At 44.7% G+C, this 71,513-nt stretch overlaps 3 protein-coding genes and 1 long non-coding RNA gene across 6 annotated transcripts; 1 reads left to right on the top strand and 3 right to left on the bottom strand.

Moving 5' to 3' along the window:
- Positions 1 to 12,242: 12,242 nt before the first annotated feature.
- LOC117865990 (GDSL esterase/lipase At5g55050-like) lies at positions 12,243 to 14,497 on the bottom strand. The gene is made up of 3 exons (XM_072291352.1): positions 14,398 to 14,497; positions 14,016 to 14,140; positions 12,243 to 12,773 (listed from the first exon to the last, which is right to left on the bottom strand). Exons 1-3 carry the CDS (start codon positions 14,495 to 14,497, stop codon positions 12,243 to 12,245), a joined length of 756 nt encoding a protein of 251 aa, XP_072147453.1.
- Positions 14,498 to 23,166: 8,669 nt separating this feature from the next.
- Positions 23,167 to 23,469, bottom strand: LOC140221601 (uncharacterized). Its single transcript, XM_072291351.1, has one exon. It carries the CDS (start codon positions 23,467 to 23,469, stop codon positions 23,167 to 23,169), a length of 303 nt encoding a protein of 100 aa, XP_072147452.1.
- A 10,345-nt stretch (positions 23,470 to 33,814) lies between these two features.
- On the top strand, positions 33,815 to 44,764 carry LOC117842462 (uncharacterized). Of its 3 annotated transcripts, none has more exons than XR_011897752.1 (7): positions 33,817 to 34,365; positions 34,489 to 35,962; positions 37,177 to 37,344; positions 39,402 to 39,526; positions 42,637 to 43,247; positions 44,053 to 44,258; positions 44,344 to 44,764. It is a non-coding gene; the product is annotated as an uncharacterized lncRNA (long non-coding RNA). The 3 variants fall into 3 exon arrangements; XR_011897751.1 differs by having other exon boundaries at positions 33,818 to 34,365; positions 37,177 to 37,329; XR_011897750.1 differs by having other exon boundaries at positions 33,815 to 34,365; positions 37,177 to 39,526.
- A 12,167-nt stretch (positions 44,765 to 56,931) lies between these two features.
- Positions 56,932 to 59,105, bottom strand: LOC117854071 (uncharacterized). The gene is made up of 5 exons (XM_034736352.1): positions 58,887 to 59,105; positions 58,643 to 58,790; positions 58,464 to 58,546; positions 57,607 to 57,735; positions 56,932 to 57,216 (listed from the first exon to the last, which is right to left on the bottom strand). The coding sequence occupies exons 1-5, from the start codon at positions 59,103 to 59,105 to the stop codon at positions 56,932 to 56,934; spliced, it is 864 nt and encodes a 287-aa protein (XP_034592243.1).
- Between the last annotated feature and the right edge of the window lie 12,408 nt (positions 59,106 to 71,513).

Genomic DNA, 71,513 nt, shown 5'->3' with positions numbered 1-71,513 from the left:
GATACGATATGTGTATGCACAATATGTCTATATATATGTGTAATATTATTCATATATGTGTATGCACAATATGTATATTGTATCTTAAACGTAATATTAAAGATAAATAGAACTTTATATATATTAGCGTATTAGAACTAGTATATGTAAAGGAAATAAGTATGAAATACGAATATAGAATAAAGAAACAAAAAATAAGGAAACAAAGAAAAAAATTAGTACGGTTGGGGATAGCAACCAGTACTAAAAGGTACCCTTTAGTACCGGTTATTTCAACTGGTACTAAATGACCCCCCTCTAGTGCCGGATTGCTAGTACCGGTTGCACAACCGGTACTAGAGGGGACTAGAGGTGGTTTTTCCAGTAGTGTAATTTCGTAGTCATCCTGAAAACATACACTACCCTTTATGACTAAATAATGTCCCATTATGGACTGACCCCAAGTCTATACTAGACTACTCTGAATCATGCAAAGATGCAACCAGTTTAACTTATAATCAGTAGGAGCACAGTTTCACAGCTATCCGAATAAAATTCGCCATTATAATATCCTAACGTAGCAATGATAGTCAAACCTTAAGATGCCGCCTCCTCACATGGCTTTTGCTTGAAAGTTAAGTCTAAGATATCAACTTCAATTCTAAATGCAATTTTGCTCCATTCAAATCACCATCCTAAGTGAAAAATTCAGTGGATTGCTTATGAAGTGATGTGAGGGAGACGCTGAGTACTAGTCGTTCAGTTTTTATCCAAGGTATGCTTAGTTAGGGAAAAGCAGATCTGGCAAAAGTTTCACCAGAAAGAAGCAATCCGTGCATGTTTTCGTTGCAAGAGGATATCGTAAGGACCCATTGGTCTCATTACATTGTAATATGGCGTGCAAGACAGATTTCATACATTTGTTTTTTTAATCACACAGCACAGAAGCAAACGCTCATATACACGCACGCACACTCATCCCTACGAACACACGCACATAACCCTACCCCTATGAGCATCTCCGGAAGACTGAACTGGAAAATTCTCGAGATTGACGAAGTCACCATCACCTACTATTGAATGAAGAGCGCCGATTAAATTCTGAAATAAATCCAAGAAAATGAAAGCATTAGTACCGAGTTGAGAATTCGAACCCTGGTGAGCAGATTCTACCACAAGTAACCTTGCATTAGTTGATACTGCATGAAAACCAGTATACTGTAGCTGCAAGACTACAAGTAGACACTAATTTGTCTTGGCATTTTAAACATACTTACACATCAACTGTAAACACACACTCTAGCTGTGTGCACACATTGTCAACCAAGCCTTGCTGCGCGGCACAGTCCAAGGAGAGCGAGGTGCATGTAATCCAAACTTACAATGTTGGCAGCTCACCGCTATGGAGGAGGTGTTCGTTCGTTGACCCTGTCGCATGGGTTTTATTGAGAATTGGTGGGCCTAGTACGTACTACTAATATGAGGACCTGGACTCGGAAAAACTCTCCTTGCTACAACAACAATAGTATTACAAGCGAAGAACCTATACCAGGGTACGGTGGCTAGTCTAACATTCACACTCTCCCTCGTACACTCTCACACACTCCACCTCTAGCATTACTACCATGCTCCTTCTACATTGCTCTCGTTCTTGCTTGGCTTGGCAAGGAAGCATGCATGGCACCCCTATTTATATGCATACAAGACCGACACCTGGAAAGATCATAACCATGCCATGCTACAAATATCTAGACCCTAGAAATTTCTTTTTAAATATTTCTATCTAGAGGATTCTGATTTTTACCATGGTAAAGAAGTTCTAAAACTTCTTGCCATGTCATGGTTATTGTAGAAAACTCTAGAAGCTTGTCTTGCTCTTCTTAATAGTATTAGTTTACCGCGACTTCAAAATTTTGAGCTTGTTGACTTCGGCTTTCATGGTAGACAGTGATGTGTGTGTGCTGGAAGCATTTGTGAACAAGAGGCTGAGCCATCCGGTTTACCATATGTTGCTTACCTCCCATCAACGTATGGAGTTGTTGCGCTTCGATCGGGATCGATTATAGTTCATGGAACGATCTCATTGATGACCCCACCATCATGACCTTATCTAGGATGAGGTGGTTCCTCGTACCAAACACCTGTTAATAGTTTAGCCTTCGGTGACTATTGAACACAACAAGTTAGGAAGGAAGGGATGTACTTTTTACTTATTGATGAAGGTATAACCCATACGCACCATCTGATTAGAGTTAAAAGAGTTACATATACATATGGTAAACCCAGGAGATCAACACGGCACCCACATATAGATGAACAAAACTTATAATTAATCATCGAGCACACGCAGAAAGATTGGACAAATATACTGATCACTTTCTCTGGACCAACTTCTTGAAGTTAATTGGCACGGTAAACTGGGATGTGGGCCATCATAAAATGCAGCTGCAGCCAGCTTGGCAGCCTGCTCCGTCATGTATTCCTCGTCCCAGAACCAGTATTCCGTACGGTTTTGACACGGCGGTTCCTGAAAGGCTGCTTGGGGATCGCAGGGCCTTTTACAGCACGCGATGCTAGTGTTCACAAAAACCCTGCACATAAAACAACAAACCATCTGGACGTGATTGGCATATACAAAAGGTATCTTATTGTGTCTTCCAAAAGTTATCTAAAACACCAGAGCCATCCATGTACTCCCTCCATTCTAAATTGTAGGTCGTTTTAATTTTTCTAGCACTACGGGAAAGCTTAACGTCGCCGAGTGTAATCACTTCGCCGAGTGCTTTTTTTCGGGCACTCGGCGAAGCACCGTTTTGCCGAGTGTAACATCAAAAACACACGGCAAAAATAAAACACTCGGCGAACGACCGGTTTGCCGAGTGCCACCCAAAAAACACTCGGCAAACACCCAGGAGGCACTCGGCAAACTTTGACACTCGGCAAACTGACGCCCACGTGACTTCCCCGTGCCGCCGGCGGCGCCAGTCCGTGACGGACGTTAGTCTTTGCCGAGTGTCAATGGAGGGCACTCGGCAAAGTCACTAGTTTGCCGAGTGTCATGATGGGACACTCGGCAAACTTTATAGTTTGCCGAGTGCTAGGGGGTACACTCGGCAAACTATAGGGTTTGCCGAGTGTCTTTTCACACACTCGGCAAACATAATTTTTTTTCCCCTCCTCCACCCTCCAAACTTTTTACACTCCACATGTATGGCATTTGGCACTGCATGGTAGAAGATGGACTATTTTTTGACCTGTTTGCTATATTTAATCAATTAATTTCATTTAGAGTAATTTTTTGATTTAAGTCAAATTTGAACTGCAGGTGGTTGGAATAATGGAATAATATGAGTGAAAAAATCATATTCATGTTAGTGAGTCTAAATTGAGGTCTCACCCAGAAAATGAAAAGAAATTTCGAACATTTTGCTAAGGAAACACGACTACGAATGTGTGGCCAAATGATTGTTTAATTCTCAAAAATACAAACGAAGTTTGAAAATCATGAGATTTTGCAAGATGCTATGATTTCGTATGCAGAGGCCGTGGTAAAAAATTGATAAGGTTTCGCACAAGTTTTGACATATGATGTTTAGAATTCGAAGCATCTCCGGAGAGGTTTCGTAGAAGTTCAAAGGATCCGGTAAGATTTTGAGATGAATCGATAAATGTAATTCTCATTGAGTCCAAATTTTTTTTATAGGCTATAGAGAACATAGATAGGTTCATGTCAAATTTTGGGAAATTTTCAGATCCGTTTGGTAATTTTTATTCATTAATTGCACGTATATGAATTTAATAGATATAAATTAAATATGAGCTATAAATCCATGAAATAATGGAACAATATTACTTAAAAAATGAAATACCCAATGTTTAGTGACTTTGACTAGGTTTTTGCAAACTTTACAATCTTTTAATTAATAAAACTAGTTTGGCATGAAATAATAGTACTCATTTGCCGAGTGTCAAGGGACGGCACTCGGCAAAGAGCCTATTTGCCGAGTGTCCAATTTGGGACACTCGGCAACCATAGCCGCGGTCCACCTGCCAGCCACTGCGAAATACGAATAAAAAAATTAAAAAAAAATGTTTGCCGAGTGCCCCTGATCTAGCACTCGGCAAAGGCTTTGCCGAGTGCTAGATCAAAGGCACTCGGCAAATCTGGCAGCACTTAGCCAACACTTAGCCACACGCCCGGCCACACACGCACGCACGCCAGCACTTAGCCACACGCCCGCGCCGCCGCCGCCGCCGCCGCCCGGCCCCCGCGCCCGCGCCGCCGCCGCCGCCGCCGCCCGGCCCCCCGCGCCCGCCCGCGCCGCCGCCGCCGCCGCCCGACCCCCCGCGCCCGCCCGCGCCGCCGCCGCCGCCGCCCGGGCGCCCCGCGCCGCCGCCGCCGCCGCCGCCCCGCCGCCGCCCGGGCCGGGATAAGGCCCCTGCCTCCCGCGCCGGCCCCCCGTGGCTGTCCTCGTCCGGGCGTCCGGCCGCCGCACCGTCCCCGGGCTGCCGCACCGTCCCCCGCCCGCCCCTCCGGTAAGTTCAAAATATTAGAGAATGCATGATAACATTGCAAAGAATAGAGGAAGTGTAGAAATTAGAAAATGTTGATTCTTCCTTGAATGGAAAAATATTAGAGAATAGATGAAGAATAGAGGAAGAATATTAGAGAATAGAGGAAGAATAGAGGAAGAATATTAGAGAATGCATGAATGGAAGAGAGGTGTGGTTGGTAATAGAGATGTGTGGTTGTGGTTGTGGTTGTTGGCCATCGTGCCAACTCTTTAGTGGGATTGTGGTTGTCGGCCATCGTGCCGTTTCTTATGTTGCAGGTTTTGGAAAGCTCCCCGTGCAGGGGAGATGCTGCCGAAATTTTGACTTAAACAATGCTTTGTTTCTTTTGTTGCAGGAGAGGCTTACAAGGACCGTCCTCGACTCGTCACTTTGCAGGATAGCAAGGTGAGGCATGCTACACCTCTATTTCCGTATAATGTTCGTATATCACGTAACCTAGTTAGGCGTCTCCCGTTCGAAAGAGATACGGTTGGAAATATGCAGATCTTTGCATATCTATAATCGTATCTGTTTCGAATTGTCCACGTTTTTTGGACAGCCCGAGGATGTGTAGGTGGGTTTAGTATCCATGGTCTACTCCGACCCGAGATAAAATTTCGGCAGCACCTCCCTGTTGTTCTCTAGATACACAATCTCCTATCATGGACGTGTATTTGGAGAACAGCGAGGAGGTGCTGCCGAAATTTTATCTCGGGTCGGAGTAGACCATGGATACTAAACCCACCTACACATCCTCGGGTGGGATTAGGACCTATCTTTACCTAGTAGACAATATAGGAACGTGTATATGCAATGTGAATTTTGTATTACTTATTTAAATGGTAGAGGATGGAGGATCGTCAGTGGATGTACACGGGTCGCACTAGTCAGAATACGTTGACCAATGAATGGCTTGACAATACGGATGCTTTCTTGGAACGGGCGTTTGCAAGTGTCAATGGAGCTCGATCGACTTGGTGTCCGTGCAGCAAATGTGGAAACATGTGTCGGCAAACCAAGCTGGAGATGGGCAAACATCTGGTGAAGAACGGATTTACGTCAGACTACACCAGGTGGATCTACCATGGTGAATCTGACCGTGGGAGAGAGGAGGTCTTGAGACAACGAATCGAGGAATTTGATGATGATGCCGGGGTGGGAGACATGTTAAATGACTTTCATGAAGCACACTTCGAAGAGGCACGTAGGGAGGAGGAGCCAGAGGCTACCGCTAAGGCTTATTACGAAATGTTGTCTGCGGCACAGCAACCCCTTCACGGCCATACCAAGGTTTCTCAGCTAGATGCCATTGCACGCCTAATGGCTGTGAAGTCTCAGTTTAGTTTGAGTCGAGACGCGTTTGATATTATGTTGACAGTTTTTGGAAGCCTGCTCCCGGTTGGTCACATCTTGCCAAAGAGCATGTATGAGGCACAGAAACTCCTTCGTGCACTTAAGATGCCATACGAGCATATACATGCTTGCCCGAAGGGATGCATCTTATTTAGGAAAGAGTATGCGGAAGCAAAATACTGTGTGAAGTGTGAATCGTCTAGATTTCTGGAGGTTGACTATGGTGACAGTCAGAAAAAGCAGCTCGCAATTCCTGTGAAGGTTCTACGGTATCTTCCTTTCATACCGAGGATCCAACGGCTTTTCATGACTGAAGAATCCGCGAAACAGATGACATGGCACAAAAATGGTCGTCGCTATAATCCAGAGAAGCTGGTACACCCATCCGATGCTGAAGCCTGGAGAAGCTTTGATGCGATTTATCCTGCAAAAGCTCTAGAGGCCCGTAACGTACGCGTTGCGTTGGCAACTGATGGGTTCAATCCCTATGGAATGGCGGCCGCCCCGTACACCTGTTGGCCCATTTTCGTTATCCCACTGAATCTCCCACCCGGCGTCCTATTTCAACGACATAATATATTCTTGTCGTTGATAATTCCAGAGCATCCGGGGAATAATATGAGTGTGTATATGGAGCCTCTGTTTGATGATTTGCTCCGTGCTTGGGAGGAAGGGGTATGGACCTATGACCGATCCACAAAGACAAACTTCAAGATGCATGTTTGGTACCAGTACTCACTGCATGACTTGCCGGCATATGGGATTTTCTCCGGATGGTGTGTTCACGGGAAGTTCCCATGCCAAGTATGTAAAGCATCTTTGAAGTTCATTTGGTTGTCGAAAGGGGGCAAATATTCCTCGTTCGACAAACATCGACAATTCCTCCCTCCTGACCATCCATTTAGACGAGACATGAAGAACTTTACCAAAGATGTTGTAGTTACAGCCCCCACACCGCCGATGATGACAGGGGCCGCAGTTCGTGCTCAGTTAGACGCTCTTGAGTTTAATAATGAAGAAGGTGGTTTTTTGGGATATGGCGAGCAACATGCTTGGACGCAGAAGTCGTGCTTGTGGAAGCTTCCATATTTTGATGATCTCCTTGTTCCACATAACATTGATGTAATGCACACGGAAAAAAATATCGCCGAGGCAATTTTTGGTACAATAATGGACATTCCTGACAAGACAAAGGATAACGTTAAGGCTAGAGTGGATCAAGCGACATTGTGCAACAGACCACAGCTAAACATGGCGCCTCCAAGAGCTGGCAAGTCGTGGAGGAAGCCTAAGGCCGATTTCGTTCTGACGAGGGCCCAAAGGAGGGAGGTTCTAGAATGGTTCCAAACATTAATGTTCCCTGATGGTTATGCAGCGAATTTGAAGAGGGGAGTGAATTTAGCAACTATGCGAATCAACGGGCTCAAGAGTCATGATTACCATATATGGCTTGAGCGCCTCCTTCCGGTGATGGTTCGAGGCTATGTCCCTGAGCATGTGTGGCAGGTGCTAGCGGAGTTGAGCAATTTCTTCCGCCAGCTTTGTGCGAAGGAGTTATCTCGTACCGTGGTTGCAGAAATGGAAACAATGGCGCCTGTGTTGCTCTGTAAGTTGGAGAAGATCTTTCCTCCAGGCTTCTTCAATCCAATGCAGCATATGATTCTACACCTCCCGTATGAAGCACGAATGGGGGGGCCTGTGCAGGGTCGTTGGTGCTACTCAATTGAGAGATGTCAAAAGGTTCTTCGAACTAAATGTAAGAATAAGTGCAAAATTGAAGCATCCATTGCAGAGGCATACATTCTGGAGGAGGTGTCAAACTTCACATCGAAATACTACGTTGACAACCTTCCTAGCGTGCATAATCCACCTCCTCGTTACAATGCTAGCGAAGATGAATTAAGCCTTAGCATTTTCCGAGGGCAACTCGGAAGTGCAAGTGGTGCGACCCGCAAGACCCTTAATCATGAAGAGTGGCGCTCTATCATGCTGTATGTGTTGACCAACCTATCTGAAGTGGAGCCGTACATGATGTAAGTCATCGACAAACTTGTTTCGCCGTATTAATGGTATCTCTTGTCTAAACGTATCTTTCTCGTTGGCATAGGCAATTTGATCGTCAATTCTGGCGTAAATCAAGGCAACCGGCCCCGCACGAAGCTGAGACTCTTCTTAAAGAGGGTGCGGGAAATGGAATGCCCGATTTCATTTCTTGGTTCAAACAGAAGGTACAATTTCATTTCCGCGAACATTCTCGTTCTCGTGCATACGATTAATATAACGAACCGCCCTGTTCGTACTTGCAGGGCCGAACCGATGCGTCTATGAATGTCGAGTTGAGACAGGTTGCCGATGGCTATGACTATAGGGTCAGGTCGTTTGCCGGTTATGACGTCAACGGATATAGGTTTCACACAACAAGGCACGAGCAGAGTCGGCCCAATCAAAGAACCACAAATACCGGAGTTTTCACGCCAGGCTCCGATGGGGTCGAGTACTACGGAAGAATTGAAGAAATATACGAACTCACTTTTCATGGGTGCAAACCTCTTAATCTAGTTATATTCAAATGCCATTGGTTTGATCCATCTGTCGTGAGACGGGCCCCTAACCTTGGGCTAGTCGAAATTCGACAGTCATCCAGGTTACCAGGAGACGATGTCTATATTGTGGCTCAACAGGCCATGCAAGTTTATTATTTGTCATACCCATGCCAAACCGACAGCCGTCTTAAGGGTTGGGATGTTGTGTACAAGGTATCGCCACACGGTAAACTACCTGTACCAAACAATGAAGATTACAATATAGACCCCGACACGTACGAAGGAGAGTTATTCCAAGAAGATGGGCTCGAAGGGAGTTTTGTGATAGATTTAACCGAAGCGATCGAAACGGAAGTAGACAACGAGAGGGTTGCTGCAGAGGACGGTGGAGACGAGGTTCAGAATGTGAAGGACTTAGAAATACTTCAACGATTACAGTTAGATAATGACAGTGATGACGACATTCCTTCTTCGGAGCACGAGCTTGACTATATCGACACGCGTGATAGTGATGATGAGACTTATGATCCAGCTAATCCCGATCATGATGATTATTTCTAATACATGTATGATTCGTAATAATTTAGCTATAATTTAATTATAATTTTCATATATTTGTAAATATGTTTTGTTTGCCTATGCTGACTCGTGTACTCTTTTTAATTGCAGGTCATTAAGCAATGGTGGGTGGTATCAGGAAGCTCACGTCGATTTGCGAGAGATTGGCCGCGGTAGGGACTGGTTCAGGGTCAGGGTCACGTTCAGGGAGCGGTCGAGGGAGGCGTCGAGGCAGGCCTCGACGTAGGGTTGAGGAGGAGGAGGAGGAGGAGGAGCAGGAGGTGGTCCAGAGGCCTCGAGGGAAGGGTAAAGCGGCGAGGCCCCCGTCGCCTGAACCTGAGGTGGAGGAGGAGGAGGAGGAGGAGGAGGAGGAGGAGGAGGTACCTTCCGCACACGCCTCTGGGGACGAGGAGGCGGAGGAGGAGGAGCAGCAGGAGCAGGAGGGGGACGGGGAGGCAGGGGATGCCCAAGCCAAGATATGGTTGCGAGGTCCCTCATCCCTCCCGAAGCGGCCGATACCTGAGCATTTACGCCCGCTCATTAAACCGGTTGGGATCAAGTAAGTAACTTTAAATATTCTTAATATTGTTCTTATGTTGAAAGTTACAAAAACTAATAATTCATATTAATTACTTGTGCAGGAGTTGGGTTAAGCTCAGCGGGGGTGACCACAACCGTAAGGCCAACGGGATCCTTGGCCTTTTGTGCAGGGTTCACTTCCCTGGCTTGGTGGTGTACGCCGGACAGCTGCAGCCGGCCTACACGTGGGACCACTACGTCGCCGCCCCCGACGTCCCAGATCGTCAACAGAGAAGATTCCCCAACATAGCGGAGCGGGTTAAGGCCGAGCTGTGGGTAAGTACTCCTCGTACTAAATTGCTCAATACATCAGCTACTTTCGACATTCTTGAAATAATAACTGTTTACGCGTGTATATGCAGGACTTCTATAGATGCCAGGAGGGGTTTGAGGCCAAGGCGAAGGCCGTCTGTGATGTAGCCGCCAAGAAGCTCGTGAGGGACATGCATTACGAGGCGCGCATCCAGGCCATCATAGAATTCAATGCTCAATACAATCGTACAAAGGTTAGAAAAGAGGAGGCAAGAACAATGAACATGACTAAGGACCAATTCATGAGGGTAAGTAAAGAACGTTGATGCTTACTATTCATGATTAATTAGGCTCATTTTCTTTTTCATACGTCACACGCTTGATGATGTAGGTGCCTCCGTGGTGGTGTCGTGCGCATATGCCGTGCTGGGAGAGGATGGTCGACGTGTGGTTGGAGCCCGGGTGGTTGGAGAACCACCTTTCTTGCCGGCAGCGGCGTTTGCAGATGCCGACTGCATCACACCATCAAGGCAGCCTAAGCCTTGATGAATATAGAGAAAAATGGGTACGCAACTTCAATTCTTTATTGTAACGTTCAGTTCTACGTAATTTTTAATGATTTTGTATTTTGCCGCAGTCGGCGTCACATGATGGCCGACCTTGCTCCCAGCTCAAGGCATGGGTCCTCTCCAAAAAGGGCAAGGCGACGGTCGATATAGATTTCAACCTAGACGACCCGTCCGAGGCGTACAGCCATCCTAGCATATACAGCCGCGTCAGCGAGTATACAAAGATGGCTAGGGAGGTTCACGGGCCAGACTTCGATCCGAGCTCCGAGGACATTGATGGAGAAATCGTGATGAGGGTGGGAGGAGGCAAGAAGCATGGCCGATATTGGATTGGCGACGGCGTCATCGACACGGCCTCTACTCCCACTCTCTCCCAGATCCGAGCTAGGAGCACGGACTCGAGCCCGGCGGTACGCCCACGACCCACCGCTGCACAGTTCCAGATGGAGGCTCTACAGGTTCTTTCTCTTCCATTCATCGTTCGTTTGTTGTTGTACTTTAGCTTTGCATTATAACATTGCAATAAATATATTGTAGGCCCAGGTGGAAGAATCAAGGAAGAAACAAGAGGAGATGGCGGCGCAGATGGAGGAAATGCGGCGGAGGATGGAGGAGGAAAACCGGATTAGGATGGAGCAGATGTTCCAGTACATGCAGAACTTTGCTACGAGCATGGGACAGACTTTGCCTCCGCCACCGCCGATGATGTTCCCTCCGCCTCAGCCACCCACGACTACTCCTGTGAGTCACTTGACACATTGTGCTTAAGATTCAATAGTTTAAATTTGACAACTTTAGATGTTATCTCAGAATGTCCTATCCTATGTGCAGAATCAATCGGCGGCTTCGAATAATGAAGATCAAGATTTTTCGCAGTGGTCTCCTTGGCCTCCACGGAAGTAGACTTGGTTGTGAACAATGTGGAAACTAAATTGTGACAAGAACTTGGATTTATGGATTATTTTCGTGCTTATGTTGAATTATGCCTGTGATGTTTATGAATTATGCCTGTGGTTGTGAATTATCCATGTGGTTGTTTATTATAAATGCCTATGATATGTGTACTGTGAATTGAGAGGGGTCCGTTATACGTGGCAAAATGTCGGAAAAGGGGGGGTTCTGGTCACTTTGCCGAGTGTTACACTCGGCAAAGAGGGGCCTTTGCCGAGTGCCTCGACCATAGCACTCGGCAAAGGGGCATTTCCCAGGTGTAGGAAAGGTCCTTTGCCGAGTGCTACGGTCAGGGCACTCGGCAAAGGGGGCCGGTTTGCCGAGTGCCCGGGACCCGGCACACGGCAAAAGGCGCCGGCTTCGCCGAGTGCCCGGGAGCCGGCACTCGGCAAAGAGACCATGTTTGCCGAGTGCCAGGCGACTGACACTCGGCAAACCCCCGGTCTTTGCCGAGTGCCAACACTCGGCAAAGACCCGGTGTTTGCCGAGTGCCTCCCGTTTGGCACTCGGCAAACCCCCCGTTACCCGACGTCGTCAGTCCGCAATTCGCCGAGTACATATTTTCGCCGAGTGTTTTTTGGCCGTCGGCAACATGTTTGCCGAGTGTCCGTGTTTTGACACTCGGCGAACTAGTCTTTGCCGACACAACATTTGCCGTGTGCTCTTTGCCGAGTGTTACACTCGGCAAAGGCTTTGCCGAGTGTTACACTCGGCAAAGGCTTTGCCGAGTGTTTTTAGGCCTTTGCCGAGTGCCCCAGGCACTCGGCAAAGGTTCTGTTTCCCGTAGTGTAGGTGCATAGTTTTTTCTATACACTTAGATATAGTGTATGTCTAGATGCATAATAATAACAATAAATGTAGAAAAGTTAAAACGGCCTGCAATTAGGAACGGGAAGAATATGTTTTACGTACCAGAGGCTTCCGGGTTTGCAAAGGTACCATTTGAGAAGCTGTAGAAGTCACCAATAGAGTAGCGGAGGCCATCTAGCTTGGAGCTGAGGCTGGCGAGGAGGCTCCTTAGCCCAATGTTGAACTCCACAGCAAGCTCGTTCAAGATCTGGTCACACCCTCCGGGGCCATAGTGGTGGTCACGCCGTCCCACTGCCTTTCGTCTCCCCTCCGGCGTGCACCCGATGGGTGGGATGTTGATGACTGCAAACTTCCATGCGCCATCATTGTACAGGGCCTCCATGCATGCTCCAAACGAGGTGACAAGCTTATCGACGTAGGCCTTGGCATTGAATTTCGGATGCTTTGTGAACATCGATAGATGGAATATGTCCTTGGTCCCGATGCTAACCAGGAAGAGGGACTTGAACAGCAGCTTGCGCAGTTGGTGCTCCCTAAGTTGGGGCACCATCTGGGCTCTAGTATCCGCAAAGTAGTCTAGTTGCGTTAGCAAAGGAATCCTCACTTCATCATCGTCCGCAGAAATCTGAAAATTGGAAAATATTGATGTGCCAATTTAGTATGAAAAAGACTATTATCAACATTTAAAGCAAGATCTGGGGATGATTGATTTTTGTTCTAAAACAAATTAACCACTGCCAGAGGGCTGGAGATTCCTGATGGCCGGAAACTGTCTGGGAAGGCCGAATAACAGTCAGGAATGTAATTAAACAATAAGTTTTTAACCATGAACTGTAAGGGGTATTCAGTTATAAGTATCTACAGTTTTTTATTTACTCGGTATGATTTGATTATGCTCCCCATCGATAACCATGGGAAATCGGCTAACAAGAGAAAGAGTGGGCTGAAGCAACCAGAATTAATGGTTGCATAGATTTTTGTGGGTTAATTATTTTGAGGTAAAGACGCTGAAGTCCTTATGTGGCTGAATAGGGCCACATTGCAAATCTGAAGCATCATCTGGAATTAATATATACTCCCTCCGTCCAAAATTATTAGTCATTTTCATTTTTCTAGATTCATTGATTTTGCTATCCACCTAGATATATTACATCTAGATGCATAGCAAGAATTATGAAACTAGAAAAGCCAAAATGACTAATAATTTGGGACGGAGAGAGTAGCAATGAATTTAATCTGATCAATTAGCTCTTTCCTCATTTGAATATGCTAAGAACTAACAACCGTGTGCTACGATCCATGCTTGTAGAGTAACTGATTTATCCTAATTGGTATAAACTAGAATTTAAAGCAAATGGACGGCTCACAACAGTTAGTGGTACTATAAAAAGATGGCCTTCAAATTTCAAGGGATTCAGCTGTGTAATTCAGTCAAGAAGAAAATGAACATCCAAGCTAGTCCCTCAAACATCAATCAGAACAAATTGATTGGAGTATTTAAACTGCAGAAAAGATGTACACTACATACCTTTTTTTCTAATTTATACAAACTTTGATTTAGGGAATCCTTTAACTGTAGAATAGCCTTGGATATGGAAGCCATCAAGTGCAATTCAGGATATGACTTTTTTTAGAGCAATTCAGGATATGACTTAATTTAGTTCACATGCTAGTTTTAAAGATCTGACATTTAATTTAGTTCGATTTTTCTTGAGAAATATATCAAACAGATATTTGCAAATTTTATTAATTGACAGGTTCACATGCTAGTTTTGAAGATCTGACAGGCAGGACCGAAGGACGTACATTTGGAAATTTGCAATCAAGAAAATAAGCGAGTGTAACATATTCCAAATGTGAGATATACACTATGGTTCCAAATCCGGGCACTTTCTGAAGCATAATTGACTCCAGTGAAACCCTTCACACTGATCGGCCTGCTGGTTAACGACAGGTAGGCCAGAGGGCTGATCTCCAGTCCCATAGCCTTTGCTGCATACATAGTCAAACACAATTGACACAGGAAAGATCTCATGTCATAGATGAAAATATGTTAATCCTTTCATTAGTGAACAACTTAATAATGTGATCAACCTCGAGGGACAGATATGACCAATAAGGCAGTAACTATATATATTCTTGTGTATAAGGTCCACAATCGAAACTTACTATTTACAGCTAGGATGCTCTATATTTAGCGACGCGGTATACATATATCATGAATAATAAGCTATGGCAAAGTGAATTACCAATAAAGTCAGCAATGTTGTATCCATTACTGAACCTTCCAGTAGGCTCAGAATTGGGGAAGTCGATGCCGTAGTAAGGGTAGAGGTTCGCCCCAATCATCCGTGTAGTTCAAGTAGTTATTGTTGCTGACATCAAGAGTGCCATCACCAAATATGAAGATAGCTGGCGGCACCTTCTGCTGTGATTTACAGCCTGTTGCAACAGCTGCACCAAACAGTTGGCAGCATATCACAAGGCAAAGAGACATACTAGTTATACTAGCCTTCATGACTGAGTGGCTCATCATCTCAGGATATAAGAGTGTATGTGCATGGGATGGGGTACCAGATACTTATAAGTACGCACGTAGAAGAACACAATTTCAGCTATTCTAGAATAATAGTAAGTCCATGGTCCTATTCTGATCTATAATCAAATTTAAATTTTTTATGCCACCTTGTCACATGGCTCTTCCTTGAATGTTAGTGCTAGGTAATCTCAATGTCAAGTCTTAGAGGCCAAGTTTGTCAACTCAAGATTTCTATAATTCTACGTTTATTAGTTCATGTAAAGCACATCGGGAAAGTAATTACATCAACTAGGAGTTGGTCTTGGAAGACAGAGCCCATAGTTTTGATGCATTTGGTCGTGTGGTCCCCTGCACTGCATGCATGGGATAGATCATAGATCCCCAACGTTGTATTGCTTCGAGCAAATTAGTTTAAAAATTATATTTACATATGTAACCTCTAACTATGCAACTTTTCTTTTCATAGATTCCAAATTATTGAAGTGAGTTTCTTAGATGGTTTCAACATCCTAATTTTCAGTCTGTACTCAACCTTGCATAAAAATAGAAGTGCTTAAACAATCATAGATGTGGCTAAGAAACTTATGTAATTACATGTCAATTTGGAGTGAATTTCCTACCATAATAAAAGTAAATAAACCCAAGATGTTTTGCCCAAGTCTTACTTGTGTTATTTGCCCATAGGAAAAGGAGAGCAGGTGCTCAGCAGTTGAGAGGGAGTACACTCTTCATTGTTGGAACGTTGGACAGTCTCATTTTGAACCAAGCAGAGTGTCTCGTCGTAGTCATGTCCCTTTTCATTTACCCTTGTTTCTCCTGGCTTTTGTTCCCTTGTACAATTTTCTTTACACATCTGAAAGTTTTCTATTTTAAGGGAAGTCTTCTTTGTGTTTCACCATTTGCTATTTGTATGTGGCAAATGTGCAGCAAAGGGACACTAACCTTTTGTTTCTAGTAGCACATCCTTATCAACCAACGCTAGAAATGGGCTTGGTGCACTGGAGCAAAAAACAATAAGTACAAATGCATTTCTAGTGGGGGTTTTCTAAAGGAAGTTCCACTAGAAATGAAGGGTATTTCTACTAGCTGTTCTCTTAAAGAATCACCACTTGGAACGAAGTCATAGTTAAGTATCTCCTCTCTAATTAGATTCAAGGTGATTAATATATAAATTTATTTTTTCCTTGAAAATTAATAGAAACTTGATTATAAGGTTTGTTCATGAAAATAATTTAATTATAATGTTTATGCAATAATCTACCTTTTTAGAATTTAAATGATTTTTCCCTATTTATTGGAATTTGAATACATGTGCTGTAAATGATCTTTAGATTACAAGAAAACACGTATGCAAGTACATTCATAAACTTCAATACAGATGCAAATTTGGAGGAAAAATCAAATGTCTGTATACTTGACACTCTATTTTCCTTAGTCACTTTAGAGTTTCTAAAATTAAATAATACCTGAATTTTCTTATAAAAAATTGAAGTTTAGTTGGGAACCAAAATACGTCCTCATAACATCCATGAAAAAGTTTCTTAGAGAAATTCAAATTGAGTAGCGATTTTCTTCATTAGTGTTCATTTCAAAGTACATGTTTATAGTCAATTCTCTCCTCTCTTGCAAGATTCAAGGTGGTCAATAGCTAACTTTATATTGTTTGCATAAGAATTTAATATAATCTTGATTTAGTATGTTTGTTCATGAAACTAATTTACTTATAATTTTTAAGGAATAATATACTTTTTTAGAATTTAAATGTATATCTCCCTTTTATTGAAACTACTTTGCATTTGAACTTCACGTGTTGTATAAAAATGATCTTTACATTACAAGAAAACATATATGCAAGTATATTCATAAATTTTAATACCACATGCAAATTTAGATGGAAAAATTCAAGTGTTCGCACACGTGAAATTCTAGCTAGTTTCCCTAGTATTTTTCCCCCTCTACCCAAATTCAAGGTGATCAATAGCTAACTTTACCTTTTTTATAAAAAATGAGTATAACCTTGATTGGTATGTTTGTTTATGTCAATAATTTAATTATAATGTTTTATACAATAATATAACATTTTGAGACTTTAATTGTATTTCTACTTAAACGCCACAAGAAATGGCATACGACCCGCCAATACAAATGTTTTATGTACTAGTGCATTGATATTTTTTATGTCTTTGAGTAAAAGCTGGACAGTCAAAGTGCCTCATGACAAACTTTTCCCTTCATAAGCAATGCTGGGAAACATACCTTTACTCCCTTAGATATTTGTGTTGACTTTGCTTTACGACTACTCGTCCCAGACAAGTAGTGCATGTTAAGAAACAAAAGTTGCTTGTCCATGGTCATATACTTAATTCTTTCAACAACTACATGGTGTAAGAACATTTCAATTGAAAGAAGTTCTGTTTGGAGATAAATAAGTTTTGTATCAAAGCCCCATAATGTTAATTTGTATATCCTTTCTTCAGATGTTGATGGTTTTGCTCAAGTAGAGTAGTGACGGGCTGAAGGTGGAACAAATTGTCTGGCAATCAAATGATGAACTGTTGCCATTTAAATGTGGTGTTAATTTTGTTAATTCTAGCCTTTGCTTGAAGTTTTATTGCTAATACTTGTGCTTCGCACAAAAGCCAAGTAACAAAGGGTGTTTACTAAGTGCATTATATAAAAATACAGATACTTAGCAAAAATAAAATACATTGTAATTTAGCGCAATAAATGGAAAATATCATACGCACTTGAGCTATTTGGCTATTACAGATAAACTCCAAATGATTATTTTTTGCTTGGTTTAAAGATGATGTTGCTTCAGCTACCGAGGTACATCTCTCGGTGACGTAGAGTCACCATGCAGCCTTCTTTCTTCTTTGGGGATCCATGTAAATTCTTTCCCTATTTTGTCACACCTTCCTCGTCTAATTTACCATTGTCAGAAAGCAGTCATGCCTTTCTTGGACTTCAAGCATTCACAAGAAATTTCATTAATTATTTCCTTCGCACACTCAACAATGCACGTTGCATGCGCACTCCAAAATAAGAAATCCTTTGTTGCTTGCTCTCCTCTCTTAGCGCTTGAGTGTATCATCCAATGCAAGCACATGAACTGACTTGGTCTTCTTGCTGCTGCAAGCAATCCTTAACAAATTAAGCAATCCTCGGAGCAAGCGCTCAGCAAGTCGCTAGTAGGAGCGACAAGCTCTGTATCCTCTCTAGTCTCTTCTAGCTCCCACGCTAATTCAACGTTGTGGTCACTACACATATTGTTGGGCTTGCTCTTATTCATGTGGATAGGACATACGTGGAGAGATAAAATCACTGTACAGGTTTACTAGCAAGAATTCCATAGGTGTACTAGCCACTACCCAGTTGACCTAAGGATAAAATACAATTTGAGTTGAAATGTTAGTATAGAATAGGCCCAATTAGCAAAAACTTTAGCCCAAGCATGTGCATTGCGAAAATAAGCCCAGCCCAATACAAGGGCTATAAATAAATATTTATGGTGCATTGTTATAGGTTGTTTCTATATAAATCGATCCCCTCTCTCATTCCAAATCGTCCCTAGCTCCTCAATTCCGCGTCCGCCGCCCCGCCAAGCCCCGTGGTAAAACCTTCATATCCTTCTGTTGCCCTATTCCCTGCTTGCGATGGTATCATATTTCGCTGATTTATTGCCTTTCTATTGTCACAGCTGTCGTTGTCCATTGATTAACAAGATTATGCCCAAATCTTTACCTATGCATAATTTTCCTTTTGGCTTGCCAGCATCATCCTTTAGATCTGTGGCTTGGACCCGCATCAAACTCGTGTTTAAGGGCACCACAAGGTAAATCGCGACATCTTAGACCGGCTCGTACAAGGTCGACCATTCGATTTGATGGGAATTCGTATATACTTCTCTGATGAGCAACGATACATCTCATATCCTATTGATTGCTAGGAGCCAATCGAGTGATAGATCTCTATGTCTTACTGCTTGTTCGACACCAATACAGTTATAGATCTGATATCTTATTAGTTGTGCGGAGCCAATAGAGTGATAGATCTCGTATATTATTGCTTGTCAGGGGTCAATAAGTGATAGATCCCGTATTCGATGGTGCCAATAAATTTAGTATTGTCGGATTTAGAAGCCCCGCGGTCCACTAGGGGTTACCCAAGTGGTTGATTTGTAGATAGGGTGGATTGCGAAATCAAGAATTCGAAGGTGATCGTGAGAACACGAGGGTTTAGACAGGTCCGGGCCTTCGGAGAGTAATAGCCTATGTCCTGTATTCTGGTGGTTTGTATTGCTTAAGAATTGAGATCGTTGGGTTGCCCTCGGGAGGCGCCCTTGGCCGCCTTATATAGGCTGACGATCTAGGGTTACAAGTCGGTTTGAATCTAATCTACTTGGTTGTTATATGAAAATCAATTTGAATCGGATTACAATACGTATCCCACAATATCCGGGCTGATTTGAATCATCCGGCCTCCTTAACTTGTGCTCCAAGTATGTTCATGTTCTTAGTCCGCACATTCTAATTGGGTGGGCCCACTCGTTAGGACTGGCCAGTATCCTGGTCGATGTGGATCCATGGGGTATCCATATCCCTCAAACCCCCGAGCGATGTGTAGGCGAACAGGAACCTATGGTCATCGCAACAAAGCTTGAAATGAAGTCGGTTGAAGCTACGATGGCGTCATAGTGACTGAGAGGTTGCAGAGTGCTCAAAAAAAGAAGAAAATCCGAGCAAACACAGAACCATACGCGCAGAGTGAAGTCTAGTGCCGAGTTGATGGATGTTGGGCATCCAGCAGGTCGAAGCGAAGGACATTGCGGCACTCCATAGGAGTAGCCCCCCAAGCATTGAAGCAATTAGTATAATAGGTCCAATGGTCAAAAAAGAAAAAATTGATTGCAAAAGTAGGTCCAAGTGCCTGAACACAAGGATAGGCGAAGCCACAGAGGCCCGCCAACCTGAAGTAGGCGCCCAGCCCCCTGGACGAGGATTGGCAAAGCCACGAAGGCACACTGACCTGAAATAGGCACCCAACCCCTGAGGACGAGGACTGGTGAAGCCGCGGAGGCACGCCGACCTGAAGTAGGTGCCCAGCCTTCGAGGACAAGGACTGGTGGAGCCACGGAGGCACGCCAACCTGAAATAGGTGCCCAGCCCCCGAGCGTGAGCGCAAGGGCTGGCAGAGCCATGGAGGTACATCGTCGAAAACATAACGAAAAACCACGAACTCCATCCGGCGCGTGCGCCACAATAACGGAAAACCCGCAGATTTCGTTGCTAGGGTTACGCCGTCACGTCCTTCAAAAGCCCAAGGGGCACAGATCTATTTTCATTTCCATCTGCCACACTCGCGTCGCTGCCGCAACAATCCATGGAGCACATCACCGCCGCATCCGTGTACCCTAGGCTGCACCGCTGCGCTTTCCAATCTGCTTGAGCGCATTTCGTTGCCACAACCCAAGCCACTGTGCCACCGTATGCGAACCAAAAGCCTCGCGGTTATTAGATCAAAATCTCAGGGAGTAGAAAATCGAGGAAATGGCCCAGGCAAAGATACTAGATCCATCCTCAATCTGGGTAAAGTTGGTGATGACGGAGGAGTGCATCCGGCGCTCATCGACCGGGGCCTCCTTGGGCCCATGGCGCTGCTGGATTCTAAGGCGACCACTAGGCAAGAGTTCCCCATTGAGGAAAAGACGGAGACGGTGGTGTTCGCATCATTTTTTAAGCGCAGATTCGGGATCCCTTGCGGGGACTTTTTCCGTGGATTGCTGCATTACTACAAGATCAAACTGGTACATCTCAATCCCAACTCAATTTTGGATATCGCTATCTTCATCCATCTGTGCGAGGCGTACTTGGGTATTCCCCCGCATTTTGATCTGTGGAAGTACTTATATCAACTGAAAGTTGTGTCGACCAAGGGGAAGCTAAGAGTGATTGGGGGATGTGGGTTTTCACTGTGGTTGAAGAGAGTGCAGGAGTACTTCGACCTCCAGTTGAAGGAATCCAACAAGGGCTAGCACAAGGAATGGTTCATGGTCACCAATCAGCAGCCTAAGCTCCCGCCGCGTACCGGATACGGGCCAGTTACCATGCCCGAGTGGTCGAACCAGCCGACCTCAGAGGAGCAGGTGCAGATGAAGCAGCTGCTGGAGAAGATCGCCGACTTGAAGGCGCATGGACTCATAGCCGGGGCTGTCAGTATCAATTTATATCGGAGATTGACGTAGCCGATCAAGACCAGGGTCTATCCAGCATATGAGTATACAAGGCCACTGGATCCAACCGGGAGGTCCAGCGAAAGGTAACCAAGGGAGAAGTCACCAACCAGGTTTCCGAGTTTTTTGGTGGCATCATCAAGAATAAGAGCTGCCACAAAGCATATTCCCTCAAGAAGTCGGTGCGCACAAAGATACTGAGCACTGCATAGAGACTACAATGCAGTCTTCAGCATGACCAATTGGTGATTGTAGGGCTGGAAGTGGAGCTAGAGGATCTGCGCAAGACAGCCAGCTATGTGATGGACAAGGTCCAACCGGAGACCGACTTGGCCGCACTGATGCCACTGCTCGATCACCTCAAAGTCCCGCCTGGTCGACTAAAGGAGTTGATGAAGGACACCGCGGTGGAGTGTGTCAAGAATGTCTTAGCAGTGTTGAAGACACACTTCCTGCAAATCCCCTTGGAGTGTGCTAGTGCAGGGGTCACGGCCGACTTCAATGCAGAGAATCTTCTAGAACTGGCCAACCAGTTTAATGATGTAGCAGAAAACATTGTTAATGATCTGGACCTATAAAATGAAACTTGTGGTGTATCAAACTGTATGATAAGACATGTGATATAATTAACGTATGCAGGAAGAAAGAGGATACCTCGCTTGGTGTATACGATAGGACAGCGTGTAGCTGAGGCTTGTAGCCGCTAAGTGCCTAGCCTTGCCTGACCAGCGTCCTGCTGAGAGCGGATCTCGAGCTTGTAGGAGGGGTGAACACAAGGTTGTCTAGGTTTCGCGAGCTAGAACTCCGACCACACGAGTTAGTCATATTACCTTGAGAGGGGGAGGAGAAGAATGCGAGACCTAGAGGTCGGTGCCTAGGGGAAGCCCCTAGGCTTGAGAGCAAGTGGTCTGTGAAATAGGTCGGACGGCCCCCGAGCGTCAGGAACAGCTCGAGCAAAGGAACAGTAAGGTAGTAGGTAACAAAGAACCTCAGATGTTTTATTCATTGAGTAAAAAGAGGAAAATAGAATACATACCTTTTAAGCCCTAAGGGTAGAAGTGTTGTAGGTGCTCAATGTTCTACGGATTGGGACACCTGAGCTGTCCGCCCATTGGAGTCGATAGGTGCCTGACTGGATGACTTCTTTGACGATGAAGGGGCCTTCCTAGGGAGCGTCCAGCTTGTGCATGTCCTTGGTGGACTAGATCCGATGAAGCACCAAATTGCCAATGTTGAAGGAGCATTCTCTAACATTCCAATCGAGGTAGCGTTGTATCTGATGCTCATGGCGTGCATGCTGGATGAGGGCCGCCACTTGATGCTCTTCGAGGCTATCAATGTCGACTCATCGACTTGTTTCTGCCTCACCTTCCTCATAGTACTAGATGCGTGGGGCGCCAAAGGCCACGTCGGATGGCAGGATGGACTCCAAGCCGTACACCATGAAGAAAGGAGTGTAGCCGGTAGCCCGACTTTTCTAGGTCCGTAGGCCCTAGATGACATAAGGTAGCTCACGTAGTCACTTGTTGGCATACTTGGACGCATCATCGAAGATGCAAGACTTGAAGGACTGGAGGACCATCCCATTCACATGTTCGACCTGTCCGTTGCAGCGCGGGTGTGTTACTGAGGAGTATTACACATCGATGAGGTTGTTCTAGCAAAAGTCATAGAACTTGGAGCTTGTGAACTGTTTTCCAAGGTCGGTGATGATCCTGTTTGGCACTCTAAAGTGGTGTGTAATTTCTTCCATGAACTGAGCAGCTTTAGCCAACTCGATGCTGGTGACAGCCTTGACCTCAATCCATTTGGTGAATTTGTCAACTGCCATGAAAATATGGGTGTAGCCGCCCGGAGTGGTCTTGAAAGGTTTGACCATATCCAGCCCCCAGCATACGAAGGGCTAGGATGGTGGGATGGTACGCAGGGTTTGGGCTGGCAGGTGTTGTTGCTTGGAGAAGAACTGATACCTTTTGCACCTTTGGACGAGCTCCTTTGTGTTGGTTACCGCTGTTAGCCAATAGAAGCCAGAGTGAAACGCCTTACCGACCAAAGTTCCTGAAGTAGCGTGGTTCTTGCATGTGCTCGAGTGGATCTCGTGAAGGAGGTCAATGCCTTTGCTGTGCAAAATGCGCTTCATCAAGATGCCTGTGGATGCGGCCTTTTTTAGAGTTCCTTTTCGATGACGAAGTAGTTTGCACTGCGTCGAGCCAATTTTTCGTGTTCTATCTTGTCCTCTTGCATCATCTAGTCGGTGATCAAGGCTATGAACAGGACGCGCCAGTCTTCTTCTGCCTCAATCATCATGATGTCAATGGGAGCTGGGTCGGCTGGAGCCTCAACGCTATCGTTGACCTGGTCCGGGTCCAGAATCTTGATGAAAGGTTTCTGAAGATCTTGTACGAAGACGCCGATCGGGACTTGTGCACGCTTGGAGCCGAGCTTGGACAGGACGTCGGCGGCGATGTTGTGTTCCCTAGGGACATGGTGGAACTCAAGACCATCGAAGTGGGCCTCAAGTTTGCAGATTTCCGTGCAGTAAGCATCCATGGTCTCCTTGGTGCAGTCCCAGTTCTTGTTGACTTGCTCGATGATGACCTTGGAGTCGCCGTACGCAAGGATGCGGTTGATCCCGAGGGAAACGGCAATGCGGAGTCCGTGGATGAGAGCCTCGTACTCGACGCCATTGTTGGTGGCCTTCTAGTGAATGTGGAGGACGTACTTGAGTTGCTCGCCTTTGGGGGATATGAAGAGGACCCTTACACCGGCTCCTTCGAGGTTGAGGGCGTCGTCAAAGTACATAGGCCAGTGCTCTGGCCTCTCCAGGGAGGACGGCTTCTGGATATCTGTCCACTCGGCCACGAAGTCAGCCAAGATCTGTGACTTGATCGCATGATATGGGCAGAGATCAAGGTCAAACTCGCCGAGCTCTACGTACCACTTGACAACTCGGCCATTGCATCCCTGTTCTGGAGGATTTCGCCGATTGGGTACGAGGATACTACCCGGATCTTGTGCACCTAGAAGTAATGGTGCAGCTTTCTGGATGATATCAGAACTGCGTGGAGCAATTTCTGAACCTGTGCGTAGTGAATCTTGGATTCGCCGAGGACCTCACTAACATAGTACACCGGTCGTTGCACCATGTGTGCATGGCCCGGCTCTTCGCGTTCCACAACTAGCACGGTGCTGACAATGTGCGTCGTTGCAGAGATGTAGAGTTGTAGCATTTCTTGGTCAGCTGGGGCCGTATGACGGGGGGGGGAGGGTGGGAGGGAGTGGTAAAGAAGGCTTTAAGCTCTTCGAGTGCCTTGCCAGCCTCGTCATCCTACTCGAACTTGTCCGCCTTTTTGAGTAGCTTGAAAAAGGGCAAACCCTTTTCGCCGAGTTTGCTGATGAAGTGGCTAAGGACCACCATCATGCTAGTAAGCTTCATGACATCTTTTTTGTTAGCTAGTTTCACCATGTTTCTAATTGCATCAACCTTGATGGGGTTGGCTTTGATGCCGTGCTGGCGGACCATGAAGGCTAGGAGCTTTCTAGATGGAACACCAAAGACACACTTGCCGGATTAAGTTTCCAGTGGTAGGCCCGAAGGCTGTTGAAGGTTTCTGTGAGGTCGGCAATGAAGCTCTCCTCATCCTTAGTCTTGACGACCACATCATCGATGTAGGCCATGACATTCTTGTGTAGCTATGTTGCGAGGCAACCCTGGATTGCCTTCTGGTAGGTGGCGCCAGTGTTTTTTAACCCAAAGGTCATAGTGCTGTAGCAGTAGATGCCGAAGGGTGTTATGAACGCCATCTTGTCTTGGTCGGCAGGATTGAGGGTGATCTAATGACAGCCCGAGTAGCAGTCGAGGAAGCACAGAAGGGTGCTCCCAGCCGTAGAGTCTATGACCTTGTCGATGAGTGGAAGAGGAAAGGGGTCCTTAGAGGAGTGCTTGTTGAGGTTCGTGTAATTGATACACATTCTCCATTCACCGGTTTTCTTTTCTACAAGGACTGGATTTGCTAACTAGTTGGGGTGCTTACATTCACGGATGAATCCGGCAACTAGGAGCTTATTGAGTTCTACCCTAATGGTCTTCTTGCGATCTTGGGCGAAGCGGCGAATCTTTTGCTTGACCAGTCTTGCTATCTTGCTCAAGTCCAAGGAGTGCTCAGCTAGCTCCCGCGGGACACCGGGCATATTGGATGGCTTCCATGCGAATATGTCCGAGTTGTCCTGGAGGAAACTTGTGAGCGCGAGCTCCTATTTGGCAGAGAGGTCGGACCCTATGAGGGCCATCTTGGTCGAGTCTTCCAGGCCAAGGATGATCTTCTTCACCTTGCGGTCAGGCTGTAGCGCTGTAAGCGTCAGCTCTATCTCTAGGATCGTGAGCCAGTCCTGGTTCACGTTCTAGGCCTCGGCGACCATGGCGGTGGCCTTGGTCGAGTACTCTAGGGCTTCAGCGAGCTGCACCGCCTCCGTGTCATATTTGTACGACGTCTCGACATTGTCGTAGGTGGAGAGGACCCCGTTTGGAGCCGGCATCTTGAGGATGAGGTAAGTGTGATGTGGGATCGCCATAAACCTAGCTAGCATGGGCCTTCCAAAGATGGCATGGTAGGAAGTCTTGAAGTTTGCCACCTCGAAGGTGAGGTGCTCTATACGGTAGTTGTCGGGCGTGCCAAAGGTGATTGGCAGAACAACTCGGCCAATAGGATAGGATCCTATGCTGGGCACGATGTTGTAGAAGGGGTCTTCACAAGGCTGGATCCACTCGAAATTGAAGTCCATGTGCTTCAGGGTTTCGGTGAAGATGATGTTGAGCTCGTTGCCGCTGTCAATCAACACTTTGGGGAGGAGAGCACGGTCTATGGTCAGGCAAACCACCAGTGGGTAGGTCTCAGGATCTGGCATGTGCACCCAATGATCTTCCATGGAGAAGGTTATGGGCATTTTTGACCAGCGCAGATACTGGTCTGGCCGTATGGAGACAAAGTGCACCTCTCGCTGGTGCAGCTTGTGCTTGCAGTTGCTGTAGAAGGCCTTGGGGCCGCCCAAAATTATGGTGACCTCACGGTTCGATTGCTGGAACTCCCCGTTCTAGTCGGTGCCAGGCCGGTGGGTGTCTCGGTTTGGCTGGTAGTGGCTCTCCCCTTTGTGCCGGTCATCGCGGTCATCGCATCGGCGGTTGTCATGGTCATCATGGTCATCGCGGCGGTGGTCGTCGCGATCGTCACGGCGGTGGTCACGGTCGTCATGGTAGCAGTCATCACGGTGACGGTCGCCATGGTGATCATAGTCATCGTGGTGGTGGTAGTCGCGACGGTTGTCGTCCCTGCGATAGTCGTTGCGGCGAGGTCGCTTGTACTCCATTGGGGTGCCAAGCTCTTTCTTGAGGACTGTGCAGTCCCGAAGATTATGATGTGCATCCTTATTGAAGGGGCACGGAGCGTTGAGGGTGTCGTCAAACTCTTCTCGGAGGAGAGTGATTGGCCTGGCGGGGTCGGCTTCCGCAGTGAGGACCTCGGGGGCCCTTTTTCGAAGTCGGGAGGATTCCGATCATGCTTGGTGTTCTTCAGGTCGGCTGGTCATGGCCATTGTTCTGACGATGCTTGCCGCCCTGGAACTTTACTTGCGCCGCCTCCTCTGTGTCGCACTGGGTGTTGACGAGTTGCATCATTTGCCCGACGGTCTTAGGAGCAGCCTCATACAGCTTGCAGAACATATTGCGGTTCATCAGGCCGGAGCAGAAGTACCCAATGTACAAAATAGCGGGCTATGAGATTTAGCGTAGAGCTGTGCTTACCCGCTATAGCTCCGCTATAGCCCGCTAATTAGTACAACACTGTTGTAGCGGCAGTTAGCATCAAATGCTATAGCGCCGCTATAGCCTCGCTATAGCCCGCTATTTCGTACATTGGAAGTACCAGATGATGTCGTGGTCCTAGACGCTGACCAGCCTGTTGCGTTTCTCAAAGAAGTGGTTCATGTACCCTCAGAGAGTTTCGTTCTTCCGCTGGTGGACCTGGCCAAGATTCTCTGTGTTACCAGGTCAGCTGTAGGTAGCCTAGTATTTCTGGGTGAAAGCCCTAGCGAGCTGACCCTAGGAGTTGATGCTACTCGGCGGGAGGTTCTCCAACCACAAGAGAGGGGCGGGACCCATCACCACCGGGAAGTAGGTTGCCATCTGGTCATAGGTGCCATTGGCGGCTTTCACCGTGGTGTTGTATGTTTTGAGCCAAGTGGTGGGGTCGGAGCTGTCATCATACTTTTCGTTGATGGACATCTTGAACGAGGCGGGCCACTCAACGGCCTTGAGGCGGGGAGTGAAGGCAGCGAAACCGTCGATCGCCATGTCATCGTCGTCCTCAAGGTTGTACATGACAGGTGGAGCCCTGGGTGTCCGCCGTTGTTGCACCTAGGCGGGATGTAGGTGCTTTCAGGGGCGCCGTACATGCGGTCGTAGTTGGCCCGGCGACGCATATCATCTTCTTGTCATTGGCGGTCCTCTCATTCCGAGTCACAGTTGTGTCCAAGAGCGCTGTAGTCGCAGTCGTACTCGGTGCGGCGGTGGAGCTCGGCCTCTTCCCTCTCTAGGTGACAGTTGTTGAGGTTTGCGCGTAGGTCACGGCGGTTGCATAGCTCTTCGTGGAGGTCACGTTGTCGACCTGGTCTACCATGGTCCTCGCCATCAGCTCTCCTGCCGCGGCGGTGGTTCTCGTGGTTGTCTCGTTGATGGGCGTCGTTGGCTGGTGGATTGGCAGGTTGCTCCACCTCTTCTTCACAGACAGGCTCTAGCCGACCTCCTGCGCAGTTACCGTGGTCACCTCGGCGGTGGCTGGATCTGCTATGCCCGGATCGGCTTCAAGAGTATCGGGTAGCTGTGGACTGGGAGTATGCTGACTGGCTGTAGGCCCACTCTTTGATCTGGGCGTTGGCACGATGCGGATACATGCCCGGATTCGCCGAAGTGGCTCCCAAGTTTGGAAGGTTTTCCAGGATAGCGAAGGTAGCCCTCAGGCTAGCCTGGGTGTGGTGATGACATTGTGGTCAGCCTCTTCGAGGTTGGCTTGTAGATTGCGGGTGCGCAGAGGGCGCCTGCGTCTACCCTGGGCACCGTCCTGGTCGGCGTTGTTACCATTGTTGGCACATGGATGGTCGGCGTTGGCGACAAGCGGTGGTCGACGCTACCACCTACCGCCTCCATTCGCGCATCAGCAGCAGGTTGTTGGCATTGTTGGGGGTCGGCTTGCTCCCATTGGCACTGTACTGCATGTTCCTGGTTCTTGGCGTTGTAGCCTACTTCCTGAGAAGAGGTTTTGCCATCCCTAGGTGGATCGTCAGCAGAGACCACGAAGGCTTCACGATCTGGCGTGGTGGAGCTGCTCTCATCGTCGCTTCCATAGGGGTTCGGAGTCAAGACGATGCGGGGGATCTGGAACTCGCCACAGTCCGGAAACTGGGTGGGTGCAGGTGGGTCTCCAAATTGGATCTGAAGGGACTACACGTGTTTCGCGGAAAACATGGCAGCTGAGTTCTTTAGACCAAAGGGGGCGAGGGAAGGACCTTGCGCCGACCTTGTTGAGCGTAGCGCCACCTCAGAGAGATTGATGCAATTAGCAATAGTGTTGCTGAAGCGATTTAGCCCTGCGATTAGGTCAGAGGGCGTGGGTGGGTGGGTTACTGCAAGGATGATAGGAATCCTCTCGGAGAGAGAGATCACCAACCTGCTAGACAAACAGCGTGATGATCCTCAGGTGAAGATCCTTGCTCCGTCGGAGTAGATCCGACGGATGCTGAGCTAGCGATGGATGCCGAGTCAACGGAAGACGTGGTGGAGTCAAAGTCCACCAGCATGCTCACGAAGTGGAGTTAGATCAGGTTGGCTTGGAAGTCCTTCATGCTCTCGGGGAAGATGATGTCAAGGCAAGATGCCATCGAGCTCGCTGGGGAAGATCTCACAATCCCCCCTACCTGGCTGTAACGACCGACCCCTAAGCCTTCCAGTTAGTCTTGATCTCCGCCCTTAACCTTAGTCAGCTGTTTTTGCTTGACCACACCTAAGTGCCCAGTTTTCCGCCTGGTCCCGACCCCTGGATCCGACCCCTTCCCACTTCGCTCCTCTCCCGACCCCGGTGAGCTCAGCCCACTGTCGGATTCTGCTGATCTTTCTCACCCGTCCGATCTATCCACCGGTGGACCCGCGAGACCTTTTCCAGATCCCCCGCGACAGCCGCACTCGAGTTGCATGGCCACCTCAGAGTCTTCCTGCCGCGTGGCTCGTCTTCTCCGACGCCTGCCGCTCAGTTTTGTCTCTGGCAAGCAACCGAGTGGGTTCCCGCGCCCCCTTTCCCCAATAGCAGCGGAAGCCCTCTGCACCCCTTTCTGCAAGGCCTCACCTCCCGCGCCCATCATCACGCCACCAGATCCCAGCCCCAGAGCCCGATGTCGCCCGTCCTTTCCGTCCCTTCAGCCACAGTTGCGCCGCCGGTCGCCGCTACACGACGATTCCTCCACCGCCAACCCCGACCGCGGCCGCGACAGTTCCTGTTTCCCCCGCTCTGTCAGAAGCCGCCCGACAATCTGTTGTTCCGCGCTCTCCCCCGCGCCCGCGTCCGCCTGTCTTCTCACCTGTGCGCCCTCGATTCTAGCGCCGTTAAACCGGTCGCTTCTATCACCTCTTCCGCACGACGACGCCCGCTTTCCGCCAAATCTCAACCACCAGTCTACCCGCTCCTACGCCGCCCTGACGGCAGAACGCCATGATTGCTGGCGTCACCCCCGGAGTTCTGCACCACCGCCCTCTTTGCTCAATCGCCGTCCCGGCAGAGCACTCCATTGCCTCTCCCCGGCCTTCGCGCCGCTTCCCTTCTCTCTCTCCGCGCCGTTCCTTTCCTCTGCTCCAGCAGCTATAAAAGGAATGCCCCGTCGCCGGAGTTCCCTCCGCTCTTGTTGCCTTCAGCCTTCTCTAGCTCCCTGCTCAAGCTCCTAGCGCCACCCACCCAACTCTTGAGGAGTTCTTCTCTCAGTTCTCCCTCAGTTTTCTCCAAGTCACCAGCAGCTTGCTCCTCCGTGCTGCGTACGAGCTTTCTTGTGATCCGCAAGAAGCAGCGCCGCCGCCGGAGCATTGCCAATCGTAGCCCTTGCTCGAAGCTTTAGCCCCTCCGCCCAAGTTCGCTTCTTTCCGACCCCAAGTTTTCCTTTCAGGAAGAAGGTGAGTTGCCGACCCCAGTCCGCCTCGCCCGACCCCTCCTATCCGCCTGACCCCAGTTCCGTCTCGTCCGACCCTGTCTGTTCCGCCGACCCTTATCCGCCTCGCCCGAGGGCTTGGCTGTGATCTTTTCTTCAACTCGAGGGTGTATGTGTAAAACTTGGGAACCCTTCAGCGCTTGCGTCTAAGGACCCCCAGTTTATCACATCCTCTAGTTCAGGGATCAGACCACTAGTCCCTTCCTACCCTTACCTTCTGATCATCATCAGCTCTCGAACCACCCTAACCTCCTGCTCTTTGTCGCGAGTTTCTGGGCTCAGGCGAGCCAGTGTTGCTGTTAAAATAACCGTCTAAGCTAACCCTTGCATTGCATTCGTGTAGAGCTGTACCTCGCCGACGGTTTCTACGAGCTTCACCCGACGCCAGAAGAAGAAGCTGTAGCCAAGCTCCTGTCCTCCGAAGCCGAAGTCGCCCCAGAAGTCGAGCAGTTCCCGTCCTCCTTGCTTGAAGGCAAGCCCCGGTTGCATGAAAGTCCTATGTGTTTTACCAGACTTGCGCATGCCTTCTGTAACATGCTTGTGCATTTACGTATAGGAGTTGCGTGAAACCCTAGATGCATGACTTAGTTGTCCTCATGATCTGAGCACTAGCTGTTGGACCGAGTAGCTGCATTGCTTAAATAGGAGACGGTAAAAGTCGAGTGATTTCCTGTCACTCGCGAGTTATAGGAGTTGCATGCTTACTCTCCTGTTATAATTATAAGGACGATGGACGGGGCAGGGTTTTGGTAACTTTTTGGTGGTCGGATGGTTGCCCCGTCTATCTATGAAATCTTGCTAAGGCCCGACAGTGGTGGTGTTCGTGATCAAGTGTTTGAAAGTACTAGCCTCATACTTAGTATGGGATGAGGAAGCCTAGTACCGGATCGAACCTAGACGTGAGCGGTCGCCCCATTGTTCTTGGAACGGAGTTTCCCCTGCTGGTTGTCGCACGTGGTGGCAAGCGTGGTCACAGGACGGCAGAGGCCGGGCTTGTGGAACCTTGCACCAAAGGAAATGGGCCCAACACGGGTTAGGGGATTGATGGGGAAGGCCGACACAGGAAGCGACCTCCGGGTGCGCGGATGTCGTGAGGCTAGGTTCACCATGCATGGTTAAAGAACTCGAATCGATTCGTCTGCCTCTCACAGTTTGAGATTGCTTGATCGCTATGTCACCCTAAGTAAATGAGGAATCTGATGATGGCAATGTTTGTTGTTATATCTTCACATCTTGTTTGGTTCTATGAATGTTTAGAATAGGTTGCACAACCTAGACGGGTAAATGAACCTAGAACCGGAGCTAAAACTTGAAAATAGGGTTACTTAGTGCTTTTGGCACCCAAACCCCTCAGCCAAGAAGCCTTGCATGTCTAGAAGGAGGAGTAGCCCTTACTCCTATCGGTTAAGTCTTGTTGAGCTTAGTAGCTCAGCCTTGTTGTGGCTCCTGTTTTTCAGGTGAAGTTGCTGCGTCCGACCCCTCTCTGGTTGGTGCTTGGCCGCCTCAGCTCCCGCCAGGCTAGACGGTCGAGTGGGACCCCTCCTCGGACGGCGAGGAGAGGACGCAGTGATGTCCTGGCTAGCCTCGTCCGGACATCCGACCCCGACGAAGTCTTCCGCTAGTGTTTTCTCTGTTGTTCTTCGAATCTTGTAAAACTCTGATGTTGGATTTTATGTCCGAACTAAAATGAGTAAAACTTGTTCAACTCAGTGGACTTGTTGTATTCTCTGTAACCGCTCACCTTCGTGTGGGTTTGCTGAACTCGATCCTGTTAAAGTGGTTAAATCGGATGAAATCCGACGGCACTTCGTATTAACTCGGTTTAGGCGGGAGTGTCGCATGTTAGGCGACTTAACCCTGCTTAATCTAGTTAATCCGAGGTGGTTCCGCCACACTGGCGCACTAACTGTCGGATTTAGTAGCCTGGCAATCCATTAGGGGGTTACCCAAGTGGTTGATTTTTAGGCAGTGTGGATTGCGAAACCAAGAACTCGAAGGTGATCGCGATAACACGAGGGTTTAGATAGGTTTGGACCTCCGGAGAGTAATACCCTACGTCCAGTATTCTGGTGGTTTGTATTACTTGAGAATTGAGATCGTTGGGTTGCCCTCGGGAGGTACCCTTGGCCACCTTATATAGGCTGACGACGTTAAAAGTCGGTTTAAATCTAATCTACTTAGTTGTTACATGGAAATCAATCTGAGTCAGATTACAATACGTATCCCATAATATTCGGACTGATTTGAATCGTCCGACCTCCTTGACTTGTACTCTAAGTACGTTCATGTCCTTGGCCCACACATTCTAATCGGTTGGGCCCACTCATCAGGACCGGCCAGTATCCTGATCGGTGTATCCCTTAGGTATCTTATTCATTTGTTTATGTAGATCTCATTTTTGAAAGCCAATAAATAACGTACCGGCTATCTAGCGTAAAAGATCTAGGTTTAATGAATCTACAAGGGTCGCTACCATATAGATTCTAGATCTAGCTAGATGAAGAAGCGGTGGCCTATTTTTCTTTAAAACCTAAGCTAATATTTGACTAGCACAGGTTCTCCAAAATAGAATATTATAATCTTTGCTTGCAGAGTCCAATGTGTATATGTCACATCTAATTTTTAATCGAAGGACACTAACTAACTAAGGGGGTGTTTGGTAGCAGAGGTCCTCCAAAAAAGATATTATAATGTTTGCTTGCAGATTCCAATGTGTATGTGTCACATCTAGTTTTTAATCAAAGGAAACTAATTAACTAAGGGGGTGTTTGGTTCCACAGACTAAAGTTTAGTTCCTGTCACATCAAACGTTTAAATACTAATTAGGAGTATTAAACATAGACTAATTACAAAACCAATTGCACAGATGGAGGCTAATTCACGAGACGAATCTATTAAGCCTAATTAGACCATGATTTAACAATGTGACGCTGCAGTAACTATGTGCTAATCATAAATTAATTAGGCTTAACAGATTCATCTCGCGAATTAGCCTCCATCTGTGCACATAGTTACTGTAGCATCACATTGTTAAATCATGATCTAATTAGGCTTAATAGATTCGTCTCGCGAATTAGCCTCCATCAATGTAATTGGTTTTATAATTAGCTCATTTTTAGTTCTTCTAATTAGTATATAAACATTCGATGTGACAGGAATTAAGTTCGTGTAACCAAACACCCCTAAACTACATGGGATATTTCGCTTAGATACTTAGACTTTCATAAATAGTGATATTGTCTTAAAAAGTACACTGCTTTTGATGTTGGTTTATCAGGGTAGCGTATTTTGTTGATGTGGTGATATAATTTTTACGAACTTATAAAAGCAAGGCTTCATTTTTTTTCTAGTATTATGTTATAAAAGCAAGAATTTATTTTTCTTCTATTATGGAAAACATTCTAGAATCCAAAACTGGATATGACCCACTGCGTGTCATTTTCAGTTTCTCGTTGCAAAACGTTACTGTTTCCTCTTCCTCCTTATGCTGATCCAAGCAGTGAAGGTCATCTTATTAAGGTGTCATCAACGCATGCACGATCCCTGTTCAGGCCAAAAGGTAATCAAGTTACCTGGAGCTGCTATTTGGAGACGAAGAATTTCATCTAACAATAGTATTTGCAGAAGGCATTCATTCCAGTTGATCACAAGCAATGGATGCGCAGGACAAAACCAGAAAACAAACTACTGGCTTGAATCTTGATAGCCAAACAAGACATGGTGAAAACAATGTGTCTTCTCTTCCTGCGTCAGGCGATCAGTTTTCTGTTACCCCAGGAAATATTGAGCAAGACTCCCAAGCTACACCGCTGAGTGAGCTTGCCATGAAGCAAATTGCACATGTCGTGGAGCTCCAGAAATCATATACTCGTGCATGCTTGGACCCTGACCAGATCACTGCTGGGTTACTCCTTCGCCAGTCTGTTCAAGATCTGAAGAATAACTATGGCCGTGACGTTATGGTGGAATACTACGGGGACAATCCAGAACATTCAGATACTTCTGTTCAAGATCTGAAGAATAACTATGGCCGTGACGTTATGGTGGAATACTACGGGGACAATCCAGAACATTCAGATACTTCGCTTCAGACAGCAGGCGCTTGAGGTGGCAACGCCACAAGAGATTGGTATGCTGTATGAGGAAATCATGCCTATCTTTCATACGGTTGCAGTTGATGTTTTCGCCAATCATGCACTCCAGAAGGTAAATCTTTATTCTCCAACTTCTACATATATGGGCCTTTTTTATATGTAACTTGAGTCTGTGAAGCACAAGCTACTATACATGCATACTAATTAATTAACCTTTTTTTTGTTTCTCTGTCAGCTTCTTGAGCATGGACCGCATTACTACCAAAGAGAGTTCACCAATCGTCTGATTGGGCATGTGTTAGCCCTAAGCCTTCATATGTATGGTTGCTGGGTGATCCAGAAGGTAAACTGGAAATGTTTAACGCAAGTTCAGAGTCAGAAATGTTTTATACTAGTTACATGTTTGTATTATGACTGTGTTCATGTATGTTCCTAACTTGTGCTTTATCTTCAGATAGATCTAGTACGTATTCTTATCTCCTAGTCAGCAGGCACCGAGTCTGACGGCCTTTTGCAACCAACTGTCGCTCGTCAGTTGGTTCACTACAATCAGTCTTCTGTCGTTTTCTTCTAACGAAAATAATCAGTTTGCTTTCTCGTTTTAGGCTTTTGAGGTAGGTGAACTGGACCAGAAGGTACAGATGGCAAAATACTGAGGTGTGTTCGTGACCCGCACGGAAACCATGTCATTCAAAAATGCATCCAGTGTGTGCCACCGAAGCATGTCCAGTTCATGTTCAGAAGCTTCTACGGCAAGACCAAGGCGCTGTCCATGGATCCCTACGGGTGCCACGTCATTCAGGTTGCTAATTCATTTGGTGGTGGGATTCTCATTTTGTTAGTAGGAGCATTTGGCGGGTGATAGAGGGAGAGAGATGAGAGAGATCTTTGATTTGATCTTTTTACCATCTAGCTATGATTGTGCTTGTAACCGGATATAGTGAAACAATCCAAAAATTAATTTCATGCTATCTTATTCCATCCTATTTGAATGAATGGATTTTCAGAGGTATCCTTAAGGATTTTTAATTCTTCACTTTTGGTTGCGATTTGGGTCAAATTTCTTTGGGCAAATCGGTGCCAGAACATGAGTGAGCAGTCTAGGGTGATCCCGTATGCAATCCGTCACTCACCACGGATTTCAAGTTTTTCCCAGAGTGTTCTTCGTGAAGGGCGTTCGGTATTTTTCAAAATTCACGGTGAATATTTGAGCTTTTCGAGATCTTTTTTCTGGATCTATTATCCCTTGTGGAGGTGCTTCTATGTTCAAGTTTCATTTTGATCCGTGGTGTTCTAAGAGAGGATTTTTCGTTTGAAGCTGGGCGTGTTCTTTGTGTTCTTGTTCTTCTGTTCTTCTCTTGGACAGCAGCGCATGTGGGGAGACGAGCTCGTGCGGGCCGCGCCAGGCCAGCATCTGGGGACTGCGGCCCAGCTCAGGCTCGGCTCACCAGCAGGCCGGCTGTGTCCAGCGCAGCTGCATCCGGCCCAGGCAACGGTGGCCCAGGCGAGCTGCTGGCCGAGCACAGCGGCGGACCAGGCCAGGTGAGGAGCCGGACCAGCAGGCACAAGGCGGTCCAGGGCGTGAGCTCTCAGCCAAGCAGGGCCTGGCAGCCCAGCGCGCACGCGACGCAGCCCTGCTAGGACGAGCGGCTCAGTTGACCATGCAAGCAGCTCAGTGGCACTTCAATTTTCCTCATCGGCAACAGCAGGTGAGCAGGAGATTCAGAAACGATTCAGTTGTTCCCAAATTAGGAGTGTTTACATTTTACTATAAATGCGTAACTGTAGCATTTCATTTATATTTATAAATTATTATTCAAACATTGACTAATTAGGTTTAAAAGATTCGTCTCGCAAAGTACAACAAAACTGTGCAATTAGTTTTTGATTTCGTCTACATTCAGTACTCCATGCATGTACCGCAAGTTTGATGTGATGGGGAATTTTCTATTTGCATAGTGCCAACGTTGGGAAAAGGGGGAACTAAACAAGGCCTCATTTTTAATGGGATATTGGTTTCATGCTACAGTGTCTAATGATTAGGCCATCATTGCTTGCTCCGCTAGTTTGTTCCTTTGGTCCGTTTGGTTCTTTAGGAGCTCATAAAATTCATGTCACATCGAATGTTTAGATATTAATTAGAAGTATTAAATATAGACTAATTACAAAACTAATTGCACAGATGGAGGTTAATTTGCGAGATGAATCTATTAAGCCTAATTAGTCCATGATTTGATAATGTGGTGCTACAGTAAACATGTGCTAATGATGGATTAATTAGGCTTAATAGATTCGTCTCGGAAATTAGCCTCCATCTATGTAATTAGTTTTATAATTAGCTCATGTTTAGTCCTCCTAATTAGCCTCCGAATATTCGATATGACATGAATTTTAGTCAGGATTAAACATCCAAACACCCCCTTTGTATGCTTTGGCCAACAGTAGTAAATCTGGTGCCAGAAAGTTCTAATCTTGTTTGATTAATATCTAGATAGCTTTGTAAGCTCCCATAGCTTCTTGCATGTGAGCCTAGCTCTTATCTTTTACTTGCTACAACACTTGTTCCTTGCTCCCTTTATTTAATCTCTGCATGCTTAGCTTAGTAATGGCTTTGATTAATTGTTTGTGCAAGCTTTCCGGTGCCTCGTTTTGCGTTTGCTTCCGCTACGCTTTGAGTGTCTGTAATCATTTCTAGGGTGAGCTTGTCACGAGTTGACTTGTGTCATCTTAGCGATTAGATGCGAGGTGCATTCGGGTGGCAAGGATTATACCACCTTAATCGGGTTTTTGATCCACGAGGCGATAAGGCAAAGGGCAATTTTGCTTGCGGATTTGGTTTTCTTTGAGCATGCTTTTGGCTAATCCTAATTGGTACTTTGAGCTATGGCACCAAGCTCTTATTCTATTGGATCTTTGTCCTTAGGTGGTGCAGTCGCATCCAAGGATGACCACAAGTGGGGAAAGAAGCATGATAAGTTAAACAAGGATGATGAAGCGATGTCATTGATGCATCTTTTGATGGAAGAGGTACATCAAGAAGATGATCTCTGACACAAGCTTCACAAGATAAGTAGAGGTAAACTCTCCCAAGGTATAATCGGTTTGTTCACTCGCTTTTGTGCTCATAGCAAGATGATTGCTGAGCTTAAGAAGAATTTGGACATGTCTAGATTTGATAATGTGAATGCTTCAACTACATGCAAGTCTTGCTTACCTTTACCATGCAAATCTTGTTATGTCTTGCGTGTTGAAAATGAGAAACTAAAAAGGGATGTTTTTCTTGGTGACAAGCAACTTGAATCCCGTAGATGATTAGGCCCTGTTTGTTTGAGCTTCCTGGCAGCTTCTCAGTGTGAAAAGCTAGAAGTTCAAACAAATACGAAACTTCCCGTGCAGCTTTCGAAAAGCCAGAAGCTCAAAAAAGCTGAGTTTGTATGGGAAGCTGAAAAACTCAGTTTTCTAAGCTTTTCGTAGCTTTTTGAATCCAGAAAGCTAAACACATCTTCTAAAAACTCAAAAGTTGCAGCTCAAATAAACAGGCCCTAATTGATGATCTTTCAATTTAGAATGATGAATTGAACTTTTCTCTTGATTGCTTGAAATTTGAAAATGAAATGTTGAATTCAATGCCTCCATGCCATGCAATTCATGTTTGGCTTTGAACAATGATCTTGATAAAGCTAGAGATAAAATTTCTTTGTTAAAGTGCAATGCTTTTTTGCCATGTGTTTCATGTGAGTCTTTACTTGCTGAAATTAATGAACTGAAATTGACTCATACCACATGTAGATCTACTTGAGCATGCTAGGACTGAAATTTGTGAAATGAAGTCTATAACCTATAGCAAGTGCTCTTTGGTCCTTACTTCTTGTAATAATCATGATGCTTTGATTGATGTGAATGATGATATTTCATCATGTGGTCTTATTTGCACATCATGCGTTGAATTGGAAAGTGAAGTTTTGGCTTTGAAACAAATGCACGATGATATGAGTGCCAAATTGGTTGAGCACAATGAGATGAGTGCCAACCTTGAGAAAGAAATTGAACTGTTGCGTACCACATATGCTAAGTGCATTGAGAAGGAGATGGATAATTTGAGAATGAGGTTTTGGTCACACGATGCAAGAGTCTTTATTTTAAGTCTTTGGATTCTCGCAATTCTTGTCACTCCGATATTGGTGTTACTAAAATTGCTTCTTCTCAACTGGAGTTGGCTTCTTGTGTTGAGCGTGAGTCTTTGGACAATAGTACTTGTGCTAGTGCTTTGGATAGCTCTTCTATAGCTACTCCTAAGCTTGTTGCTTCTTCCGGTTCTGCCCAAGATAATTCAAATGGCAAGGGTACTTCTCACATTTTTAGAACTCGTACTCCCAAACCAAAGTTCCATTGCACTTTTTGTAGAAAAGATGGGCATAATGTTGTGTTTTGCTTTTGCCAAGTCAAGCATGAGCGACATGTGTGTGTCAAAGCTTTTAGAAAGCCACGTAGCATTTCCCATATCACGTGTGATCCTAATTTGTGCACCAAGGTGGATGTTAATGTTTCTTGCTCCAAGTCCTAAGGGACTTCTCACTTGAATGAGAATGGTGATTCGTTCTCTTGAACCGTGTCTCCAAATAGGCCTTGTACCATTGCTCTTATTATGAGAAAGATGGGCATCAAGAGAGCTTTTGCTATCACCATGCAAGATATGTGGCGAGCTCGTGCTTCTAGCCTTTGGTTGTTCATAGCCCTTTTGATGGCATGAACACTTGTAAGCCTTGTAAGAAGCCACATTACATTGATAGGTTTTATGACTTCTTTTCTAGTGAGTTAGGTCATGCTCATGGACATGCTTCTAGTTCTTCTTGTGTTGGTCCACGACATGTTTCTCATGGTTCTTGTGATGGTTCTTCTCAAAAGACCTCGGGAGATGTTTGCCTTTTTGCTAGTGGTAACACTCATCCTTCTTCTCGAGTTGCTCCTTTGAGACATGCTTCCAAGGGTATTTCAAAATTACCTCATTTGAACCAGCATTTGCATCATGCTAACCCACATGATAAGTTGAGTGCTTTTACCCATGTGACCAAGTTTTGGATTCCCAAGTATATGCTTGCTAACCCTTTGGGATCCAAAACTCGATCTTATTTGTCCTCTCATGTGTAGGTACAGGGACGCGGGTGGAGAATATGAGCTCGAAGGAACTTGATCTTTTGCTTGAGGTGATCAAGACTTGATGGTTCTCCACACCATTTGGATAGCCCTCAAGAGGCCTTTGTACACTTTGTATTGTGAGTTTTTCTTTTCCTTTATACTACTCACTTGTGGACCTTTAGCATGTTTTATACTTGTATAATGCTGTGAATATACCATGATAGGCTAGCCACCTTTTCATGTTAGCATGTGTGATGCTCATGTATATCTTGTCATGCTAACTTTGTAATATATCTTGGTGAATGATCCACATGAACATCATGTCATGCTTTACCTTAGGTTTCATATCGGTATTGGCGTGTTATTCATTTGGTATCATTTAGTCCGTATATTTGTATACATCTTTTGCACCTTGTTGACATGTTTGCTAGCCCAAGTTTTTATTCATAAATGTGGAATCATGTTACAATGCTTTAATTCCTCTCATTGGTATTATCATTGCATTGTCTAGCATGAATTGAGCTTTATCTTCGTTTTGGGCTTGCTTTGTCATTGGGTTGTATTTTGCTCCTTCTTTGAATTTTCTCTTCCTTTTTGATTGGCGTTGGAGCTTTTCATTTGCCCTTTTTTTCCTAGTTTTTTCTTTTGGTAGGTGTCTTGGTTGAGGGGGCGTTTGGCTTCATTCGAATGGGAGTTTGGACAAGGACTTTCTTTGGTTTTTAGTAGCCACTTTTGATCTTTTAATTGGTATCACATTTGAGTTTTCAATTGGATTTCATCCTCTTAAAATGATATCAATTTTTGAACCTTTAATTGTTTTCTTTTCTATGGTACTCAAAAGGGATCCTTAGCGGTTCTTCATTTCCCTTGGAACTTTTCCTTGATTGGTTTGACCTTTATCAGCTTTCTTGATTTTGAGTTGAACCCCGTGTCCCCATGTATATGTATCATATTGCACTTTTTACACTTTGCACTAGATGAGCTTCTCCTATATATCCTGAGCATTTCCTTATGCTATTTTGTGAACTAGTGCATTGGTTGGTGATTTTGTAGCAATATGCAGCATATGCTCCTGATGATATTGTCATATAACCATGTGAGCTAAATGCTTTTTTGAATCAAATGCTGAACTTGAACTATGAATTCTGAAATGCTTATCACCCATGAGTATACCTGTTGTGCATTGCTCTTGCTTGAATGCTAGCTCCATGTTTAGCTTATGCTTGGATTTCATGTTCTTTTCAATTGCCATGATGCACCCAAGCGGGAGCATAGCTTCCTTCTGCCGCAAAGGCACTTCATGTAATTTGTTTAATGTGAATTGAAAAATGATAAGAAAAATACAGTAATTCACCAAGTTTTTTGATTAATGTTGATATTCTTGCTTGCTTAGTTGTTACATGTTGTCTACCAAAAGAAGTAGGCACTTGGTTTCAACAAGCTTTAAATATGATTTGTGATGCATATGTGGGTGTTTGCAATGATCTCTATTGAGAATGTATCTTCCTTGTATGAGCTTTCATGACCTACTTTACTTCTTGCTTGAGTGGTTCATGATTAGGTGCTTGCTCATGTGGTGATACTTTTATAAACTGCTAAACTTGACCGCTTGTTTCATCTTTTACTTATATCATACTAACCTTTTGAAGGCGATGCAATTGCTTTTTGTGATCTACCTGCTTGTGCATTATCTCACTTGTAGCATTTGTATGTGCTTTGTGATATATGTGAGAAGCTTGGTAGGTTTCACACCCCCATAGCATGCGTTTTGTGCTCTCATATGAATTTTGATGTTTACATTTAAGGGGAAGTTTTGCATTTGAGGGGGAGCACGTATTCTTTTGCTCTTGTATGCATTTCAACGTGGCATGTTTTTAAGAGGAGTGCATGTGCTCAGGGGGAGCTTGTGTGATTTGTGCTCTCTTTTGCTCTTTTGCTGGTCGTGTTGAGCTTTTTACCTCTTATTAGGGAGCCATCGTTTGGATTGAGCTTTTGATCTTCACATGATTGGCGTTGAGCCCTTTTTGCCTCTTCTTAAGGGATCATGTGTTCTTGTCTCGGTTGTATCGAGCTGTTGCCCATGTCTTTGGGGATCGAGACCTTTCCAAGTTGATTTGGCCTTTGTGATGCTTCTCATACCAAGTGACTTTGATCCTTACCTTTACATTGCTTTCGATCACTTGGATGAGAGTTTTGCCTAATTGGCTTCACAACATGGCTTTTGTGGTTCTTCTCATCTCAAGTGACTTTGATCTTGGATTTTTCTTAGCTTTTGATCACTTGGATATGAGATTTTGGGTTTTGCCTCTCAAACTATTTCTTTGTGCTTGAATGTTATCGACATACTCATCAAGGGGGAGATTGAGAAATCAAGTTGATACGAACCTTGGTTTGATTGTCACGAGCTTTTGACAAATGTTGAAATGGCTTTGAGGGTATTTTGGGATTGCATGAAGCTCTAGTGTCTTTTGCTTGACTCTTCGGTTGTGTTAAGTCTTTGCCCTTTTCTTTGGGAACCAAGAGTTTTTGTTTGGAGCTTGCATGATCCCTTCTCATTTTAAGTGACCTTGTGTTTGCTTTTACTTGGCTTTTAGGCACTTAAATGAGTTCTCTTTTGCTTTAAAATTTTCTTTTGTCAATGCACTTATCAATGGGGAGATTGAGAGAACAAATTGAGATATGCCTTGGTCTATTTGTGATGAGTAATTGACTGGATGATTTGAGGGAGAGATGAGAGGGATCTTTGATTTAATATTTTTGCCATCTTAGCTTTGATTATGCTTAAGAGTAGCTTGTAACCGAACATGATGGAGTAATGCAAAGATTAATTTCGTGTCATGTTGCTCCATCCTCTTTGAGTCTGAAATTTATCTTTTTTAGATTTTCGAAGGTATCTTTGCGGATTTTTCATTCTTCGCTTTTTCTGCAATTTGGGTCGAATTTCTTAGCACAAATCAGTGCTAGGGCATGAGTGAGCAAGTCTAGGGTGATCCCCTATGAAATCAGTCACTTGAGCACCACGAATTTCAAGTTTTCCCCAAAAGTGTTCTTCGTGAAGAGTGTTCAGTTTTCTTTAAAATCCGCGGTGCATACTTGAACTTTTCGAGATCTTTTTCATGAATCTATTAGCCCTTGAGGAGGTTCTATGGCTCAAGTTTCATTTTGATTCGTGGTGTTTGGAGAGAAGACTTTTCATTTGAAGCTAGGCGTGTTCTTTATATTCTTATTCTATTCTTCTCTTGAACAGCAGCGCATCAGGGGAGACGAGCTCATGTGGGTGCTTTTTTTTAAGAGGGCACAACAGGGACACACACAACCAATACACTCCACACTCACACCACACGCACATACGCGTGCGTGTCCATACACACGCTTATGAAAGATATTGAAAGGCCTAGACCTTCAGTGCACGGTGGAAATCTGAGCGAACCCAGGATTAATCTGAGGGTAACTGGGAGAAAATCCCAATAAAGCACCTAGGTCCGATCCCAGGGATCGAACCTGGACGGGCTGGGTGAACATCTTCGCCAGCAGCCACGCGAGCTTCGCTCATCCCGCACAAGAGGCCGCGCTAGGCTAGCATCTGGGGACTGCGGCCCATCTCAGGCTCGGCTCACCAGGCCGGCTGTGTGTCCAGCGCAGCTGCATCCGGCCCAGGCAACGGTGGCCCGGGAGAGCTGCTGGCCGAGCATAGCGGCGGACCAGTCCAGGCGAGGTGCCGGACCAGCAGGCGCAAGGCCGCCCAGGGCATGAGCTCTCAAACCAAGCAGAGCCTGGCAGCCCAGCGCGGCACGCGACGCAGGCCTGACCACGCAAGCAGCTCAGCGGCTCTTCAATTTTCCTCGTCGGCAACAGCAGGTAAGCAGCCAGGAGATTCAGAAAGGATTCATTTTCAATGGGCTATTGGTTTCCTGCTATAGTGTCTAATGATCAGGCCATCATTGCTTGCTCTGTTAGTTTGGTACTTTAGCTTTGTATGCTTTCGCCCAGGCTCGTACCTAAATTTACGAGGTCCCGACGCGAAGCACAAAATGATGGCCCTATATTTCTAAAATACAAATAAAAAATGTATTTATACATAATAATATAATTGACATAAGCATTAATGCATACTAATGCATACTAAAGGAGTAAGGAATTCTCTAAAAAGTGCCATTCGTCTAGTATTCTTCGAACTGAATTCTTCAATTATATGTTGATATTTAATCTTCTCCAGAACATCATTATATGTTCGAATTGAACCTTGATGTGATGCAACAATGCGGGATTACTATAACTGAAGCCAAACTGCTCAAGCATCCACTCATCCAAAATACTAGACGTCACCCTAATTGAGAATTAAGAAACTAGAATGTTAGATGAGAGGACATGGCTACAGATTACAGAAGTACAGGTAACCGATTGCAGCGACAGCCGATGATCCAGATACTTGATGGACATGGACTCACTGGTTTGTAGAATGTTACAGCGGTGCCAGGCCTGAGCGGTGCAGCTCCTGGACGGACGGCAACTCGCAGCGGCGGCGCTACTGCGTTGGCCTCGGTGCCGTACTGCTGTAGATGTCGATTTGGAATATGAGGCGTCGGACTCTCTAAGTTTGCTAATGGTCCTGACATGGAAAACGAAAAGACAACTTGATTAATTAGTGGACTAATGATGACAGCTTTGGGCGGCCCCTGAAAATTGCGGTCCATCAGACCCGTACGGCAGCCTGGTGATCCAGAGGGTGGTGGCGACGGCGGAGGAGGGGCAGGCGGGCCGCGGGCGTGCTGGTGGACGTGGCCAAGAGCAACCTCGCCGCGCTGACGAGGAGCCCACAAAGGAGGCTCGTCGTCGCCGCCGCCATCGAGAGGCTCCTCACCGCCAAAGGTTGCCTGCGATCCCCTTCTCCCTCATCCATCATCACACTAACATGTACGGCGACAATAACAAGTATTCCTGACGGATGTTGCAGCGGGGAGGCAGGTGCGCCTGGCGGTGCCTCCATTGTTGCCGCCCCAGTGAGGCACTGCAGCCCGCCTGGCTGGCTGGTTGGTGCTCGGTGAAGACGAAGAGGAGAAGAAGAGATCAGGATGGTGCTTGCCCAGCCTGAGGGAGGGGCTGCTTTCTTGAGCTCCTCCGCAGTGGAGCTTTGTCCCGGTCCGTGGTGCAAGCGGAGAACTCTGTTTTTGCTGTTGCCTTTATGGCTTTATGTAATCCTAAGCTGATAGATGGATTTAGGCTTTAGTTTGTTGCGAGGCAGGGCTAATTAACTGTGTGAGTGTGACATACTACCCTGCGATGTGCTGCACCCATTTCGTGTTACATTGTTTGCTCACAGCTTGACAATCCGGTTTCGGACTCTGATAGACGGAATAATAATTATGTTCGTCGCAGCGTGCCAGCGTCTCGTATGATCGGATGGCAATGTGGGTTTGTGGTGCAGGGCTGTCAGATACTCAGACGTCGTGTGCTACCTCTACCTCAGTGACTGAAATATTCTCCTATTCTTCGTTTAAAGAAAAAGAAATATCCTCCTATTCACACCTACTGCTCAGCTAATTGCAAATTCAGTTGATGGTATCACTGTGCGCGGGGGACTATGTGTGCTACCGGATTTGACAATGCGTGCTCATGCAACGAACCGTATTTTTGTTTAACTGACGCCACGGTTATCGGTAAGATTCGAATCTAATGGTTGTGGTCCATGCACTGGAAAATGTTGAATTTCTGTTTGACTCACACCGCAATTTGATAATGAAAATTGTAATAGGATGGCTGTGGTCCATTCACTCAGGAAATGTAAGAAAAGAAGAAGAAGAAGAAAGCCACCTTACGTTTAGCATTTCTCTTTTTTTATATTTGCCACCTCAACTTTCTACAATGTCTAAAAAATGTAGTAGCACTTGAAAGTCTTACAAGTCTACGCATATTGAGCAATGAGGTTTACGGGAGAGAAGTGCTCCAGTACTCCTACAAGTTGGTACTATCATCTGCACAAATTAGAAAGTACTAGTAGCTACTTGGCCTTTGATGCAGATGAGCCTCGTGGTATAGTATAGTTAACCCGGAATCTGTACACCGCGGTGCAGACGTCCTCCCATCTATCCCCATCGTTCATCAGGCGTTAAACGGCAATGGCGGAAGCAGTTGGTTCCTTTGAATTTTTTAGCCTGCAGCTGACACGGTCAAGTAGAAACTTTCGCGGTACAGATAGGCCGGACGACGTCCTGGTGGGAGGACGAAGCAGTTATCGGAGGTATAGTTCACCTAAGCTTTTCATAAAAGCAAAATATTTCTTCTGTATACAGGATCAGGTCAGCTATTTAGGTGCATTTGGTAGAGTCCTAGGGATCTAAATTCTCGTAGAAGCGTTTCAGATTCAGATTCTCTTACGAAGTGTTTCTATCATGAATCATAATCACTTTATGAGACCGTTAGATTCTGATTAAAAAATATGTTTTTCATAAAAAAATCATATAAATGAAAATATGCTTTCAAAAAATTTCAGAACTTTTTGTGGGCAAAGAACAACTTAAATACAACCCATTTCAACTTAGCCCTTGTTTACTTCACCCCCAACTCCCAACTTTGGCACTATGCAAAAAGAAGATTCCCCATCACATCAAACTTGCGGTAAATGCATGGAGTACTAAATGTAGATGAAATTAAAAACTAATTGCACAGTTTTGTTGCACTTTGCGAGACGAATCTTTTGAGCCTAATTAGTCAATGTTTGGACAATAATTCACAAATACAAACGAAATGCTACAGTGTGCTACAGTGCCAGCACAGTAATTGGCACCTCCCAATTTGACCAACTAAACAAGGCCTTATTGCACTTAAAAAGGATAACTGAAAAAAATATGATCGCTAGTGCACAGGAGAGACCAGAAACAGAATCGGTCGAAATCGCTCCCAGGCCATTTCACGTGCGTAGGCAAGAAACTGAGAATCGTTCTGAGGGTTTCTAGCAAGAATCGTTTCTGCAGCTGGCCATTTGGAAGTGATTCCGACGTTTCTTATCAGAATCAGAATCGTTCCGAGCAGCCAAACGGGCTCTTAGTGCCCTCATAAACAAAAAAAGTGTTTCGAAAAAATCACATTGGATTTTGCAAATAGAAGTATAGTATCCTTTTTTGCAAAAAAAAGTTTTTTGAAAAATCTCCATTGGATTTTGCAAAGAGAAGTATAATCTCCTTTTTGCAAAAAAGGTGCTTTAAAAAATCTGCATTGGATTTTGCACCAATATTGTAGTAGCTCAATTAGCCACTAAATTACCTTTTCAGTTTCCTTTTCGTAATTAAGATGCTTTTAAGCTTGGACGCTCGGTAAAATTTGATAAACTAACTAGAGTTAAAGCTAAATGGTGTGCAAACTTTGTGGTGTAGAAATGTCATCGCTGGATACTTGGATTTGTACAGTTCAGAATTCACTTAGGTCATGTTTGGAAGACCACTTTTAAACCTAAAACCGGTGTAAATTACAGGCCCCGAAATTTTCACAAGCCGTACCGAAAAAGCTGCTTGGGGATGGACTGTGAGCCCACTATAGTGTTACTATGGTTAATTTAACCGTCCTATATGGTCTTAAAAGAACCTGCCATGTTGAACACTGTAATGTGATAAAATTTAACTTCAAAGTTCTGTTTTGGGCACTCTGCAAACTCAAACCATATCTTCATATTTTGAAGAGGCATAACAGCATAAGGAATGTTTTAGTGTGTAGTTCATCTGAGGCACAGTACCAAGACACATAATCAAGTGTTAGCTTAGAAAACTCCTCCAGTGTGTAGTTCATCTTTGCTCAAGTATCCCATAGAAAGAAGACTTGCATCTTTCCCCAGCCTTCGAGGTCAATAGAAAGAAGAAGCTGTTACGTCGCATTAATTACTCCTGTTTAGAAATGGTTTATATCTATTCAGCGCACTTAGAGCTAAGAGCGTATTTGGATACTAGTGTGATAGTGTCGATTTGTGATGACTTTGAGCAAGTTAGACATGTATTTACCTCATAACCACATTTGTGGCTTTCTTAGCGCTATACTACGTACTCTAACTTGTCATAAACACATATTCTTGTTAAAAAAGATTGCCTAATTTGCCGAGAACAATGTTGCCAAAAAAAATGTGGTCTGCCATGCTTTTGTAAAATAAAGTGTGGCAATGTCAGGCTATGATATGATCCGAGAAGGATGAGGATGCAGATAACCCCGTCCCTATTGATATGCACGCTGAAATTGATGTAGATAAAGATGGTGAAGCTGGTAACCAAAAGAAGGAAAAAAATAAAGAACAAATGGGGGTGAAGGTGTCTGTTGTGGCCGGTAAGGACAGTAATGGCAAGTTTCAGGCTCCTAGTATTGGTACTAAATCACAAAGTACTGGTAAGGTCTTCAAGCCAAGTCTTGATGGACGCCACACATGGTCGACTGGCCCAATGCCAAATGCGGTGGGCAGCAAGGAGGTAGATGTTGTAGCACATGGTACTCCTAAGCACTTAAATGCCAATGCACATGTCACTCCAACCAGTACTAGCGCAGCAGCCTCGGACCAAGATTCAATTGAAAAGGAGGCTAGGCCAAAAGCACGGGAATTTTTTGAGGGACCTCAGCTTAAAGGTAACGACATTTCAAACATCTCTTTTGATTCTTTTCAAGATGCTGTGGTTGCTAAAAATATTCTAAACGTGGGGGTGTCATTAGGTTCTAGTAGTAATATTGTTAGCAGGACGGTTAATACCTTTAAATCCATAGAGATAAAAAGATTGCATGACTTAGTTTTGTTAGGGTCAGCATACTGATGACAGACAAGATAATATTGATTCAGATTTAGTGGTTGATGAAGAGCTTGATCTCCTCGCATGAAGTAACCTATGCGGTGACTTGATCGAGGGCATAAGTGATGGGGATGGTGATCTCGATCTATCATCCACACCTCATAAAAAGAATCTAAGCTCTAGGAAGCAGAAGAAGAAAAATAAGACACATAAAGGAAGGTGCTCAATATAGTTTTTTTTGTCTTATTCAAATGAAGGTGAAAGGTATTTTTTGGAATTGTAACGGATTAGGAGACCCTAAAAAATATAAATTCATATACGATCTCACCAAAGAAAAAGGTTTAGATTTTATTGCCTTATCAGAAATGGGAGGAGTAATTTTTCACAATCTTTTCTCAAGAACCTTTGCGCGGGAAAAGAATTCTTGTGGCATCTTAAACCTCCTAGAGGCAAGATCTGGTGGCATGTTAGTAGGTGTAAATATATTAACCTTTGATATTGGTGAAATTGAGGAGGGCAAGTTTTTTGTTAGATTTAAAATAAGAAATAAAGAAGATAACTTTAAGTGGAACTTAGTATCGGTCTATTGGGCTGCACAACAAGAATATAGAGAGGCTTTTCTTGCAGAGTTAGTCCGACTATGTACTAAGAAAACCTTACCTATCATGATAGGTGGTGACTTTAGCATCGTTAGGGGACCAAGGAGAAAAATTCAAATTACAATGACAGAAGGCCATTCTTGTTTAATGCTATCATTGATGTGTTTAATTACAGAGAGTTGGCTCTGTCGGGTAGGCAATATACTTGGGCAAACAACCTGCAGAATACAACCTATGAAAAATTAGATAGGGTTCTTGTATGTACCGATTGGGAGTCCAAGTTTCCACATACCACTATTCAAGCCTTAACACGTGAGATTTCTGACCATACACCCTTATTTATTAATATTGGTGATACATCTATGTATAATACCCAGCCTTTGTTCAAGTTTGAATTAGGTTGGTTACTACGTGACGAATTTTTTTGAAATGGCCCACGATGTTTGGCAAAGTGTGAATGAAGGCCATACATCCTTAGAGAAGTGGCAAGCAAATATTAGAAGGTTAAGACAATATCTAAGGGGATGGGCTAAAAAAAATAAGTGTGCTTATAAAAAAGAAAATAAAAAACTATTGAACAAGCTACATGAGCTACACAAAAAAGTAGAAACATTACTGTTGGACCAAAATGAGGTTAACCTAAAACATGTTCTGAATCAGAGACTAGCAGAACTCCTCCGAGAAGAAGAGCTAAAGTGGTACCAATGGGCTAAAATTAAAAATTTATTCGAAGGAGATGCATGTACAAAATACTTCCAGTGGCTAATGGAAAACACAGAAAGATGCGTATTTTCCAACTTGAACAAGAGGAATGTATTATATGTGGTGATGTAGAGCTCAAAAAAATACATTACCAAATATTACAAAAAACCTTTTGGAACTCCGGAAATTAACCAAATGTCCATGGATGAGTAACGACATGATGACATACCTGAGGGTTTCTGAGGAGGAAAATGCATTACTAAGTTTCACAAAGGCAGAAGTAAGAGAGGAAATTTTCTAGATGGAACATAATAAAGCCACATGCCCTGATGGATTCCCTCCTAAATTTTATCAAGTTTTTTTTGTTCATTATCAAGGGAGACTTGATGGCTCTGTTTGAGGATTTCCATAAAGGTTCTTTACCATTACACAGCCTAAATTTTTGAACAATAATTCTACTACCAAAGAGTAGTGAAGCGAAGCAAATTCAACAATACAACTACCAAAGAGTAGTGAGCGAAGAAAATTCAACAATACAGGCCAATCTGTCTTTTGAATGTTAGCTTCAAAATTTTCACAAAAGTAGCCACTAATAGAATCATGAAAGTAGCCCAAAAAATTATTAGGCCATCTCAGACAGTTTTTTTGTCGGGTAGGAACATTATGGAGGGGGGCTATCATTCTTCACGAAACTTTGCATGAGTTACATACAAAAAAGAAAAATGGGATTATATTTAAAATTAATTTTGAGAAATCTTATGACAAGGTAAAATAAGATTTCTTATAGCAAACCTTAAGGATGAAAGGCTTTGTGGCAACCTGGTGGAAATGGATAGAATCCTTTACTAGAGGTGGTAATGTTGGAATCAAGGTCAATGACCAGATGGGTTCTTATTTTCAAACAAGAAAAGGTCTTAGGAAAGGTGATCCCCTGTCACCCATACTTTTTAATATTGTAGTGGACATGTTAGCTATTGTTGATGGCTCTTAAGTACCAATTCTAAGCTGTCAACTCCTGTATAAATACCAGAAAGATGAACATCAACCTAGTGGTAGGGGTTTAATACTAACCATTTTCACAAGTGTTGATGAATATTTGTATGCAGGTGACTTATCCTTAGAAAGGAGGAGGAAACACAGCCAAGAGGCAAAGATACACAACTCCAGCCAATCAGGAGAGAGCACACGGATCATGGGCCCACATCAGGGGGTAAACCACCTTAATTTGGCATGTGCACCCTACACCAACTTGAGGACCCACCAGGTAGTGTCCCAGACGAAGGGCGGCGTGAGAGGCAGTGCCCAGGGTTCAGCCGAACTAGCCCTGGCACCCCTCGAGCTCAGCTTCCATGTGTCAACTCGTGGTGGCTTCCTAAAGGCGGTCATGACCGTTCACCGGGAGATACCGCCTCAAAGCTTCAGATCCTGCTTGGTGGCACAAGGATAAGAGTTGTAGGAGAATATTTCCTTGAGATCCTCTTTGAGATGCTTGGAGAATCTCTACTCTCCCAAGGCACCTCCACTCTATAAATAGTAGAGGGGGGGCCTTGAGGACACACCATCCAAGAGACCTTAGAGCCTCATTGCAAAGGCAAAAGCTTTTCCTAGCTTGTGCTTAGAGTAGGGAGAGAGTGAGGGGTGTTCAGGAGGAGTTCCGGAGTGTCGGCACTCTCCTCCCATCTTGTACCTCTACGGATGCTACTACATTCTTTGGATTTAAGTAAGTGTTCGTGATTCCTTCCCACAGTGTTATACTTTATTCTTATATGCATGAGTAGTCTTATATCCTTGCTATGTTTATATGCTTGGCTTATATGCTCATATTCTAGTCATATATCCTTACTGCCATTGTATATACATGTATGCTCTCATGTACACCTTGAGACCTTGATACAGTCTACACTGGTAGTACTTATATCCAAGTGAGATCAGTTCTCTTTACTTGCGGGTTTGTCACTTTGTATTTATATAGAGTGTTGTAGTTTGCTACGGGACGTCAAACATAATTAGACTGCAGTAGTAATCAATAGCTTAGATGTGGTGTCTAGGCTAGGGGTTATCCTTCATTTGCCTTACATCCCACGGATTGCTAGAGGTAGGCCGTATGTGGTGACAACCCTATTGGTACTTTGTAATCCTCCACATTCGGATATAATGTAGAGCTATTAGCCGGAGGCTCCTGACTCATTCAGGGTAAGCCGATGCCTGAAAGGAGTATCTTTAATTTAGAGATCGACCTTTAACTTGCCTCAAGTGCTACCTATAGGAATCCTCTCTACCCTCGCCACCTATCTGGGCGTGTCCTTGGATCAACTAGACTAGAAGTTAGAGCACACACGTTCCCTTGGATTCGATACCCTTGGAATACTCTGAGGTGAAAGCTATAATGGTATCCATGCGCAATTATACTAACATCTATCATCATTGCCAGGGCCAAAGAAGATGGTCAAGTGAAAGGGGTGGTGCCACACTTATGTCACACCTGGTTTTAAAGGCAAAACCGGATGAATAAATTACATGTGTGCTAGGATCAAGTTTCACACATGCAACAACTTTAGTAAATACCATAGACAATGCCAAAACGTAAGAGAGTATTAAATTTATTATATGACCAAAAGTCTTTAATTCGAATAGCAAAACGATTCTTTATTCTAGCAGCAGAACTCCAACGATGACGACGACTCCACATGCAGTTTACTGGTGGCACACGTACTCCTAGAACTCCTCAAAGTCTTTAGGAACCTCTTCAAAGTTGACTTGGTTTGAGCAACAGTTTTAACAATGGTGAGTACACTTATGGTTGGTACTCAGCAAGCGTGGGGAATGTATAGTGTAAGGCTATTCATGGATAGGCTAAGGTTTAACAACATTTTAACATTTTAATTGGTTGGTCAAGTTTTATTAGCATTTACTAAGTAGAAGTTTATATCACCCATATTAAGCATGAACATAAATAAACATAACAGCAATAAATAACATCAATTTAAATCAACTTTTGATAAATTAATCATGTGAGAGTCCATGCCGCTCTTGACCGTGAGCACGGTTGTTATAACAGTTTTACACTCTGCAGACATTGTACACTTTCACCACAAGTCGCGTAAAAGTTCAAAAGAACTTTAGACCCAATCATGCCGTGCTGACTAAGCACTTATCACACTACCTAGGTGTGACTGCATAGGGACACTACAAGGCCTTTATAAAGATTCTCTAATAAGAAGCAGCCCGCTAAGGTTTCCAGATCATTAGCAGAGCATAAACCTCTCTCAGGACTGCGAAGCTTCCATAGAGCAGATCAGTCTGAGGGTCGGGTTATACCCCATCTGCTGCCGCCCCTCTTGCCATTTTGGTAAGATCGCTTCAAACTAGAGTCTCTAATTAATTAGCCAAGACCAGAGTCATATAGTTCTTGTGGTTGTACTATTTTCCTAGGTGGTTCTCCATGTTCCAATTAAGCATGGTGATCTTGTATTCATGAAAGGTACAACATAAGTAAATCAAGTTTAATCATTGGTTCATTAATACACCATGCCCAAATAGAGCAACTAAGCAAGAATTGCCCAACATGATATAAACTTAGGTTGATCAAGGTACAAGGGTAAAACTAGGCAAACCTTAAATAGGACCCATCAGGTTTATAAACATAAAGTGCATAGCATATGTGTATTAAACATAAAAGTAAAGGTTGCTTAGGATCAACTTGTGATCAAGGACACGACTTGCCTTCCTGAACTTGCTCTTGCTGCTCAAAGTCTTCAAAGCCTTGCTCTTCGAATCCCTCGAATTGCGATCCTTCTATGCACATCAAACAAGTACATACAGGACTAAAATAAGAAAAAAACATCAAATAGTAACAATAGAGCAAAACATGATCATAAAACTAATCTATGCATCAACAAGAACTCATAGGTGCAAGAATCGCTGAAAATGGATTTAAAACACTAAAGATATGAGCTAAATAAGGTTCAAGGGCTTAACTGTGAGAAAACTAAACTTCCAAGGGCTAAACTTAGAGAAACCAAGGCTAAAACCTCATTAAACATATAAACAGAATGTCTAACATGTAAAAGAGCAGATCTAGGATGACGGATGATATTTTATAAAAGAACACGGGCTAAAATAGAAGAAAAAGGACCTAGATCTAATTACTTTTGAACTGCGGCAGGATTTAGATGCAAACACTAGCAAAGCAGGGGCCCTTAAGTAAAAGCAATGCGGCTGACAGGGATTGACCCAAGTTGACCGGTATCTGACTTTGGTCAGATTAGATCTAAACCGCTGGTTCACGATCAGACGGCTAGCGGCAGGTCAGTTTGTATTCGAGTGTCCGGCCACCATAAGTGACGCGATCTGGTCCTAGAGGTCGCTAAGGAGCTTGCAAACACATCTAGGATGTTGAGGATCTCGATTGCGTGGGAAGGATGTGGTGGAGCTCAGCGATGCGGCTTGGTCGATGAAGCGGCGACTCCGGCGAGCTCGTGCACGCGATACAAGACACGGGAGTGTACGAGATCTCCACCGGTAGCCTTCTTACCTCCTCGCGGTGCGTCAGGCAATAATTCGATCGTCGGGAAGGTAGCGGCGGCGGAGATCGTGCGCAGCGGCTTGGCGGCTAGGGTTCAAGCTCAAGCGGCGGCGCTTGGCTTGAAGGCAAGTGGCTGTAGGGTTTTGGTGAGGTTGGGGGGGGGGTGCTACGGCTTGGGTTTTAGAGCTTGGGAGGTGATCCTTGGCGTGCATGCCAAGAATCAGAGGTGGGCACGCGAGCGGCCGGGACTCGAGCTCGAGTCCGGCTTGGGTGGGATGTAGCGACGGGGATGATAGGGAGGCCCCGACGGTCAGCAGGATGAGGCGAAAGCGTAAAGCGGCGGGATGCTTTCTGCTAGCGGGTTGGTACGAGAAGGTGGGCCGGCTGCTGGGCCACTACGCTGCTGTGAAGCTGGGCCATGACAAGGAGTGGGCCAGAAGATGAAAGCAGAAAGAGAAAGAAAAAAAGATTTTCCTATTGTTTAAAAAGAAAACAAACATAATTCAAACTTGAGTTCAAACACAAATTTGAACTCAACACTCAAAGAGAAAATGCACCAGTATGAATGCAACAATAAAATCCTATGATTCAGTAACTTTTTTTAAAAGATTTAAATGCCTAATAAATTAAATGCAACCTTAGAAAGTTCTTAAGTCCTTAGACACAAGCAATTAAATTCTAGCTAATTTTAACAAATTTTATTAATTTGGGTATTACAAATCCTACCCCCCTTAAGGTGAATCTCGTCCTCAAGATTTAGATGGATTTGGAAAGAGCTGGGGAAATTCTGCCTTCAGTTCATCCTCTCTTTCCCATGTTACCTCATCCTATGCATGGTGACACCGCTATACCTTACACATCTTGATCACCCTGTTCCTGGTAACCCGTGCTAGAGTATCCAAGATTTTGATAAGATATTCAGTGTAGGTGAGATCATCCTGTACATTCAAATCCTCCATAGGTAACTGTTCCTTTGGAACTCTAAGACACATCTTCAACTGAGAGATATGGAACACGTCATGGACATCTAAAAGTTGATTGGGTAACTCCAATCGATAAACTACTTCTCCCATTCTCTCTAGTACTTTGAAAGGTCCAATAAAGCGAGGTGACAACTTTCCTTTGACCTTGAATCTGCACATACCTATGATGGGTGACACTTTGAGGTACACATAATCACCTTCCTCAAAGGTCAACTCTCTCCTAGTATCAGCATAACTCTTCTATCTAGATTAAGCTATCCTCAGGTTCTCTCTGATGATATGAACTTATCTTTCAGCTTCTTGGATTATCTCTGGCCCAAATAACTGACTCTCTCCTATCTCATTCCAATACAGAGGAGTTCTACACTTCCTTCCATATAGAGCCTTAAAGGGTGCCATCTTGAGACTAGCTTGGTAGCTGTTGTTGTAAGAGAACTCAGCATAGGGCAAACTCTTATCCCAACTACCTCCATGTTTTAGAGTGCAAGCTCTCAACATATCCTCTAGAATCTGATTTGTCCTCTTAGTCTGTCCATCTGTCTGAGGATGATAAGCTGAGTTGAAATTCAACTTTGTATCCATGACCTCATAAAGTTTCTGCTAGAAACAAGATGTGAACTGAGTGCCTCTATCAGACACTATCTTCTTGGGCACGCCATGCAAACACACAATCCTAGATATGTACAACTCTGCTAACTTTGATCCAGTATAGGTGGTCCTCATTGGAATGAATTGAGCTACCTTGCTCAATCGATCCACTATAACCCATATTGAATCATATCCATCTCAGGTGCTAGGCAAACCAACAATAAAATCCGTACTGAATTCCTCCCACTTCCATTCAGGCACCTTCAATGGTTCAAGCAATCCAGCTGGCCTCTGATGTTCAGTTTTGATCCTCTGGCATATATCACATGAGGCTACATGTGTAGTCACATCCATCTTCAACCCATACCACCAATACTTCTCCTTGAGGTCTTGGTACATCTTGGTGCTTCCAGAATGGATAGAGTAGGCAGAGTCATGAGCTTCCCTCAAGATGGTGTCTCTGAGATGTTCCACATTAGGCACACAAATCCTCTTTCTGAACCATATAGTCCCCTAATCATCCTTTGTAAAGTCTGGTGCTTTCACTTCTTCCATTAGTTCCTTAATTTCCTTAATCTTTGCATCCTCTAGCTGTCTCTTTCGTATCTCCTGTTCCAGAGTAGGTTTTACTTCTATAGTCACTCCCTCAACATGAGCAACTATCCCCAAGTTGAGTTTCTCAAAATCCTTCATCAACTCATTAGGCATCTGGAATGCTAGAGACATGTTAGCATGACTCTTCTGACTCAAGGCATGTGCAACAAAATTTGCTTTACTAGGGTGATAGTGAATCTCCATATCATAATCCTTGATGAGATCCAACCAACGGCGCTATCTCAGATTAAGGTCCTTATGAGTGAAGATGTACTTCAGACTCTTGTGATCAGTGTAGATCTGGCATCCAAGAATATAATGCCTCCAAATCTTCATAGCATGCACCACTGCTGCTAACTCTAGATCATGAGTATGATAATTTCGTTCATGTTTCCTCAATTGTCGGGATGCACAAACTATAACATGTACTTCTTGCATAAGAACATAGCCTAAGCCTTGTCGAGATGCATCACAATAGATATCAAAACTTTTCTGTCGATCTGGCATCACTAGCACTGGAGCTACAGTCAATCTCTTCTTCAACTCCTCAAAACTAGTTTGATAGGCTTCAATTCACTTGAATTCCTTTCCCTTGTCCAATAGTGATGTGAGAGGCTTCACTATTTAAGAGAATTTTTCAATGAACCTGCAGTAGTGTCCTACAAGTTCAAAAAAACTTCTGACTTCTGTAACTATGTGTGGTGACATCCACTTCAGAACATCCCTGACTTTGCCTAGATCCACTGCAATTCCTCCATTGGTGATGACATGACCAAGAAAAGAAACCTCCTTGAGCTAGAAATCATACTTGCTAAACTTTGCATACAACTGATTCTCCCTGAGCTTCTGAAGCACTAGCCTCAAATGTTCCTCATGCCCTTCCTCATTCTTGGAGTAGATCAGGATATCATCAATGAATACAACAACAAACTTGTCAAGATATTCCATGAATACTTTATTCATCAGATACATGAAGTAGGAAGATGCATTAGTCAACCCAATAGACATGACTATGTACTCATAGATCCCATATCTGGTGGTGAAAGCAGTCTTGGGAATATCTGAAGGCCTGATCTTCATCTAATAATAGCTAGAACATAGATCAATTTTGAAGAACACCTTGGCTCCTCTCATTTGATCAAATAAATCTTCAATGTGAGGCAATGCATACTTTTTCTTGATGGTTACCTCATTAAGTGATTTGTAATCCACACACATCCACTAAGTATCATCCTTATTTTCTACAAAGATAACTAGTGCTCCCCATGGTGATGAACTAGGGCAAGTGAACTCCTTATCCAATAATTCCATTAATTGTTTCTTAAGCTCTTTTAATTCATCAATAGACATTCTCTATGGATGCTTAGAAATATATGCAGTGCCAGGTAAAAGATCAATAACGAACTCAATATCTCGATTAGGTGGCATACCTGGTAACTCATATGGAAAAACATCTAGGTAGTCACACACCACTTTGATATCTTCAAAAGCTTTTCCATCCAACTGATTCACCATACAATCTGCTACTGATGGTAGAGTAGCCACAAATTCAATCCTTTCCCCATTAGGACTTGTAAGAAAAACTGACCTCTTGGTACACTGAATCACAACATCACAGGCTGACAACCATCCCATTCCAAGAATCACATCAATCCCACTTGATTCCAATACTATCAAAGTGGCCCAGAAGTCTCTACCCAATATTTTGACATTAACCTTTGGACAAGAGTAGAGTGCTTTCATATTTCCCCTAGGTGAGGTAACTAACATGGGATGTTTCATGGTGCAGATAAGAAGATTGTGATTGGCCACATATTGAGAAGTAATAAAAGAATGTGATGCTTTGGAAGCAAATAAAACTGAAGCGGGGGCTGAGTTGATAAGAAACATACCAAGCACTACATTTGAAACTTCTTGAGCAGTTTCAACATTTACGTGATTCACCTTGCTTGCATGTAGTTCTGCTGTCCCTTGTTGCCCTACGGGGTCTGGCTCTCACTCCTCATCTGCTGCATCTACTGGTTCTGCCTTGGGGTGCTGCTGCTCTGCACAGGGATGTTTTGAGCATTCCTCTTGGGGTAGTTGTTGGCATAGTGGCCAACTTCTCCATACTTGTAGCAAGTGTGCAAGTGTTGCCCCTAGGAGTGTTGGGCACACGGTCTTCACTGGGGTTCCTGTAGGAGTCATCTAGCAGTTCTGCTAGAAGTTGGGGTGCGGAGTCTACTAAACTGGATGCTGGAACTGATTTTGCCCAAAGTTCCCACTCGGGCCCCCAGAGCGGAGGTATGTCCCTTGTGTGGAGTTAAACAAGGATGTGTGTTGCTCACAGACTGTCCCTGGGAGATGAACTTCCTCTTTAGCTCTCCCAATTCACTGCGCTTGTAAAGCCAATTACCTTGTCTAGCAGCTTCTGAAAGGACGGAAAGGTATGAGACATCAACTAGTACTGGAGTGGCCCAATCAGTCCTTCTAGGAATAACTCTTGTTTCTTCTCATCATCATCAACCTTCCTCAGGTGCATAGCGAGACAACTGGATGAACTTGTGTCTGCACTCACTCACTGTCATCTCCCCCTGCTTCAGAGAGAGGAACTCCTCCTTCATCTTCATGAGGCCAACAGGAATGTGGTGGCTCCTGAAGCTGTTCCTGAAGTCCTGCTAGGTGATGGTGTTAGTATCAGCGTGTGCGATGGTGTAGGCATCCCACCAATCCATAGTAGATCCCTCAAGTAATCCTGAAGCATATATGACCTTCTCCCTATCATTGCACTGGGTGATGGTGAGCATCTTCTCCACTGCCTTCAGCCAATCATCAGCCTGAAGTGGATCAGCAGAGTGAGAAAACATCGGGAGCTTGTGGCTCATGAACTCCCAATGCTTGTCTCTTGGTGGCTGCTGCTGATTGTTGTTGTTGTTGTTGTTGTTGTTGTTGTTCATCTGATCTTGCATGGTTGCCATGGTGTTGGCCATGTTCTGGAGAAGCTAAGTCTAGGCTGCAAGAAACTGCTCCATCCCTGCAGGTATTTCTTGATTCTGCTGAGGGTCAGGGTTGGTTGTTGCTTCTCTAGTGAGGCTGTGTGGGCTGATCAACTCCTAATCTGAACCTGGTGTTCACCATTTGATTATTAGGAATATGAGATTTAGATAGTTGTATAAGGAGATAACTTAGAAAGATAAAACAATATGGAGTTCAGTTAAAATAGATTTTATTTGTTCCAATAAATTCGGTGTAACTCTCAATCAAGATATCCAAAATTAGTGAAATTTTTTCAGATCGTAATATACAAAATTAGGAAACCAACCCAACTAGAATCACCCCAATCGTAGTTCTGAAACTTGAGATATTAATTAAATAATTTGACTATGCCAGGCAGTAATACCAAATTCTGATTGTTTCACAAATTCATATGTATCTCCCTATCAGAATGCCCAAACCTCATGAAACTTTTACAAATATTAAACCATTAAATTTTGGAGCTAACTCAACTAGATTCATATCAATCTAAGTTCATTAGCTCGAGTTACGATTAAAATAGTACAGCTGTGTCAGAGAGCAGGGCGAACAGATTTGGCACCACCAAAACTTGCATGATGGATAGGTATTGATAGATAAAATAACAAGATTGTGCAAGATTAAGGTTGATTAATATAGAATTAAACCCAAACAAAGCAACTTTATTACTAAAAACTGATGTTGATGTGGGTATCACTCCACAACACACCGCACTCATTACAAAGAACGAACTCAAGCATCTATCATAAGGACAAGCATTCCAAACACACCTTTAAGTTAAGCACACACTTAAACTAAACAACGTTCGACTCTATAGATTACATTGAATTTAAACTTAAAACTCCTAAATCCTATTAAGGAAGGTCTTCAGTGCGAGCGTCAGGTGAGTTGTAGCGAGGTCTCTTGGGAGATGGGGATAGAGGTGTGAACTCCACTTCTGGATTTGTTGGGGGATCATCTCCTCTCAGGGTGGCAGCTAGTATGTCCCTCAAGATCATCTCCTCTCAGGGTGGCGGCTAGTATGTCCCTCTCGCTTTTGAGTTCATACAACTCCTCCTAGGCCATAAAGAGCACATTATTGGCATCATCCAAGGTTGTGTTTGTTGCAGTTAACAGCTCAAGGAGGTTGTTGAAAGAGGGGTTGTGTCCAATGAGTGGGGATATGTATGTCTTGAGTTCTCCACTTGTCCTGTAGGGAGTGTACCTGCAGCTGGTGTGCTCCAAATGGTGACGATGCTTGTGAGAGAGGACATAGAGTGCCCTCTTAGTAGCTTTAGCGATCCCAGCTTCCTTAGTATCCCTATCGGCAACATCATGGTGGATGGATATTTCCTTCCATGCGCCGTGATCATCCTCGTAGAGAAACACCGACACCTCCTAGTGTGACCCATACCGGGGGTGGGTGTACTGAACGCACTTGTACACGGGCTTCAAGTCATTCCCCAGATGGTGCAGGGTCCTCCTCAGCTTGTTGGCCATGGGAACACCTTCCCCAAGATCATCACTCGACTCCAGAGTCCATTTCTCTAGTACAACATCTGGTGCAATCTCCTCCCCTCCTTGCGCTTCTTCATGGTCATGTGCTGGGGCAGGCGCTGGAGCAGGTGCTGGGGCAGGCACTGGAGCAGACGCAGATGCTGGAGTAGGTGCTGGGTAGGTGCTGGAGTAGGTGCAGGTGCTAGCTTTTCATTGACCATCTCCACCTCTTTTGACTCCGCCTCACTCTCCACTTGTACTAGCTCCTCTTCTGAGTCTTCAGTAGGGTAGTAGTAGTAGTAGTAGTAGTAGTAGTAGTAGTAGTAGTAGTAGTAGTAGTAGTAGTAGTAGTAGTAGTAGTAGTAGTAGGCAAGGTCCTCGGGCTCCTAAGGAATGGAGCTTTTGCGGGCAGTCAGCTTGGTGTGGGCCATCTAAACATAGAGAAAATTAGATTGAATTAGAATAGATATGAAGGATTCCTTGAAGCAAGAGCAAGAAGCATAGAGTGAAAAAACATGAAGTTGCGTGGGGAATGTGTAGTGTAAGCCTATTTAAGGATAGGCTAAGGTTTAACAGCATTTTAGCTGACACTGTGGATAACACTGTGATTTTTTTGGACCATGATATTGACTAGGATACACTTATGGTAGAGGATGGTTTGTCTATCTTGCAATATGTGGATGACACTGTGATTTTTTGGACCATGATATTGAATAGGCAAAAAACATGAAGTTGCTACTATGCATGTTTGAGCAATTATCTGGTCTCAAAATAAATTTTCACAAAAGTGAAATCTTCTGCTTTGGGCAAGCTAGGGAGCATGAGCCTACGTACTCAAAACTCTTTGGTTGTAAACTAGGCTCATATCCTTTTCAATATCTGGGCATTCGAATGCATTATAGAAAATTGTACAATAAGGATTGGAAAACGATTGATGAAAGATTTGAAAAAAAAGGCTAAGTGGATGGAAGGTAAATTACTCTTAGTTGGTAGGTGATTGGTGTTGATAAGTTCGGTTTTGTTTAGTTTACCTATGTGCATGCTCTTTTTTTAGGCCCCAAGAGGAGTCTAAAAAAATAGAGTACTACAGATCAAGGTTTTTTTTTTGGGCAAAATGATCAGCACAAGAAGAAGTACAGACTTGCTAAATGGGAATTACTATGCTAACCTAAAGATCAGGGTGGACTAGGGATCATGAATCTAGATATTCAAAATAAATTCTTGCTAAGCAAATGGCTATTTAAGTTATCAAAATAAATGCTTGCTAAGCAAATGGCTATTTAAGTTATGCAATGAAGATGGAATGTGGCATGAGTTGATAAGAAATAAATACCTCAAAAATAAACCACTAGGACAAGTGTGTAAGAAACCTGGGGATTCACAGTTGTGGATGGGTTTGATGGGAGTGAAAGACCACTTTATTAAATTAGGACAATTGAAGTTGAAGTCAGGAACATAGGCTCGATTTGGGAAGACATATGACTTGGAAACCAAGTGTTAAAATCACAATATCCTGACTTATATAACATTGTTCGGAAGAAACATGCCACTGTTGCTGAAGTTCTTGGCATAGTACCACTTAATATCTCATTTAGGAGATCATTAGTGGGAAATAAATTGTTGGAATGGCACAACCTAGTGGCTAGAATTGCGAACATGAATCTCCAGGATGGGAGAGATGTTTTTATCTGATCCCTACACAAAAATGGTTCTTTATTCACTGTGCATTCAATGTATAGACATCTCATCAATAGTGGAGTTAAAGTTACACAGGAAATTTGGCAAAAAAAGTTACCACTCAAAGATTAAAATCTTTATGTGGTATTTAAAAATGGGGTCATTTTAATGAAAGACAACCTAGCTAGCAGATATTGGAATGGGAGCAAATACTACAGTTTTTTAGTTATGCGGAAACCATTAACCATCTTTTCTTTGATTGTCATTATGCCAAGTTTCTATGGAATGCTCTACATATAGTGTTTGGTATTGTTCCACCTTCAAATATAAATGATCTATTTCATCATTGGATCAAATAGGAGGGATAGAAACAAAACATAAACTTGTTGATTAGGGCAGGATCTTTATGTTGGGCAATTTGGCTCACTAGGAACGATGTTGTATTTGATAAATGCCAACTGAAAACTTTCTTGCAGGTATTGTTCAGGGGTACATACTGGCTCTGGTTCTGGGCTAAGTTGCAACAAAGTGAAGCTAACCAGGAGTTCCTAGTTCTAGTGTGTCGCACTCCGGCTCTACATTTCTTCACGTCGCATTGATGGTCATTTAATTTACGGATTGGCTATAGAGTTAGTTGTTATTCCCCTTAAACTTTATTTGTGAGTGTAGCAGGTAAGCTATCGCATGTAATAAGTGTGGACCGTGGTTGAAGCCGGAATATTCTTTCATTATCTAAAAATGGCTATGATACAATCCAAAGAGTTCCTAGCTTCCAAGTGTTTCCAAGATCCATTTAACGCCCTCTTTCGCAACATTCGAGCTGCATAAATTAACCACTACTAGATTTTAGGGCTATTGCCACGGCCATTATCCCATCAACTTAAATTTCGTTGCAACAGGTAGGGGTTATTGCAATGATTTTGAGTTTTCGTTGCAACCGGTTGACGTTATTGCCACCACTTGAAAATTTGTTGCAATAGGTAGGCGATATTACCACATGTGTTTTTCGTTGCAATAATTAATTGTTTTTGTTGCAATATCGACGGGTTATTGCCACGAAATACGCAATGTTGCAAGGCTATGACATTTTTGCAACGAATTTGTCACATTGCCACATAGCCCAAGGCAACAATGGAAAATCTGTTGCAATAGGTCGGTGTTGTCGCAACGAGTTGAAAATGGTTGCGAGTTGCTGAACAAATTGCCACAGTTTTTTTGCGTTGTTATAATTTTTTTTTGCTTTGCAATATGTAAGGGTTATTGCCACGAAATACGTAATGTTGCAAGTAGGAAGCAATATTGCAACGAATTTGTTACGTTGCCACATAGCCCATGGCAACAACAAGAAATTTGTTGCAATAGATAGGTGTTGTCGCCACAAGTTGAAAAATGGTTGCGAGTTTTACTTAATGGAAAAATTAAAAGATGCGCAATGAGGGAATCGAACCAGGGTCTCCAGAGTTTGGACTCAAGCACCTCACCACCACGCTATGCAATAGTTGGGTGATGGATAGGAGCCGAACTAAAAGAAATAAATTCTATGTTAGTTACAGAAATAAATTCTATGAAAATTTGTTGCAATAGGTAGGCAATGTTGTAATGCTTTGATAGTTATTCCAGTAACCTCATTCAATCAGTAATTTAATATTGTAAATGTATTTGTCAGCTAGACCAACAGATTCATCAAACGTAACATGACAGATGGGGATCATAGCAAAGACATTGATCAAAATGAGGCTTATCAAGCAACGTTTTTCCACCATGCACACAGGCAGTCCAAAAGAACATGACAGATGAGGATCATAGCACTAGAGGTTATGTTACAGATGAAACTAAACACTTTGTGAACCAAGACCTACTTAATGTCTACCTTCTTCTTGCCAAGCCTCTTAACTGCTGCAACTAATGTTTTTGCCTTCTCTTTAGTTATATCAAGCTTCTTGGCAAGGTCATGGTGCTCCCGCACCACTTTGCTGTACTTTTCGTTAGCATGATTCACGTACTTCTTGAAACCAGATTTCAACTCATCGAAATCAGTCTGCAATACATCAAACAGTTAAATAAAATCAGTCTGCAATACATTCTGACATTCAATGTTCAGATTATTTTAATGTTCAATGATTAATGTTTCAGGGGTTTATGCATGACTGACATTCTGACATAGATACATAGATAAAAACATAGACATTCCCCTGTTCACATTCCTATCATGTTCAATGATGAATGTTGAATCAGTCTCCCAAATATTGGCTAAATGTTCAATGGTTTAGGGGTCAACGTGCAATACATAGCTACATAGATAAATGTTCAATGGTTCAATGACTATCTTAACCATCTTTGAATTGTATAAAAATAAGGGATACATAGATAAAAACATATAAGAAAGTAAGAACATTACGATTTCATCGATGCACTGGTTGCACATGTGGTCAATATCGTCATCCTTCTCTGTGTCGGACTCAGTTATGTAGTCGGAGTCGGCAGTTATCTTCACCTGAAAAGATTTCCCCAGGGTAAACTCCCTCAAAACCGACCGCGTGGTAGGACGCCTGTTGACGCCGCTATGTAATTGTTGACAACGTGAGGAAGAAGCGTCGCCACGGCAGCCCCGACCTCCCTCGGTGTGGGCCTTCGACGGCGTCTCCAACTTTATGACCTTGTTGCCCTGGGCAAAACGACCCCTAGCATCGCGATGGTACTCCCTCATTGACCCAGGCAATGCAGATGGGGAGCGGCGGGGACTTGGGAGGGGACCGGATCTAGGGGGAGGTGTGCGGATCTTGGCGGAGGATGATTGGAGGAGGATGGGGAGGAGGTCTAGGCTCGACGAGAGGAGGCGGACTGGACGAGGACGGGAGGGGAGGCGTCGGAGGAAAAAATGGTTGGGTTGGGCTTTAGTTTTTTTGTGGCGTTGGGCTTTGCTTTATCTTATTACCCTGGTCGTTGCATTTTGTTGATGCCATATTTTGACACGTATGGAATCGACATCAAAAAGGGGGAAAGGATTAGCCGATGCGGCAAGTTGAAGAAGTCACGATTGGGAATCGGCCGATTTGGTGCTACAGTTGGAGATCGTCCGATTGGCGCTGCAGTGTTTTGGTGGACAGAGTTGGTAGGAATCGGCCGATTGAGAGGCTGGAGCAATTGGGCCAATATGGGCTTAAAGTGAGTCGCAAAAGAGAAGATGAGGGGGGATTGGCCCACAGGAGTGCAACAACAGACTCCGATACGAGTTGTACTTGTAAATATTTGTTTTCGTTTAAAATTAGAGATAGATCCTAGTCGGTTAAGAAGTTAGTTGTAATAGGCTATAAATAGCCACCTTTAGAGATCTGTAAAAAAAACATCAAATCAATACAACAATCTATTATTCCCTCGTACTTTACTTTCAAGTCGGCAACTTCGCCAATACTTTTCTTCTTTCACGAGTTCATGCGGGTTGGCAAGGCTGCATCGACACGATCTCCGGCCGATTCTGTAAGTTCCGTTTATCGAGTAATATCTAAGCTTTAACTTTGGGCGCATCGCTGTCGTTTCATTTAGATTTATTCACTAGTTATCAATATTTACTAAAATTCTTTGTTTTACCTGTTGTTCTAGTTTTATCATCGGTTATCCAGCTTGAGATTAGAACTTTCGGCTTATTTTTGTTTTCATCTATTACTTTTGCGTAGCCGATTAGATCTATTTCAAGTGTTGCTCCTGTAGCATTATTTAGTTTACTCCAATAGTTTTCTTCATAACCGCTGCCCAGTTGTCGGCTGTACCATAGCCGATTACCCTGTTATAGCAAATCGGCCGATTCGCTGATACGCTTCCTCGAGATCGAAACCTTAGCCGATCGTAACCCCTGGAATCTGACACGTTTTCTCCTTGCCAATCAACAGGTCAGATTGGCTGGCACGCCGCGCGAAATGACCAGGGCGATTACCCGAACAGGAGCTAAGCAGATTCTCCCAGGTCGTGTGTCCGACGCTTAGAGTCAATCGGCTGACTTTTTGCGCCAACACACTTTTGGCACGCCCAGTGGGACGACTTCAACCTCTACTATGTCAAAAGCTGCTGAAATCTCTGAAGATAGCGTCATCGAGGATCGAAAGGACCAGTGGCAACAGGAAGGTTCAAGATTTCACGAAGAGATGATGCGACGACACGAAAATCATTGGCGATGCCTGTTCTTGATCCATTGCTGGGAAAATAACCTCAGGTTGCCATCGGCCGACAATTGCCCAGAATGCAACGGTCCATATCGCAACAGCCACCCGTTCAGAAGGTCTCGCTCCAGAGACAAAAGGTCAGAGCCAATCAGCAGAAACTGGCGCGAGCAAGAGGATCGGCGCCTTTCAGTGCGTGATCGGCTAGGGGGCAGGAGTGACCGATATGATCGGCCAAGGGACAGGCGCGAGCAATACGATAGGCCGGGGGGCAGGACCGACCAGTGCGACCGACCAGGGGACAGAGTCAGCGCACACAATTGGCTAGAAGAGATGGCTGATGCTCGGGTATCAGATGAAAATCCCTTGGGACAGGAGCCAGAATGGGAGCGCACCAAACCGTCGGCCAAACCAGTGAACCCCAGGTGGTGCCTTGATGGATTGACCAAATCCCAAAAAAGAAGGATCCAGCGTCTGCGCCAATGGGAGCAGCAGGAGGAAGAGCAGCGACAGATAATGGATAATAAGAACTACAGGTCTCGAGTTTGGCGCCCCAAAAGAAACGACAGGGAAGGCGATGACAACCAGGAATCGGCAGAGCTGATGTCAGCATGGTTTTCATCTTGCCGATGGAGTTCATGGCTCCCGCCGACCGATATGACACGTCAGAGATGGAGGAACAGATGGCACAATTGGCCTTGGAGCCAATGACGGCCACTTTTGAGAAACCCGAAGACGAAAAATGGCAGCACCTCAAGGCGTTGTTCCTCAAAGGACATGTCAACGGCCGACCTGTCACCAGACTACTAGTAGATGGAGGCACTGCAGTCAACATCATGCCGTATGCCATGTTTCGGAAATTGGGTAAAAGCGACGAAGATCTGACCAAGACGGACATGATGCTCAAGGACTTCGAAGGCAACGTGTCTCCCGCCCGCGACGCACTCTGCATCGACCTCACCATCGGCAGTAAGATGCTTCCCACCACTTTCTTTATTATTAATGGCAAAGGGTCCTACAATATGTTACTCGGTCGCGACTGGATACACGCAAATTGCTGCGTCCCGTCTACAATGCATCAATGCCTCGTACAATGGGTCGGCAAAAACATCGAAATAGTCACCACCGATTGCGCCTACAGCGTTGCTGCTGCCGATGCGCAACAATGGTGCTGTGAGCACGTCAAGTGCATATCCGAGAGGACTTGGGACACCAATTTCCTGAAAGTATCCAATTTTGGCCTACAGCCGATCCGAGCAATCGGCTCTGAAGATTCAGATTAAATGGATCAATTCGTTCAAGAAGACGAGAAGCTGGGGCACGGGTTTATGTCGGCTGATTCATTAGAAATGATAGATTTAGGTGATGGCACCAAGCCAAGGCCGACGTACATTAGTGCTAACCTGGATCCAGAATACAAATGTAAATTGACAAATTTATTGAAAGAGTTTAAAGATTGTTTTGCTTGGGAATATCATGAGATGCCTGGTCTGGACCGGTCCATTGTTGAACACCGGTTGCCCATAATGCCGGGATATCGGCCGTATCAGCAACTCGCATGACGGTGCAATCCTAAAATTCTACCTGATATAAAGGCCGAGAGTACAAGGCTGATTGAAGCAAAATTTATTCGGCAGTGCCGTTATGCCGAGTGGATCTCCAATATTGTGCCCGTATACAAGAAGAACGGAAAGCTGTGCGTGTGCATTGACTTCAGGAACCTTAATCAGGCTACACCGATGGACGGGTATCCGATGCCGACAGCCGATGTGTTAATAGATGCCGCCGCAGGTCATAAAGTCATTAGTTTTATGGATGGAAACGCCAAGTACAATCAAATGTTAATGGCCGAAGAAGACATTTCGAAGACGGCTTTCAGATGCCCAGGCCACCTCGGTTTGTTCGAGTGGGTAGTAATGACCTTTGGGTTGAAGAACGCCAGCGCTACATATCAATGGGCCATGAATTATATATTTCACAAGCTTATCGGCGTACTGGTGGAGATTTACATCGACGATGTCGTGGTCAAGTCAAAAGGACACCAGGAGCATCTGGCCGATTTGCGGGAAGTGTTGGAATGCACGAGGAAGCATGGGTTGAAAATGAACCGAAACAAGTGTGCTTTCGGCGTATCCGCCGGACAGTTTTTGGGATTTATGGTTCATGAGCATGGAATAGAGGTCAACCGGAAAATAATAGCGGCTATCAATAAAGTCGTGGCCCCACAGAATAAGACCGAGTTGCAGTCCTTAATCGGCAAAGTCAATTTCATCAGAAGATTCATATCCAACCTGTCCGGGCACATTCAATCTTTCACGCCATTACTGAAGTTGAAACCTGACCAAGAGTTCATATGGGGAGAAGAACAACGCAAGGCACTGGAAGACATCAAGCAATACCTGGTCTCGCCACTTGTATTGGCCCCACCATAGGCGGATGAGCCATTCAAGCTGTACTTATCAGCCGATGAACGAGCTATTGGATCGGCGCTGGTACAGGAGTTCGAAGGGAAGGAACGAGTAATATATTATGTCAGTAGAAGACTTCTGGATGCCGAAATGAGATATTCCCCAATAGAGCGATTGTGCCTGTGTCTTTACTTCTCATGCACCAAACTCAAACACTACCCGTTATCGGCGGAGTGCATAGTTGTATGCAAAGATGACATGGTGAAATACATGCTATCGTTGCCGATTTTGAAAGTGCGGATTGGAAAATGGATCTTGGCTTTGTCAGACTTTGATTTAAAATATGAATCGGCCAAAGCTGTCAAGGGTCAAGTCATGGCTGACTTCGTCGCCCAGCATTGCAGACCAGAAGTCGCGGTCGTGGAGCCGGTTCCGTGGACTCTATATTTTGATGGTTCATCATGTGGGGCCGGGTCAGGAATCGGCATCGTTCTCATATCGTCTCGGGGGGCAAGTTATGATTTCTCTCTGCCGATAGAAGCATCAGCTACTAATAACCAGGCGGAATACCGGGCTGTCCTAAAAGGGATACAATTATTAAGAGAGATCAAGGCCGACGCTGTGGAAATTTTTGGGGATTCCATGCTCATCGTGGACCAATTAACAGGAAGGTCCGAGTGCAAAGATGATGTTTTGAGAGTTTATTACGAAGATTGCCTCCAGCTTTTGAAGGAATTCAAGTCCGCGGTTATTGAGCATATTCCTAGAAACTATAACGAGGAGGCCAATAGGCTTGCCCAACACGCATCCAGGTATCGGCCGATTCAAGGTGCCATGACTTTGAACTTGCGATCGATGATTGGCGAAAAGAGATTGCCGATTACTTGAAAGATCCGTCCAAGAAAGTGGATCGGCGTGTGCGTTTTCAAGCCACGAAGTATGTATTACTAGAAGATGATTTGTTCTACCGAATGATTGATGGGGTGCTACTCAAATGCCTGGGGACAGAGGAGGCAAAAATCCTGATGGGAGAAATCCACGAAGGCGTGTGCGGAGCTCACCAATCGGCTCATAAAATGAAGTGGATGATTAGGAATAATGGATATTATTGGCCGACGATCCTTGAGGATTGTTTCAAATATTATAAAGGGTGTCAAGACTGTCAGAAATATGGAAACGTGCAGCGCGTGCCCGCATCGGCCATGAACCCGATAATCAAGCCGTGGACGTTCAGAGGTTGGGGAATAGATTTCATCGGACAAATTTATCCTCCATCAAGTAAGGGGCATAAGTTCATCTTAGTAGCCGCGGACTATTTCACCAAATGGGTAGAGGCGATTCCATTAAAGGCCATAACATCGGCCGCTATGGTCAATTTCGTGAGAGACCACATTGTCTACCGCTTCAGCATCCCTCAAACTATTACAACCGATCAGGGGACGATGTTCACTTCGGGAGAGTTCGAGGAATTCACTACCGATATGGGGATCAAGTTGCTAAATTCTTCTCCATATTATGCTCAAGCTAATGGCTAGGCCGAGTCTTCCAATAAGGGGATAATTAAGTTGATCAAAAGAAAGATTGAGGAACAGCCTAAAAAGTGGCACTTATGTCTGACCGAAGCTTTATGGGCGTACAGGATGGCCTGCCACGGGGCTACCAAGATATCCCCGTATCAACTAGTGTATGGTCACGAAGCAGTGTTGCCATGGGAGTTGAGAACGGGGTCAAGACGTACGTCGCTTCAGGATCAGTTGGCAGCCGATGATTACTCCTCACTCATGAAAAGGGAACTCGACGATTTGGCAGGTCAACGTTTGAGGGCCCTGATCAGCATTGAGGATAATAAGAAGAAGCTGGCCAGGTGGTACGACAAGAAAGGTAAAGTCAAGCAATTCTCCCAAGGGGATCTGGTATGGAAGTTGGTGCTGTCGATTGGGTCTAAAGATCGTAAGTTCGGTAAATGGTCTCCCACTTGGGAAGGGCCGTATAGAATCAGCCGATGCGCTACGGGAAATGCATACATTTTGGAGACAATCGAAGGAGAAAAATTTACAAGGTCCTTGAACGGGAGGTACTTGAAAAGATATTATCCCAGTATATGGGTCGATGCATAAAATGGTTGCGGAGTATGACAGGATAGAATGGCTAGTTCCTGGATAATCATATAGCCAATGCGAAGAACGAAATTGCCTTGAGGAGAAAAGTAATCGTTCATGCTGGCCGATTTATCATTCGGTACGGACGATAAGGATCATGGCCGACATGGCACAAGTCGCCCTTAGAACAAAAATACTCAACCGCGCTTCTTCTTGAGTTCCCTCTCAATCCAAGCTAATTCTATCAGGAGACGGGTGCTTCTTTCTTCCACATCTTTCATCGCGGCTTCCGCTTCAACCTGGTGAGGAAGAGGGTGGCTCCGATCCAGCACTGGGCGAGATGTTCCTACCACGGCATCTTCGAGGGCGACTAGACAGGGGAGTGGGTGGCTCTTGTTGACTGGTGGCCGCCTATAACAGTTGCCGTCGATGTGATCCCAGATCCGCTAAACGTCGGCAGGGATATGATCTCTAAGTTCTTCATGATGGACCCTGATCAAGTCCTGGTCTTCCTACGACAGCGGTTCGTCAGAGTGCATGAGTTCGACCGC

The sequence above is a fragment of the Setaria viridis genome, chromosome 1, assembly GCF_005286985.2.
Source record: "Setaria viridis chromosome 1, Setaria_viridis_v4.0, whole genome shotgun sequence".
In the NCBI taxonomy this organism is placed as follows: Eukaryota; Viridiplantae; Streptophyta; class Magnoliopsida; order Poales; family Poaceae; genus Setaria; species Setaria viridis.
This window is presented reverse-complemented; position numbering and strand designations above follow the sequence as displayed.

Excerpts from the sequence above, each read along its gene's own strand:
- LOC117854071 (XM_034736352.1), bottom strand. The coding sequence starts at position 59,105 with ATGGCCAACACCATGGCAACCATGCAAGATCAGATGAACAACAACAAC. Across the intron at positions 58,547-58,642 it reads TCGCTATGCACCTGAGGAAG|AAGCTGCTAGACAAGGTAAT; the intron begins GTTGATGATGAT and ends CCGTCCTTTCAG. Across the intron at positions 57,736-58,463 it reads TCATCTCCCAGGGACAGTCT|TGTACCAAGAGGTCAGTTTT; the intron begins GTGAGCAACACA and ends GTTGTGATTCAG.
- LOC117865990 (XM_072291352.1), bottom strand. The coding sequence starts at position 14,497 with ATGATTGGGGCGAACCTCTACCCTTACTACGGCATCGACTTCCCCAAT. Across the intron at positions 14,141-14,397 it reads CAACATTGCTGACTTTATTG|CAAAGGCTATGGGACTGGAG; the intron begins GTAATTCACTTT and ends CTATGTATGCAG. Across the intron at positions 12,774-14,015 it reads CCCGGATTTGGAACCATAGT|ATTTCTGCGGACGATGATGA; the intron begins GTATATCTCACA and ends TCCAATTTTCAG.
- LOC140221601 (XM_072291351.1), bottom strand. The coding sequence starts at position 23,469 with ATGGATGCTTACTGCACGGAAATCTGCAAACTTGAGGCCCACTTCGAT.